At 38.9% G+C, this 72,089-nt stretch overlaps 1 protein-coding gene and 1 long non-coding RNA gene across 2 annotated transcripts; both read left to right on the forward strand.

Moving 5' to 3' along the window:
* The first annotated feature begins 14,490 nt into the window (after nucleotides 1-14,490).
* LOC145588691 (uncharacterized) lies at nucleotides 14,491-40,252 on the forward strand. Its single transcript, XM_081645305.1, has 8 exons — nucleotides 14,491-14,733; nucleotides 15,702-15,800; nucleotides 35,785-36,034; nucleotides 36,165-37,793; nucleotides 37,929-38,164; nucleotides 38,357-38,584; nucleotides 38,633-39,610; nucleotides 39,689-40,252. Exons 1-8 carry the CDS (start codon nucleotides 14,491-14,493, stop codon nucleotides 40,250-40,252), a joined length of 4,227 nt encoding a protein of 1,408 aa, XP_081501431.1.
* Nucleotides 40,253-62,472: 22,220 nt separating this feature from the next.
* On the forward strand, nucleotides 62,473-64,929 carry LOC145587629 (uncharacterized). The gene is made up of 3 exons (XR_014101332.1): nucleotides 62,473-62,800; nucleotides 64,384-64,517; nucleotides 64,714-64,929. It is a non-coding gene; the product is annotated as an uncharacterized LOC145587629 (long non-coding RNA).
* Nucleotides 64,930-72,089: the final 7,160 nt, after the last annotated feature.

Here is a 72,089-nt window from a genome sequence, read left to right on the forward strand (position 1 = left end):
TGAGCTTCCTTTTTGCCTACACATAAGGGAGCTCTTCCTTTGGGTACCCTTTTGTGTAGCTCACCGTTTATGAGCACAAATTGGGAAGCCAAAAGTCTTAGAGCACGTTTCCCTCTCTTGTCTGCATGAAGTGGATTCTCCTTTGGTGACATAGTTAAGGATGTTAGTGTACCAAGGTTTCTCTTCCTCTTCTTCTTCTAAACAGTTTCATCATCTTCTATGGCTTGAATATAAGCTGGCTTATGCCTTTTTTCTATTGTTAAAGGCATTTGCTCGATTTCCTTAGGAATTCTAACCATCGAGGCTAGTCTTTCCAAGGCATCAACAAACTGATTTTCTTCTCTTTATAGATATGTATATTCTACCTTCTTGAGTTGGGTCAGTAAGGGTTTCGAAGTATGTTTTGTAAGGGGCCAAACTTTCACTCCTTACTTTCTATCTTTTGGAGATCTGGTTGATGATGAGAGAAGAATCTCTAAATATGCGTAGCTTCTTTACTCCTGATGCCAAAGCAGTTTCGAGGCCTACCATGCATGCTTCGTATTCCGCAGCGTTGTTGGTAACGTCGAAATCTAACTTTATTGAGATTGGGACTTGTTCTTCTTTTGGTGATACTAATAGTACTCCTACACCACATCCTTTCTGATTTGAGGCTCCATCAAAATATAATGTCTAGGTATCATCTTCCGTGACCATTAAGTCTTCGTCCGGAAAGTCGTTTTCATGTATTGGTGTCGAATATTCAATTGAGAAATCTACTAAGAAGTCCAAAACCACTGATCCTTTGATAGCTTTTTGAGGCATGAATCTTACATCAAATTGGGCTAAGTTGACTATCCATCTAGATATTCGCCCATTGAGTGTAGAATTCTCAAAGTGGTACTTAAGAGGATCCATTCGAGATACTAAATATACTGTATGGACAAGCATGTAGTGTCTTAGCTTGGTTGTGGCCCACACTAATGCGAGGCAAAATTTTTCAAGTGGTGTGTAGCGAACTTCATACTCGAGCATCTTTTTGCTTAAAGATGACATTTTCTTTATTATCTACTTCTTGTGCTAGCATAGCTCCCATTGTTTCTTTGGTAACCGTTAAGTATAATCGAAGAGGGATTCCTGGAAGCGTAGGTGCTAATACAGGAGGATTAGAGAGATAGGCTTTGATCTTATCATAGGCTTTTTGACACTCGTCGTCCCATATTATTGGTACATTCTTTTTTAGCTTCTTGAATATTGGTTCACATATCGTAGTGAGTTTAGATATGAACCTACTTATGTATTGCAACCGGCCAATAAATCCTTGAATTTGTTTCTCGGATTTGGGCGGCGTCATTGACATGATTGCTTTGATCTTGGTTGGATCTATCTCTATTCCTCTAGAGCTAATGACATAGCCTAAGAGTTTCCCTGAGGTGACTCTAAATGCGCACTTGGCTGGGTTTAGCCTCATGTTATATTTTCTTAATCTCTCAAAGAATTTCCTTAGGACTATTTGGTGTCTTGGACGGTCCTTTGATTTTACAATCATATCGTCCACATATACTTCAACCTCTTTATGCATCATGTCATGGAGTAAAGCAGTCGCTGCTCTTTGGTAAGTGGCACCCTCGTTTTTCAACCCGAATGACATCACCGTGTAGCAGTAAGTGCTCTAAGGTGTTATGAAGGTAGTCTTTTCCATGTCTTCTTCAGCCATGAGAATTTGGTTATATCCTGCGTATCCATCCATAAACGAGAGAAGCACGTGATTTGCTGTATTATCTAATAGAGTGTCGATGTGTGGTAAAGGGTCTTGGGTTTAGATGAGTCCTACTCAACGCGGAACAAAACCCGACCCCAAGACTCGCTCACAATTAATATAACTAAAACAACATAAATAACAAGAAAGAGAGAAAAGACGATCATACCCTTACCGCGTGCATCGCTCTCACTCGGAGGTCTTACTTCAAAGCCAAGTCTTGCAAGGGCAGAGACCTCCTATGGTATCCACCCGCAACTCGACCCCGACCGGTCTCTTACTTGGAGTTTAGCCAAGTTGGACCAAAACACTACTCGAGTATTATATAAACTTAAAGGTTTTCTCTCAAGTGGAGATGCCTTATTGAGTTCCTACTCAATTGACTTTCTCCAAATCCCAAGGTGGGTATTTATAGAGAATGTCATGAGAGAATTCCACTCTCCCATCAATGTGGGAGAGTTGGTAAAATCAATTTTCCCTTTTTATTTTAAATTCAAAAATAAAAGAAAATAGCAAACAACTAATTAATCAACAAGTGGAAATTACACAAGGAGAGGTTAGGTGAGGACCACGAGGGGAGGGGGGGGGGGGAGGGGACCAAACCTTGTTCCCTAAGACTCCCAAAACCGCCCTCTCTTATTTCTCTCAGCTCCAATGTGTGGCTGCCACATGGGAGGCCATGCCTTGGGCGCCAAGCAGCCTTGCTGGCGCTAGGTGCAATTGGCTAGGCCTGCTGCTGGGCGCACGCATGTGCGGCAATGCTGCTGCCTCCGCCCAACACGCCTCGCATGCTTGCGGGCTACTGGCTGAGGACATTGCACGCCACACTGCTAGTAGTGCTAACACGCTAGCGCACCGCTAGCTACCTTGCACTGCTAGCTTGTTGTTGTTGCTGCTCGCGAATGCTAGCACGGCTTGCTATCCATGTGCTAGCAGCAATGCTGGAAGTGGTGCGCTAGCATGCCACAGCACCCACTAGCCAGCCAAGGCTCAGTGTAGTGCGCATGCTACCCACCATGCTATCCTAAGTGCCCCTAGCACTCGGTTTGCTCAGGGCATTCCGATGCTAGGGTTATTTTGTAAATTGTTGATTAATTATTGATTTTACCGTTTCGTCTTTCATTAATTCGACTCGACTTGTGACGCTCGATTTCGACGCTCCTAGCTTGATTTCCGACATCTAAATATCTAATACTCGAGCGACTCATTAATTTCTTCCGAATTAATTTGTCGTGTCGGATCGTTAGTTGTTTGGGTGTGACTCGAAGGGTTCAGACAAGATTAAGTTGTAATATTAATTATGGATTAATATTACTGATTGGATGCAGCCTCCAACTAGGCATTCCGATCACTTGACCTCACTGAATAATTAACTTTTTAATAATTCCGAACCCTCTATCGAAATAATACACTTATTCGAAGGACACCATTCCCATCAAAGGGAAGTCGTCCTTCCGGACAAGCGCGGTTTTTGTGTATAGCCTATTTCTTATGTCACTTAATGTCTCTTCATGAATTGTAAGGTAAGATTATTCGTCATCCTTATTACGTCTAGAAGTGTTTCTCGAAATTTGAGTTTGACTGTCAATAAACAGATGATTTCTAAAATCCATCTAAGCACGGCCATGCATTTTCACAGTCTCGCTCTTCGAGAGGCCTTGTAAACAATAAAGACATGTTCCCTATTAATGATAGGGGGACATTCCCAGTCTTGTACTGTTAGCTTCTCTTACTAAGAGGACCTAGCCGCCCGAGTGTTGCCGTTATAATCTCCATGTACGGCAGACGCTTGACTAACATCAAAACGGACTAGTACTCAAACAAGAGAACTCACAATACTCATGGTCGAGGAAAGAGGTTCCAATAGCCATAATGAGAAGTATACTTATGACGATTTTTAAATATGTTAAAGTATTCTCATAGGTCGATCCAGTATGGTTCTAAACCAATACCTGTGCAAATGATTTATGATAATCATGTCATTGTAGCAAAAGAAACGGTGCTATAAATCAAACTACACACTAATCTCAAGGGGTCATTAATCGTCCATCATTTAAATGACCTTGATTAGGGATAATTTTTTATTATAATATTCAATGTTCACTTAATAGGTGTTTCTTTATCCAAGACTAGTCTTGATATCCTATATTTGAATATTCTCATAATCGAATGGACTCAATATTTAATTCTAAACCACAATTAAATAGAAACGGAGTAATAAAATTGCATGAAATTAAATTAGTCCAAAACTTGAATGGTTCATCTTAGTGTCTTACATTAAAATGTTCAATATTAATTAAAACACTAAACAAGGAAATTAAAGCCAATCTCCAACGTGCCTGATTCCCATTGCCTCAACGTGCTAGTTGTGCTTCACTTGAGGCACATGTTTAGTAAGTGGATCGGCTACATTGTCATCCGTTCCAACTTTACAAATTCTGATTTCACCCTCTGATTTCCATTCCCTTATCATGTGAAATCGCCGCTTGACATGTTTTACCTTCTGATGTTCCCTTGGCTCTTTGGCCCGAGCAATAGCTCTATTGCTGTCACAATAGAGTGCTATTGGACCCTTGATTGAGGGTATAACATCAAGTTCACCAACAAACTTATGAATCCAAACTGCCTCATTAGCCGCTTCAGCATCTGCCAAGTATTCAGCTTCAGTTGTAGAATATGCAGTTGTGCTCTGCTTAGCACTCTTCCAACTAAACGCTCCTCCATTTAGATAGAACACATATCTAGACTATGATTTGAAATCGTCTCTGTCTATTGGAAGCTTGCGTCGGTATAACCTTCAATAACTAATTCTTTTGAGCAACCATATACCCGGAATTTATCCTTGTTCCTTTTAAGGTACTTTAGGATATTCTTAGCCGCAGTCCAATGCGCCTCTCCTGGGTCTGATTGGTATCGGCTCGTAGCACTCAAGGCATACGATACATCTAGCCTAGTACATATCGTGGCATACATGATCGATCCAATAAGCGAAGCATATGGAATCTGATTCATCCTTTCTCCCTCATCAGTTGTTTGTGGACACTTCTTCTTGCTTAGGGTTATGCCATGTGACATTAGTAGGTGACCTCTCTTGGCCTTCTGGATGTTGAATCCAGACATGAGTAGGTGACCTCTCTTGGCCTCCTGCATGTTGAATCGAGCTAGTAACTTATCAATTTAAATACTCGTGCTCAATCCAATCATCCTCTTAGATCTATCCCTGTAGATCTTGATGCCTAATATGTACTGGGCCTCTCCCAAGTCTTTCATTGAAAAACATTTTCTAATCCAGGCCTTTAAAGACTCTAGCATCAGAATATTGTTTCCAATGAGCAATATGTCAACGACATATAAGACTAGGAAGGCGATGTCACTCCCACTAACCTTTTTGTAAACACAAGATTCATCTGGATTCTTGATAAAACCAAACTTACTAATGGCTTCATCGAATCACAGATTCCAATTTTTGCTAGCTTGCTTTAGCCCATAAATGGGCTTTTTAAGCTTACACACTTTCCCAGCATTGTTTTGGTCGGTAAAACCTTCAGGCTGTGTCATGTACACAGTTTCTTCTAAAATTCCATTGAGGAAGGCAGTTTTGACGTCCATCTTCCATATTTCATAATTGTAATATGCAGCAATCGCTAGAATGATCCGAACGGATTTAAGCATTGCGACCAGAGAAAAGGTTTCATCATAATCAATACCATGAATTTACCTGTAACCTTTTGCTACCAGTTTAGCTTTGTAAATGAATACATTTCCATCTCTATCGGTTTTCAATTCGAAAATTCATTTACATCCGATAGGTGTGTAACCTTCGAGTAAGTCAACCAAGTCCCAAACTTGATTTTCAAACATGGAATCTATTTCAGATCTCATGGGTTCTTGCCATTTAGCAGAGTCGGTGCTCGCCATCGCTTGCTTGTATCCACTACCAGGATGTCTTGATTCTTGGTTAATATAACACCAAGATACCTATCAAGTTGAGACCTTTGCTTTTGTGACCTACGTAGGGTAACGGACTGAACATTTGCATTGTCGGTTTGACTTTGCACATTTTGACCAGCGTCAACAGATGTTGTTTAAGCACTTTACCTTTTAATTTGACTTTGTTGCTCGTCCTCTCGAACTTCATCGAGTTCGATTTTCCTCCCACTTGTCATTTTGGAAAGGTGTTCCTTCTCTAAAAAGACACCATTGCAAGCAACAAACACCTTGTTCTCAGATTTGTTGTAGAAGTAATACCCTTTGGTTTCTTTTGGTAGCCCACAAAGAAAACCTTGTCAGATTTGGGGTGAAGTTTGTCAGAAATTATTTTCTTGACATACGCTTCGCATCCCTATATCTTGAGAAAAGACAACCTTTGAGGTTTCTTCGCCCATAGTTCATATGGAGTCTTTTCTACAGCTTTTGATGGAGCACAGTTCAGTGTTAGTGCCGCGGTTAGAAGTGTGTGTCCCCAGAAAGAGACAAGAAGATCACTAAGACCCATTGTTAATCGTACCATGTCCAGCAAGGTTCAATTTCTCCTTTCAGATACTCCGTTCCATTGTGGAGATCCTGAAGGTGTCAATTCTAAAAGTATACCCTTTTCTTTCAAATGGTCATCGAATTCTTGTCTCAAGTATTCACCACCTCAATCCGATCAAAGGGCTATGATTTTCTTGCTAAGCTGATTTTCAACTTCACTCTGAAATTCTTTGAACTTTTCAAACGATTCAGATTTGTGCGACATAAGGTAGACATATTCATATCTACTATAGTCGTCTATGAAGGTGATAAAATACCGATGCCCGTTCCTTGTGGTTGTGCTCATTAGTCCACATACATCAGTGTATATTAAGCCCAACAAGTCACCTGCCCTTTCTCCCAACTTGGAGAACGGCTGTTTTATCATCTTTCCTAATAAACATCCTTCGCAATTCTCAAACAATTGCAAATTGAATGAGTCAAGAACACCTTCCTGTACAAGTTTCTTGATGCGTTTGATGTTAATGTGGCTAAGACAACAATGCCACAAGTATGTCTCATTTGACTCAATGGTGTTAGCTATCTTGGTGGTATTATTAACAATTTAAACTTATTTGTCTAACGATAGCACACATTTTAGATAAACGTGTCAAGCCATAAACATATAAGAAAGACTTTTGAAACAATAGTCTTGTGATCAAAATAAAATGACGTCCAACGTTGGAAGATCAATGTATGGTAGATAACAAAACTTAAACAAGTTCTATGTTAAGAAAAACTATGTGATTACAAGCCTTTCGGAAAGATTGTCTTCTTCTTCCGCTTGTATATCCACATCCACTTAGTAAGCCCTTCTCACTTGGTTCTTTAAATAGGAACATACAGTAAGTCATTAATGGTATCTAATACCTTATGAATTGCTTGTATTCAAGTGTAAGTTTATAAAGAAGATACCTGAGGTAGTGATTTCTCTTCCCTTTGCCTCATCTTCTAGGTACATGCTGCATTCTCTCTTGTAGTGGCCCTGCTGACTACAGTAGAAGCATCACATCTCTTGCCTTGTTCTTGAAATCCTTCTTCTTTTCCCTTAGAGCAAACTTGAACTTAGTACTACTGCAAAAATCGGCCCTTTGAAGCTCATGGACAACCTCCAGGTCCCTATTTTGATCGGCTTCGTTTCGCGCCTCCTATTTATACCTTGTAACCCGATTCTTGGGGGAGAAATGGGAAGAAATTAGAGAAAATCTTTGATCATAATTTTAGCTTAGTTGAGAGCTTCTCTCTCTAGTTTTAGGGTTAGTTTAAGAGTAGATTTAGAGAGAGAAAGTGAGCAATTTCAATGGTGATTGAGAGATTGAAGATTCAATGGTGACTATTGTGTTGAAAATCTTCTCTATTATCAATGAGCATTTCTAACTCTATCTCATTTTATTGCTTTGTTTAATATTCAAGTTTGTTTGGATTGATTTTGATGTTTGATGCTTGATTAGTGTAGTTGTTCTTCATATATTTTTGATTCTTGATTTCCTTAGCTGTTAATTGATTAGATGATGGTGTTAGATTAGTTGTTTGGCTAGGGATTGGGTGAAACTTGTATGATTGATTGATTGTGCTTAATTTGGGGATTGTGTTAATTAATTGTTGAGATTAAAGTGATTAATGGAAATTGTGCATGTGTGTAATTCGATTACGCCTTGAGAATTATGCTAGATTGCATTGTGAGTCTACATTGATACGGACCATTGATTTGTAGCTCATAATTGTCGATTGAGTTTGGTTAGTGACGTTTCTAGTTAGAGTCTTTCGTAGTTGGCGCTAGTTAGACCTCTAGGAGATAGCTTGTTGAGCTCTTTTGATTGCTCTTACTATTAGTCTTCGCAACCTTTGATTTGCATGTTGTTCCCGAGTTGCTACAATTTTCATGATTAATTGTTGATCCCCATTGTTTTGGGTGTTTTTAGTCCCTCGGGAGAGTTACAGCTCGAAGATTGGTCCGGTGCGGCCTGTACCTGCAAAACAACGGAAACTCCTGTTAGTTGGAGTTCCGCCTCCGACGGTCAAGTTAGAACGTGTAGGAGAGTAAAAGGTGCGGAAATAAAGGTGAGATCTTTACAGATCCCGAGATCAGGTGCTTTCTCTGATGATTGAGAAAATGCAGGTGATGTAATAAATGATTGAATCAACTAGTCCCCAAAATGGGGAATCTCTCCCTATTTATAGGGTCATGGGAAAATGTGCCCTTATTCTAGGTCATGTGACCTAGATTTGGTGGGCTATGAAAAGTCATGGGGAATTGGGCTTAAAAGCCGTCATTCCTTGGTGTGACAGTGGTGTCCACGTGTCACTTCTCTATTGGCCTTTGCATAGACCGATATGGCGAGGACAAGTGTCCTAATACTGGGCAGACACATGTCGTGCTCTCAGGCCGCCACATGGCAGGGTAATTTTACCCAAAACATTTGCCCGTGTCACAGAGGCGACGTGGCACGCCACGGGGCGCCTGTGACACATGTCAGCGTCTCGTTTGGCGAAGCGAAGTTACTGTTCACCCTCTGGGGCACCAACCGGCTCGTTCCAAGTCAACCGTACCTTTCTCAAGGTAACAGTCTGACTTTCTTTTGTTTGTTCTTTTAAAATTTTTCCGCCTGTGTTTGTCTTTTCTTTCATTAAAATGGTTTCTCAAACACATTCGGCACGGCCTAGAGTAGTTATCAGCCGGTCACCAGGGACGGCTGAATCTAGGACTAGGAGTGCCATTTGCCCCATCCTTCCTTCGTCCCCGAATCCGACCGACTTTGTGTCTGTGCAGGACACTATGGCCAGAACGAAAAGAACTACGAGGAGGGATGAGGGGGATGGCTCTATCAGGGTACCTCGAAACAAGGTTTATTATGACAGGCCTGGAACCCCGAGTACTCCGGATGATTCTATTTTGGACTTACCGCCTGGTCAGCATGAGGCTGAATCTGACCAGGACTCTTCCTAATCTTTCTCCCTCTCAACTTTAAATTCTTCCTCAGACGGCTCTGAATTTGAATAGGGGCCGTCTGAAAAACCTGACGAGGAGGCCGCTTCCCTTGAGAGGGGTCAAGGTGAGGCTTCCTCTTCTCTTCAAAATGAATACACCCCCTACTTCACACACATCTCCCTTTCCACCCAAAAGACCATGCTAAAGGGGTTGGATGAGTTTAGGGATACGTATGTAATGGGTGCCGGCTATGAAATCAAAGTGCCTGCCTTGACGGATGCTGTAGTCTGGCCCTTCAACCAGAGTTATCAGGACACTGCATTCGGCTGTTATGCCGTAGTGATCCAGGCGGGTCTTAGGTTTCCCCTAGATCTGGCCATTGAGGGTATCCTTGATGGATACCGTCTGGGGATATGGCAGCTCACCCCTAACTCATGGGTTAACATCCTGGGGTATGTGGCCGCCTGCAGGATGCAAAATGTTAAACCTGGCTTTGAGGCGTTTGCTTCCATGCATTATTTGAGCAAAGCCCCTCAGTCAGCCGGCCCCGGCTGGTACACCCTTACAAGTAATAAGGGGTACATGATGACGCTTGGGAAGGAATCCAAGTGGAAGGATTGGAGGAACAAATTCTACATCATTACCTCCCCTGATAATAGCCGGAATGCCAAGTTCAACTCTTGGAACCAGAACCCTTATCTCCTTGGCCAAAAGGACTTACTGCCGCCTGTCTCTAAAGAAGGATGGGATCAGATTCTTGATCCAGGTTTGTTTAAGGTGGAAGTACAGGCGGTAGAGGGGGGTTCTGAAAAGGAAATTAAATTCAGCAGCTACATCCCCCCAGTACGAATGGCTCAAGGACCCGACCTATTTGGCCGCCTGTGGCCTGAGCTTAGAGAAAGGAAGAGGTGGGTAGACGGATGGGGGTCATATCATGCATGCTTTATTTTTGCAAAAAAAATTTGATGTTGTTTTCTAACCACCCATTCGGCCTTTTGCAGAAGAAGCAATGTCTCAGCTCCCTCCCAGCAAGAAACCAAGCGGCTCCGCCTCCGCCTACCGCCAGATGGTGAACAAGAAAAACCAGATCTTCAAGCGGGAGCAGCTTGAACATGTAAGTCTTCCCTTCATCCAGCCTTTATTCATCCGGCCTCAATTATAACTTCACTTAGTATATTTTTCACTAACTTGTGAATTTCTCTTGTATAGGAGGGCTCAGTGAAGCCTCCTGTAGTCCCTGGGGTTAATCTCAAACCCCCCAAGCGGACGGCCGAGGAGGCGTCTCCGACGCCTGCAATACGTTCCCGGAAGACGGTAGCTTATAAACCCTCCGCCAGCAACTCCGGATCTCATCCCTCCACAGGCGGCAAATCTTCGGCTGCTCTCTCCGCTCTCAAGGATTCGCCGTCTGCTCGAGAAGGCACCCCTGGCAGGCGCCAAAGCAAGCAGGTCCAGGACCTGGTTGTCATTTCAGGTACTTGACTTCTCACTTTCTTTCTTTCCTTTTTTTTTGTCAAGTATAGCATGTCATGCGGCCTTTATCATGCGGCCTTATAACTTGCTGGATGTGTGTTAAGTAACACCCCAAATAATTCAAACTTTTAGCCGCATGTATGTTCAACAATGGCCAAAGTTATTTGGATCCTTGACCGGATGTATGTTTGATAACAACCAGTCGTGTTCATTTATTTTTATGCCGGATGTATGTTAAGTAACACCCAGACTTGTTCGAACTTTTAGGCGGATGTATGTTAAATAACACCCAACTTAATTCTTGATATACAGAAGCCCCCTCCCAAGCTCCAGACCTTAGAGAAATTGCTAAGGAAATGCTCCGAAAAGGAGTTACTGCTGAGCAACGTGACTCCACCCGGGGAGTTGGCAGCATGAACTTTGATGCCATCCTTGCTCTTCTCGCAGAGGTAAAGATTTTAAAACATTTCAACTTTAAATTCCATTCGGACCGTCTGTTTCGCTAACGGCCCTTTTCTTTTGTCCGGATGCAGGCTATGCTGCGAGTGAATGGCCTTAAAAAGCCATTCAACGAGAAGACCAAGGAGGTAAGAGCTGCCAACCTTCAGGCCGCCTCCAATCTTTACAGAGCGCAATTTGATGTTAACAAGAATGACTTGCTAACACGAGATATAATATATTCTTAGGCGGCTGCCAACTTGCAGGTTAAGAAGGATTTGGAGGCGGCTTAGCAGAGGGTTGTGGAGCTAAAGGGGGAGCTGAAGGCGACTAAGGTGGAGCTTGGCAAGTTACAAGACATCGACAGAGACACATCCAGTCTCCGTCGCCAGGTTGAGAACTTAAGGAAAAAACTTGCCAACCAGGAGGAGCAGCTCAGGTCCAAGTTTGAGGAGCGCGCTGAGGATGAAAAGCGCCGGCTCATTGAGGAGAATGAGGCCGACTGTGTCACTCGCATGAAGATGGCATGGAAGGCTCTTTTTCCTAAGGACGATTACTCCATTCGGGAGTATCGTTATGAGCAGGCGACCGACGCCTTGGACCAGGAGCATGCGGAGCCGGAGGAGCCCTTGGCGGGGGAGGAGCAGGCGGAGGAGGGAGCCACAGAGGGGGAGCACCAGGAGCTGGCTGAAGATCAAACGGTCAATCATCCCGCCAATGAGCAGGAAGGGGCGGATGATAATGCTGAGCAGTCGGTCCCTGCTGCTAATTGAGCTGTTCTTGGATTTTTTCTGCGGCCGTATGGCCATGTTAATGCATTTTCGGCCTGTGTGCCAAGTAACCTTGTCTCTTTACCGACCGTGGGGTCGGGTCACTTAACAAATTTTTTTTTTGTCTCACCGGCTGTTGAGCCGTTTTAACAATACTTTTGGCTGACCATGGGGTCAGTCTTTTTATTTTATGATGAATCATCCGGCTATTAGGTCGGATTTTGTTTATACTTTGCGCTTAAATGTTGCATTTTTGCATTTGAATTTGCATTTGAATTTGGGCTTGATAGGTATGGCATTCCGGATGTTTATGACGTACCGGATGCTTTGCCCCTGGATGGCTGTGTGCTTGGGTTTACAATTGGTTGATTGACTGGAAATTGGTGATACCACAAGGAGAGGTATGGTTAATTTCTAAGTCAATCAATCACTAAGGTGATTACCCCAAGCCAAGCACGCAGTCGGCCATACGATCAAACGGTGCTGAATGCAGGTTGTATTTCGACCTTGATGTCATTGTTGAATGACTAGTCATGCTATAGTTATTACAAGTGCATGAATTTGCGTATAAAATTTGATTGCTCCGTCTGATATTATTTTATTACGATAGCAGACGGCTTGTATTTTCCAGGCAGCCTCAGGTGCCTTCAACGGGTTTCAGTTATCCTACTAGGGCCATTTTTAGAATTGGTCCGTCTGTGTAGGTTGATAACCACATTATTTTTTCTAATTATACTTAGCCTGTTTGCCCCATTTTGGAGACTGTATAATTTCTAAGGGTAACCTGAGTTAAAACTTTAGTCAATTGCTGGGTGATACAATGATCATCCGGTTTCTTAAGACTGATTCGTTTTTCAAGTTACTATGGTCAGGCGGCTATGAGTTGATCAATCAAACCGTTCAATCTTTGCCGTCTGTATGCGATGGTAGAGTAAACAATAGAATGCTCTCTGCGACGATAACACCCGGAGGGGCGTCGCCGGACGTCATGTTTCACATTGGATCAGGCGAATTTATAAAATGTCCAACCATCCGGCTTAGAGCCTCATGCCCCATTTGGGGGCGGTTGTATAGCAACTAAGCCTTTTTGTGCTTAGTTTGATCTCTGGCCATTGGCCTCCTGCTCAGATCTATATCGATCAAACGGGTCTGTCTGTGTTTTAAGCAGATAGATTACATAAAAAGGGCGCATGTATGTTAAATAAACAACATGATAAAACAAAAGCATAATTTGAAAACAGAAAGCTACTTTTTCATTCATAGGCTTACTATTTACAAAAATTTACAACTTAGAAGTAGTGTTTTTTGAGATTGTCTACATTCCAAGTTCTGGGCAGCCGCCTACCGTCTGGAGTTTCCAGGCGGTAGGTGTCGTCTCTTACTTCCTCATAGATTCGGTAGGGTCCTTCCCAATTGGGAGTTAACTTTCCAAGTTCATTCTGGTACATTCTTTTTGAGCTTCTTGAATATTGGTTCGCATATCATGGTTAGCTTGGATATGAACCTACTTATATATTGCAATCGGCTAATGAATCCTCGAATTTGCTTCTCGGTCTTGGGCGGTGGCATTGACATGATTGCCTTAATCTTAGTTGGGTATATTTCTATTCCTCTGGAGCTATTGACATAGCCCAAGAGTTTTCCTGAGGTGACTCCAAAAGCGCACATAGATTGGTTTAGCCTCATATTATATTTTCTTAACCTTTCGAATAATTTCCTTTAGTCTACTAGATGTCCTGGACGATCTTTTGATTTTACAATTATATCATCCACATAGATTTCTACCTCTTTGTGCATCATGTCATGGAGTAAGGCAGTCGCTGCTCTTTGGTAAGTGGCAGCCGCGTTTTTCAACCCGAATGGCATTACCGTGTAACAGTAAGTGCCCAATGGTGTTATGAATGTCTTCTTCTTCCATGAGAATTTGGGTGTATCTTTTGTATCCATCCATAAATGAGATAAGTGCGTGATTCGTTGCATTATCTACCAAAATATCGATGTGTGGTAAAGGGAAGTCGTCCTTTGGACTTGCCTTATTTAGATCTCTGTAGTCGACACACATTCTTACCCTTCCATCTTTCTTGGGAACTAGTACCACATTTGTGACCCATTCGGGGTATTTGAATACCCTTATAAAACCTGCTGTTATTTGTTTTTGAACTTCTTCTTTTATTTTTAGAGGTACGTCGGGTTTCATTTGACGTAACTTTTGTTTTACAGGTTTCATTCCTGGGATTAGCGGTATTGTGTGTTGAGCTATTTCTCTATTTATTCCTGACATATCTTCATATTACCAAGCGAACACATCTATAAATTCTTTTAATAGATTTATTAAATCTGTTCTTTCTTCTTTATTAAGCATTAAACCAATTTTAACTTCTCTTTTAATGGTTGGATCTATTGAGATGTCGATCGTTTCATTCTCTTCAATTACCGGTGTTATATTCTCAAGTGTTTCCATTGCTTTAATTATTTCTTTGTCATTTTCATTGTTAGCTAAGCAATGCTCATCATCTTGATTAAGGGAATGACACGAGGAGTAAGCGGAAGAAGACATATTATTAAATTCGGAAATCATTACATCAAATAAAGATATTTCCGTTGGGACTTGACTACTAACTATCTTAGGGATGGATTTTGAAGTAGAAGGGACAGAAGGAGATAATACAACAGAAGGTGTAGAGGACTCGATTAAGGAAGACTTGAATTTAGACTCTGACTCAGACTCGTCGAACATTGGTCCTTGTCTTGTCGTTATGGAGATCCTTCTTCCACTTGGCGTAGTCACCTTTATGGCCTTTCTCCATCCTTGGACTAATCCCTCTGCCGGAGTAATGAATTTTGTGGGATCAAAGTCTTCGCTTTGCAAGACTGTTTGAATAAGCGCTGAATTGTCATCAATGCGCTTAGGCTTGTTTTTTTCGTAGCCAAAGAGTAATCCCATGACATTAAAGTCAAATCATTGAGATGCTTTCTCCTTATGGGTAGGAGTTGGGATATCATCCAAGAAATTGCAATCTAAGAAGATTTCGAACCCAGGTTATCTTATCCCATCTTTGACAAAGGATTCAGTAAATTCGTAACAAGGTTAGTCCTCACCCTCTCTTATGAATTGACCATTTAGAGTGAGAGGATATTTGTCCATTGGGATTGCTTTCTTTTGGGTACGAGCATTCCTCCGTGCATTAATCTTTTCCCGGGCTTACTTATAGTCTTTTTTATTTGGTTCAAAACCAAGTCTAAAAGTATCTAATTTAGGAAGGCCAGGCGATCCCATTTGTGTTGCTACTCTTTTCTTCTTTCCTAGAATCATTCAAGAAAAGTGTCCTTAATTTCGGAGTATGCCATTAACTATCATGTTTGAATTGAGGTCATAGTGAAGAGGGGTCATTTCATCTTCGTCAATAAAAGAGACCTCTTCTGCATTAAAGCCCCATAGGTCTTCATCATTTTCATCGTGCTCCACATTTATAATTGGCTTATCAATTGCCTTAATTCTTATTGTAAAAGCATCGATAATGACAGGAATTCCTCCAACTATGGCCTTCACTTGTTGATAAAGGGATGAAGGGACGGCTAAGGGCGTCCTAACAACAAGTTTAAAGAAGCTTTGATATCTACCACTTGGAAAGTAGTAGCATGTTCAATGACACCTTCCGTGACATTCATAGTGATAGTCTCAAGAGCTTGGCGACGAGTGTTGTCATAAGCCCTTATTCCTTGTGTAGATGGAGACAAATCTTCATCTTTTATCCCTAGCATCCTCGAAGTACGAAGTGGGCAAACATTGATTGTTGACCCATTGTCTATAAGAGTCATTGGGACATTCATTCTCTTACAGATCACTTTGAGGTTTAAGGCCTTATTATGTTTATCACCTTCTGGAGGTAGATCCTTGTCGGAGAAGTTGATTAGATTCATAGGACTTGGAAGATCACTCGTGAGAAAATTAGCTAACCCCTTAGGAGTGGTTTCAGAATCTATCCCTACTTTAGCCAAAGCATCCATTACTGCCACTTATGCTCATGAGATGTGGCTAGCAATTTCTATACATTTATCTCGACCTTAGTCTTCTTGAGTTGTTTCACAATATCATTGTCTTCAATAATAGGTATGGGAATTTGTTGAGTAGTAGGAATGGGTTGTGTTGTAGTGGGAGGTTGTATTCTCCCTAATCTCGTGAGGACATCTATGGGCGAGCCTTCTTCATCCCAAATATCGTCTAATGGATAGATTGTGGAGAATGGAGTTTCTTCCAAATCTTTGTGGTAAACATCCTCATCATCGCTTTCCCAAATTCCATTGATGTTAGATCTTTCTCTGGAGTTATTTGGACTAACTTCTTGCTATCAATTAGTCCTTGGACTAGATCCTTGAACTTGAAGCAATGTTCAATGGTGTGTCCTCCAAATTGATGGTATGGACAATAGAATATGTCCGTCCTTTTTCAGCGATCCAAAAGGTCTTGGCTCGAGAGGTTTAATCTTCCCAATCTCGAAAAGCTTTTGAAACATGTTTGCATAATAGGTCCCAATTGGAGTGTAAGACTTGTTGCTCCTTTTGGGTTTTTCGACCACTTGAAGAGGAAATGATTTTCTCTCGCTAATCTTAGCAATCGTTGCCTTTTCCACATCACTCTCACTTTGAACCCTTTTTAGACGGTCCAAGAGTTCACGACAGGTATCACTTGCTTCTTTTATTGTGTTTATGAGGTGACATATCTCCTCTTTACTGGCCGGCGATTCGCCTATAGTGTGTTTCTTGACATCAAAAAAGATTTCCTCCTCTTTTTCGATGGCAAGAGTCCCTTCAATTGGTTTAATGAGGGTTGTTGGATCGACATGATCTTCTTCATTAGAAATAGCCAAGGAGTCCGAAAGTGGAGCATTATTGATACTTGGCTTCATGCTTGCAGGAGGTAATGGAAGCTTGTTATTATCAATGAGGTCTTGAATATCTTCCTTTAATTTCCAACAATTCTCAATAGGATGGCCCCTACCTTGATGGTTTTGCAGTGTGCATTGGGTTCCAACAAGCTGTCCTCCTTTCGACTGGTGGATCCCCAAACGGTCCAATAAGAGTTATGAGACCTTTTGCATGTAGGCGATCAAATGCGATGTCATAACTCATGCCAATAGGTGTGAAATTTCTCCTAAATGGCTTCTTTTGTCCTTGGTTGTTCATAGCAAGGACCTCATTCAGATTAAAGGTGCTAACATTATTCGAGTGAGTGGTTTTGAAAGAAGAAAGATTGTCGCTCTTCTTTCCTTTCCAGCCACTATTGGAGTTGTTAGCAGCTTTTTTCTTTGCAAGGTCGTCTTCAATGTTGATCCCTACATCATAGACAGCCTTAAAAGTATTCAAGTTGCTTTGGTATTTGAGATGCTTAGAGTACTTTTCCTGAAAATTCTTAATGAACATCCTTACAGATTCTTTCATAGTAGGAACCTCAACCATTTTAGCGGAAGTTTCCTTCCACTTATTAAAGAAAGAAGTAAAGCCTTCATTCTCTTTTTGTTTCAACATCTCAAGCTCTCTATGGTCAGTTTTGACTTGGACATTACACTTGTACCTATCTTTGAAAGCGTTTACTATGCCATCCCAAGAAGAGGTTTTCTCCTTGAACCATTCTTGGCAAACGGTCTCTAAAGATAGTGAGAATGGAGTGTGGAAAACTTTTCTGTCAATCCCCTTGATGTTCATTATGGTTTCAAAGGCCCTTAGGTGAAAGTAGGGGTTGTCAGTTGGTTTAAAGTTAGGGATGTCATTGGCATTGAACTTTTGCGGAAGAAGTTCCTTGTCCACTAAGACCCCTTGTGAGCTAGTCCCTTGAAACTTATAGTCATTGGAAAGCTTGCTCAAGCTTTCCTCCATTCGCTCCATTTGTTGTTGTTTTGCAGGGTCATTGACTTGAAGAACAAAGGTCTTCATCATCTCGGTCAAATTGATGAGGTTTTTCCTAAACTCATCAACTTCTTGTTGGGTTGCCATTAGTATGATCCTTTTCTGTGTCTGATGGGCTTATCGAAAAGTAAAACTTGAACGAATGTGTTGTTTTTGATTAATCGTCCCTCTCTTCTTGACCAAGTACTGTAAATTTAACCATATTTGTTTTAATGACTTGACTCAAATTGACTTTGACTTTATTGGTTTTAAAGGAAAAAGTGCAAAAATAGGGTGCATATTTTTGGGAATCAAGTATAGGGTTCAAACAAGGGTTCAAACAACATGGTTATGTTTGGAGGATTAATATTCGACTTACCCCTCTAAAAAAAATGACGGATTACACGCACAAACAAGACTCCCTAGACATGGTTAAGGTGTAACATACATATAAAGTGTGTGCTTTACAAGTGAGTGAAAGTAACATGATTCGACTCTTGTGTTAGACCATGGGACTATGTGCTTAGACTCAATTAAGAACTCAATACGGTTTATAACATTAATAAATTGATTAAACAGACTCGGCGTGAGTATTCAAGCAGAAAACTGGACCATCGCTCAAACGACGGAACTGTAGCGATACGCCAGCTCTGTCGCGGCGCGCCTGACACTAACATGTCGCGCCACAGACCAAACTTCAGCGTCATAATTGAAATATCATTCTGGGTCTGTTTTCGGTATTCTAGCTTAGAGGGAAACTCCTATAGACGTATTAAGTCAGGTTCGATCAATTTATTTAGACTTTAAAAACTCATATTAATTGGTTAATTAATTAAGAAAAGTCCTTTAATCATTAATTAATTTATTTAAACTCAAACACAAGCCAAATAAACGGTTAGAGTAAATATACACAAACAAGAGATGCACAAGTAGTCAAGTAAGCACAATATGATGCAATGAGTTTGCAACGTAACCATGGCTCTAGTTCTCTAAAGTTCAAAGCTAAGGGTTAGTCAAAGAGGGTCCGTGGTTATAAGTCCAGATGCATCGCGCAGAAGCCTTACCTTTGGAAGGGTTGGGGCGTGTGGATGGGACCCTGCAAGTTAAACTTGCTTCCACGGTTTGGTGAATTCACAAACTCGGATGTACCCTTCGTTGCCATTAGCGTTCGATTGGGTAGATGGAGTGTGAATTCCCAGAGGGTTATGGCCATATGTAGAACAAATATGGGTTCAGAAAAGTGAGAAAAACTCAATCAGGAAGTAGAATTCAGCAAACAGTAATAGAACTGGTCGAAACAAGAAGGCAGATTTCTGGCTCAGTATTGGAAGAACATAGCGCGAGACAATAGAGTCTGTCGCTAGAAGATGACTCTGTCGCCACGCGACATTACTGTCGCCCTGCGACAGGCTCTGTTTTCTCAGCGTCGGTTCCTACGTGCCTCAGCAGCTTTCTATTCTTCGAATTTTCCTGTTTTTCACAGCGTTATTTTGATCCTAGTTGTGAAAGATATTTCTCAAATTTCCTACGTGTAAAAATCCTATGTTTTTGACGCATTAAGGATGGTCTTTCCAAATGCGGACCTTTTTTATGCATATGCCAATAATGTCAATCAAAATTACGCACATGAATACTTAGAACTTTTCGAGTCTCATCCACTCATTCTAAATTATTGCCAAAATAAATTTTAGGAATTAAAATAGAAATCCTCCCCAGTGGAGTCGCCAAAAAATGTAGGGAATAACTCAAGCATCCCACACTTGAGCCCCACTGTAATCATACACTTAAGTATGGTGGCGTCCAAAGGGAAGGAGGCTAGAGCAAAAGGGTCGCCAACAAGTTTTATGAACTTGTAAACCGTTCACAGGGTGAAGGTTACACCCCTTCATGATCCATGAGATTTCTAACTCCATAGTCTGGAACCATGACTGGATATTCGGGGATGAAGGTACAAATCCAACCTAAAAGAGATTGAACCTGCTCAAAAAATAGGCCTCTACTTTATTCTTCTCATATTCATGTGTGCTTGCTGACTAACATACAATCAATATATTAATCCTAACCTGTTTATCTATGTTGGTTGAATATTAATGCACAAACAAAACTATTATTGGCAATCACTTGAATTATAATCATATTAGTCTAAACAAGATTATTAATTATCTTATTAAACGTGATTACAAGTACAAATTCCCTTTAAACCTGCAAGAGAGGGCGTGATCAAGCAATACCAATAATAATATATCAAGCAACATAATAACAACAAATCATCATCATCATAATCTCATGAAAGCATAATAATATTAGCAAGACCCTAGGCATGATAGTAACATGATTAATAACAAATCATAACATGTCACTAAACAATAAAAATCAAATCTTTATCCCTAACATGATACTAACATGATAGAAGAAATAGGAAGCAACCTAAGCATGATACTAGAAATATACATGATATTAAAAATATTAGTTAATACCCTAAACATGATACTAGGAATCAGAAACACATCCTAACATGATACTAGGAATTAAAATAATCTAAGGATGATTCCTATATCAAAAGAATAATTAAGCAATTACTTACTTCGATGCCTCGTATCTCTTTCTATCAAAACGATACACAAGTTAGTAACTTCAAGGAAAATATTAAATCAAACAATTAATTTAAATAATTGAAATAGGAATTTGGGACCAAACCCTCAGAAATTATCAACCTTTCACGTCAGGGCGAAGGCAACTTCGAGCTTGGCTAGGTGTGTCTAGAACTCGTGAATGCGATATTTTGTTGGAAAAAGGTTAGGCTTAGAAAGAGAGAGAAAGAATAAGCTATTGCTTGAGAGAGAGAAAGATGATTGAATGATTGTTGATGATTGATGAATCAATAAAAATGGGGAAATACGACCCTATTTATAGAGAAAATAGCCTGGAAACGTTCAGAAAAAGACTTAATCCTATTAGAAGTAAAACTGCATCGGTCGCAGAACGACAGAGTCCAGCGCGATGCAACAGACCTGTAGCTGTGCGATAGCCTTGTCGTTCAGCGCCAGCCTTGTCGTTTCGCACTGATTCACGCGTTTTCTAAAAACTTGTATGGAATCCTTAATCTAATTAAACTCGATTATCAACATCCATACTTATCTTTGAAAATCAGATTTAGTCTCTTTAAAAACACTTGTTTTAATCCAAACAGAATTCTTTATTTTCATAAAAGATATAATTATCATTCCTAATCCCATTAGAACTCAAAACAACCTTTTAAATAATTCTAGAAGATTAAAATCAATCCTAATAATTTTAGGAATATTAATGGGCCCTCCACTAGATCATTAGGCCATAAAACCATTTCAGGCCCAATTTAGTATTTTGGCCAACTTCCTCATTATTCATCGGAATTGGGCTTATAATATATCGTTGGAAAGCTCTTTTCGAGCCCAATCCAACTACACCATTATTGGACCCTTATCATGAACCAAACTAAATTGAACTGGATATTTTTATAAATAGAGTTCATTTTCGAAAATAGAAAGAAGAGTTATTTTATTAAAAACAACCGCATCACAAGACTTTTCATACCTTCACCTCGTTCGATAATCAAGTGACGTGAAAGGTACTCATCACTAGGTTTGGTTTTTTGGGGAGACACAATTAGGTGTCTACAGTTATGCTCAAGCATTTCCAATTAATGCCTAAGCTAGGTCGAAGTCAAGGGTAAAATAGGTAACACTATTCAACTACCAAACCAAACGAGCAAACAAATAAAACACTAGGGAATGGGGGTCAACAAGTAATCATGACAATTGCAACAATTAGAGAAGAATATGCCAATTAATGGTTGTGAAAACTAATGATAAGAGCTATCAATTGAAATCAAAGAGGTATCTCCTAATACTTAAGCTAGGGTTCACTATGAATAACAAATTAGGAGAATTACAATCCAAACCAATCGATAATTTCTATTCCTAAATCAATGGGTCGTATCAATAGAAATCGCAATGCAATCTAGCATAATTCTCAAGGCCTAATCAAATTACACACATGCAAACTTAAATTAATCACTTTAATCTTAACAATCAATCAACATAATTCCCAAATTAATCACAATCAATCAATCATACAAGTTTCACCCAATTCCTAGCCAAACGACTACTCAAGAATCATCATCTAATCAACAAGCAACTAAAGAAATCAAGAATCAACAAAATATGGAGAACAATTACACTAATCAAGAATCAAACATCAAAATCAAATCAAACAAACTTAAAATTAAACAAAGAAATAAAATGAGATAGAGTTAGAAATCCTCATTGATTGGTTATGGAGATATTCAATACAATTGTCACCTTGAATCTTCAATCTCTCAAATCCCCAATGAAATTCCTCACTTTCTCTCTTTAAATCAACTCCTAAAACTAACCCTAGATCTAGAGAGAGAAGCTCTCAACCTAAGCTAGTCTCAAGTTTTTTTTTCAAAAATAGAAAGGTCTCAAGTATATATAGCAAAGGATAGATAAGGGTATGGGGAGCCATGGTGCGTGCGCACAGGGGGGTTTGTGCTTGCGCACCCCTACTGCACGCTCGGCGCGCGGCTCCCCTTGTTGCTAGCTCGTGGCCCGTTTGCGTGAAGCTTCGATCATAGCGCTCTCATGCATCCCTATTGTCGACGCTCTTATGTGATGCCCGCGAGGAGGGCAGCCTTGAAAACTTCATTTTTGCGCGTTCATGACCAAGACATGCGATGATGGTGATGCACGAGAGCGTCAAAGCCAAAAGTGGAAGCTTGCCTCTTAACTTGCACATGTGTCAATGGAAAGATGCGAAAGCTTGTCCCTAGCATCCAAAAGACTTGGAAAGCCTTCCAAAATGAATCTCGAGGCCTAGAAAGTCCTGAAAAGAAAGAAAATATAGCAAGTAAAAAAGAAAAGACGAAAATAGCATTAAAATGCAAGAAATTGCAAAGTAAAGGGAATGAAGGAACTAAATCATAAAAGATCAAAACTAAAGCATTATTTGAAGATAAAAGCTTTTAAATATAAAAAAAAAAATGTCCTAAAATGCTACCATATGAGTGCCATAAATGACACTCATCACAAGGCTTCATTAGATTAGATTACATTCTGCCAGAGAGAGGTCATCACCTGTTTTAGACTTCTCCAGCTCTTTATCTTTTCTAGAATAAAAACGGTTCTCATACAAAGCCTGCATGAATTCCTTCCAGGGACGCTTTTTCATTTCTAGAGGTGCTCCAACAAAGCTTATTGGCAGCATCTGAACACACAATCATAAACATTACTAGTGAAAAAATTGTAAATTGACAGTCAGAAGAGTGTACTGATGTTCTAGCTTTCCAGAAGAAAATTTACTTCATGATACATTATCTCAATTCCTTATTGTCATAGACAGTCATGACTAGCAAAGAAAATCTCCCAAATTCTGATAATTTTATCGTTCGAAACCAGCAAGAATATCTTTTAATTGCACAAAATAGTTAAAGCCTAATTAACAGGTACTATAAAAAAATAAAAAAAAAATAAAAAAATAAAAAAACACACCAGAAATATAGACTCAGTTTATACATTTCAATTCATACTTCCCCTAATTCAAAGTCGTCTTTATCATACTAAATTTTGAAATGCACTACGTTCTAGCAAAGCCCATACACTTATAGCAAGAGTTGGGAAAAAAATAATGAAGTAGCAGAACAGTAGCAGAACAGCAGCACAAAAGCAGAACAGCAGCATAGAAGTAGCAGCAAAGAAGAGAAATTCCTGTTCAGTTAGTTCAATTATTAAACAAGTGGACATACATGAATTTTCTTTCCTTGTTTAAACAGATAATATACAAATTAAAGATCCTATATAAGTTTATCTATATCCATATATCATTATATTACGAAACCAATTGTCTTACTTCAATCCCTATAGCCATTAATAACCCTTTTTCATTTTATATATACTGTAGGGGATGGGATTCTAAGCAATAACCAACTAAAAACACCACTTCCAATCAACAAAAACTAATATCACAACAAATCAAAATGCCATAAAAATCAAACCTCGTCAATCAACAATTACCACTAGCTGAACCAATTTTAGAAAAATCAAACCAATTTCATCCCTAGAAGATGAACCACTAACATATCTGAACAACAAAGCAATAACCACTACCTCAAAAATTAAAGCTAGAAATATCAAAGGAACTCAAATTTCGGTCACAAACTAATACAATCATTTAATAACACATCACTGATTCAGTTACAATACAACAACCAATTTCATCCCAAGAAGGAAATATTTAAAAATATGCTATTAAAGCCAACACTACCAAAATTAATTGAAATTGAACTATTAAAAGCAAAAAATCAGCAAAATAAATATTGGGGAGCTAATTCATTCATCCAATAATTTTTATACACAAACATATTCCAAGGCTACTTTGCAATTTTTTTGCCCTTAATTTAGTAGGATAAGATTTTTTTTTTTTTTTCAGAAAATCCCTAGAAGAGAAGCAGATGGCCCCCTAACTAGTTCAATATAGTTCCTTTAGAAGCTAGTTACAAGGCAACAATATAATCTCCATACCTGGTAGATATAGCTTTCAACAAAAGAAAGCACAGGTAAATATTTGAATATGGATTCCGGCTTGTTCACATCCATCCCATGGAACATAAAGTAAGATCTACACTGCCAAAAAAAAAAAAAAAAAAAAAAAAAAAAAAAAAAAGAATGTTACCATAATGAGAGTTTGACACACTCATAGGGTCTTCTTTTACTAGATAAGATAAATAACAAGAACATCCACCAGAATATAAATACACAAGCTTCACTCTAAGTAAAAACATAATTAACCAGGCTAGAAACATTTTGTAACACCCCATATTGTTGAAACGTATTTTCTAATTAATTAATTAATTAGTATTCTCTTAAAAGGGTATTTTAGTAATTTATTTTACTATTTGAATTTTGGAGCCAAAATGATATTTAAATTTTGGCGCCAAAAGTATTTTAAAACTCAATTATTATTTTTGGATTTTGGATAAAATTTATTATCCATTTATTTTATTTTAAAACCCGGATTATTTATATATATTTCGGATATTTTAACGAAGCGAAAATTACATTTTAATTATTTAATTAGGAGGTCCGAATTTCCTAAATAATAAGCTATGATTTTCGGATTTTTTAAGTGTAGAAAATCTGATTTTCTTAGTGAATTTATTTAGTGAATAATTGATATTTTCTTAATTAATTATTTTATACAATATATATTATTTACACAATTATTTCCTTAAAACTAGTAAATTAATTCCCTAAATATCTAAAGAGATGTCCGGAAAGCTCAAATTTTCGGCCACCGTGATGGATTTTTGGGTGATTTATTTTGGTAAATTGTATATTTTAATTATCTCCTTAAAATCTCTTATTTTCCTTAATTTTATTTTCCATCTCACAAAGATTTGATTATCTTATTTCCCTACCTTATTTCATCCTTGATTATTCCCCAAGTAATCTCTTTTGCCATATTATTTTTCATGACAACACATTTTCCTTAATTCTATTATTCTTAATCACCTTAATATTTAACTTTCAATAATTCTTTAACTCTCTTCTCCAAGTAATTTCCTTAATACTTTTTACTATAATTCTTCCTACATTCTCATACCATAATTCTTTCATTCTTAAGCCTATAAATACCCCCTCATACCTCTCATATTTTTCACACCAAAACTCAATTCTCTTCTTCTCTCTTATTCTTCTTCTTTTCCCTAAACCTTTTCATACTTTCTTCTCCTCTTTTTACACAAATCAGCCCGTATACCTTTGAAACCAGTTTTCAGGAACTTTTGATCAGTTTTTAGGCTATTAATGTTTACAAAAGATTGTTCCTCTCAAAAAATCCTTAAGGTTAGGCTCAAGAATCACCCAATTCGGAGTTATATTGAAGGATTTATGGCCTCTGCAAGTTCTGCCTAGTCTTTCCAACGAAATTCAATTCTCTTTAATTCTATTCCTTTATCTTCTTCATGGTTAATTTTCTAAAATACAAATACCTGTTTCAAAGTTATAATTTTATATTAAAGTATTATTTTAAAAGAGTTTTATAGTCCATGCACATTAGATTTGAGTTTATATTGTGATAACCTTATGGTTATGTTATTTGCAAGGTGTATTCGTGATTGAATTTTGAAAGTGCGAAATATTGATTGATATTCGAAATCAAGGTACATTTAGGTGGCTAGATACTTTTGAAAGTGATTGGTTTGAATAGCATGTTTTATATGATTTTATTAGTGATTGAATTGAATTGATTTTAGTTATGATTTATGAAATAAAGTATGGTTGGAGGAATTGATTTTAATATTTATTTTTAATAAAAGGATTTATTTTAAATATCATGTTTTGAATGGTTTGAAATTATTTATTATGTTCAAAGGAATTTGGATTTTCAAGAGTATGTTGGATTAATTTAAAGAGTTTTTAAAAGGGTTTTTGAAAGCTTGATTGAATTAAATACAAAAGGAGTTTTGATTTAAACTATAATAAAGGTTGATTTTATTCAAAGAGAAATTTCATGAGAATTATTGAATTATTATTATAAAAGCTTTACAAGCATGATTATTATATTAATCCCACTATGCGGATTCATTGAACACTATAGACTTTGTATGACCTAGACTTTCTCCAAGAATAGCCTTGAAATAGTAGGAGACTAGCTTGGGGGGTGTGCACACTTAAAGAGGAAATTGGGTTTTTTAAATAAATTGATTTTAATAATCACTATTATTGAATTATTAAGTTATTGGTATTATTTTTGAGTATCTTGAGATCATTGGTTTTTAAAAAGAGAAATTGGTTTTATAAATCAATTCTATTTACTTATTGAGTTATTGGAATTGTTTTGAAATTATTAAGAATTGCTTTTGAATCATGAGTTTTGGAATTATTGGATTAATCATTGGAATTGGTTTTAAAAGTATGTTTGCAAATGAATTGAGTTTACATTATCTTGCAATTATCGTACTTAGCATATTTTGTTAATCCGTATTTCTTATTTGTTTTGATTCGCCCTATTTACCGTAATGATAAGCAGTGTTAACTATTCAGGTGGAGTCATGAATGAACATATGAGAGTACTGGGATTTGCTTCACCTAGTTTAGGAATGTTGGTCTCATCTTTATTTTAAGTACTTATAACAATGTTACTATTTTTATAAGTATTAATAAAAGAAAGAGTACTGATGTTTCCGCTACAAAGTATTGGTTTTTACTTAGTAAGCTTTGAGTAGCCTTGCGTAATCACGCGGCGGTAATACGCCTAAATCTATCTCTACGGTATAATTAAACGTATTATACTAGTATTTCCGTAGAGGAAGATTTGGGGGTGTTACACATTTAACTAGAATATGGATCTAAGTATAGGAATAAGAAGCTTTTCTGAAAATTTGCATGTTTCTCATATAAATTGGAATATACTAGTGTCCATTGCTATGAAATGAAAATCCGTGTCAAATAGCATGCAGAGCGGCATAATAAATTTTAGTAACCTCCTACGCTTTATATCAAATTCCAATCAAACATCCAACTATACTAAATAAGCAATTTTCTCCTAATTAATCAAATTTAACAAAAACCCATCAAAAATCAAGAATACATATTAAAACCCATAAACAAAAATTGCTAAAAATAGCTATTAGTTAATACCAAAAATTGCCGAGTAGTAGGCCAAGCAGACCTATGAAGCCGTTTGATGGTGATCCAACGTCCATCATTGAGCTTCCCATGATACACAATATTAGGAGCTTTCTCACCATGTTCAGAAACAATGTTCTCTGAAGAAAACCCAGAAGCAGCAGCTCTTAACTCATCCAATCTCCATTAGCGACATCGCCGTTCAAAATACCAGTCACCGCCGTCGAAGTGTCGGTTTTCAAGGTGGGAAGCTAGCTTGGAGAGATGATCTGTAATAGAGGGGTTGCGCGAGGGTTGCGGTGGTGGTGGCTACGGTGGGAAGGAAGGAAGCTGGCGTGGAGAGAAAATATGTACTAGGGAGAAGATCGAAATAATTAAAGAGTGTGAGAGAGGAAAGAGGAGTGGCTGCGTTGTTTTTTTTTTTAAATTCCCACCGGTTTTAACCGGTGGCAATTTACAAATTTGGCCCCGGTGGTTTGAACCAGTGCCATTTTAATTATACTAAAATTCGCCTAATTTTTTTCCAATGATTTTTAAGAACCGGTGTCAATAATTCGGTGCCAAAATGTATTTTTCTACTAGTGATTAATTCCTTTCGGATTAATTCGTCGTCACGGATCGGTTACTTGATTGGGTGTGACCTGTAGGATTCAGTAAAGATTAAGTTGTAATATTAATTAAACATTAATATTACTGATCGGAAGCGGCCTCCAGCTAGGCATTTCAAACACTTGACCTCACTGAATAATTATCTTTCTAATAATTCCGAACCCTCTATCGGAATAATACACTTGTTCGAAGGACACCATTCCTATCAATCTCCAACTTGTCCTTCCAGACAAGTGCGACTTTAGTGTATAGCCTATTTCCTATAATGTCTCTTCATGAACTATAAGGCAAGATTATTCGTCATCATTATTACGTCCAGAAGTGTTTCTTGATATCTGAGTTTGACTGTCAATAAACAGATGATTTCTAAAATTCATCTAAGCACAGCCATGCATTTTCACAGTCTCGCTCATCGAGAGGCCTTGTATCCAACAAAGACATGTTCCATATTTATTCAATTGGGGGACATTCCCAGTCTTGTAATATAAGCTTCTCTTACTAAGAGGACCTAGTCGCCCGAGTGTTTCCGTTATAATGCCCATGTACGGCAGACGTTTGACAGACATCAAAACGGAGTAGTACTCGAACAAGAGAACTTACAATACTCATGGTCGAGGATAAAGGTTCCGATAGTCATAATGAGAAATATACTTATGACGATTTCTAATCTCTTGAAGTATTCTCATATATCTATCCAGTATGGTTCTAAACCAATACCTGTGCAAATAATTTATGACAATCATGTTCTTGTAGCACAAGAAACGGTGCTATAAATCATACTACACACTAATCTCAAGTGGTCATTAATCGTCCAACATTTAAATGACCTGGATTAGGGATAATTTTCGATTATAATATTCAACGTTCACTTAATAGGTGTTTCTTTATCCAAGACATTGTCTTAATACCCTATTTTGAATATTCTTAAAATCGAATGGACTCATTATTTAATTCTAAACCACAATTAAATAGAAATGAAGTGATAAAAATTGCATAAAATTACCCAAGAAATTGAATGGTTCAACATAGTGTTTTACATTAAAATATCTTAAATTAATTAAAACACAAAACTAGGGATATCAAAGCCAATCTCCAACTTGCCTGATTCCCATTGCCTCAACGTGCTTGTTGTGTTTCACTTGAGGCAAAGGTTTAATGAGAGGATCGGCTATATTGCCGTTCGTTCCAATCTTACAAATTCTAATTTCACCTTCGGATTTCCATTCCCTTGTCATGCGAAATCGCCTCTTGACATGTTTGACCTTTTGATGTTTCCTTGGCTCTCTAGCCTGAGCAATAGCTCCATTTAGACATAATATGTATCCTTACTGCGACTTGAAGTCGTCTCTATCTGTCTGGACGATTGCGTCGGTGTAACCTTCAACAACCAAATCATTACTCCCACCATAGACCAGGAATTTATCCTTGTACCTTTTCAGGAACTTTAGAATATTCTTGGCCGCAGTCCAATGCGCCTCTCCTTGGTCTGCTTGGTATCGGCTCGTAGCACTTAAAGCATACGATACATCCGGCCAAGTACATATCATGACATATATGATCGGTCCAATAAGCGAAGCATATGGAACCTGATTCATCCTTTCTCGCTCATCAGGTGTCTTTGGACACTACTTCTTGCTTAGGGTTATGCCATGTGACATGGTTAAGTGACCTCTCTTGGCCTCCTGCATATTAAATCATGCCAATACCTTATCGATGTAAGTACTTTTGCTCAATCCAATCAATCTCTTCGATCTATCCCTATAGATCTTGATGCCCAATATGTATTGAGCGTCTCCCAAGTCTTTCATTGAAAAACATTTTCCAAGCCAAGCCTTTACAGACTCTAACATTAGAATGATGTTTCCAATGAGCAATATGTCATCGACATATAAGACGAGGAAGGCGATGTCACTCCCACTAACCTTCTAGTAAACACAAGACTCATCTGGATTCTTGATAAAACCAAAGTTGCTTATGGCTTCATCGAATCATAGATTCCAACTTTTGCTTGCTTGCTTCAACCCATAAATGGATTTCTTAAGCTTGCATACCTTCCTAGCATTGCTTAGATCAACAAAACCTTCAGGTTGTGTCATGTAAACAGTTTCTTCCAAAATATCATTTAGGAAGGCGGTTTTGACGTCCATCTGCCATATTTCGTAATCGTAATAGGCAGCAATTGCTATAATAATCCGAACGGACTTAAGCGTTGCAACTGGAGAAAAGGTTTCATCATAATCAACGCCATGAATTTGCCTGTAACCTTTTCCTACCAGTCTAGCTTTGTATATAAATACATTTCCATCTTTGTCGGTTTTTATCTTGAAAATCCATTTGCAACCGATAGGTATATAATCTTTGGGCAAATCAACCAAGTCCCATACTTGATTTTCAAACATAGAGTCCATCTCAGATTTCATGGCTTCTTGCCATTTAGCAGAGTCAGGACTCGTCATAACTTGCTTGTAGGTTACCGGGTCATCTCCATCCATGACTAGGATGTCTTGATTCTCGGCTAATACAACACCAAGATATCTATCAAGTTGAGACCTTGGCCTTTGTGACCTACGTAGGGTAATGGATTGAGCATTTGCATTGTCAGTTTAACTTTGAATAGTTTGACCAATGTCAACAGATGCAGTTCGAGCACTTTGACTGCCAATTTAACTTGGTTGCTCGTCCTCTCGAACTTCATCGAGTTCGATTTTCCTTCCACTTGTCATTTTGGAAAGATGTTCTTTCTCCAAAAAGACATCATCGCGAGCAACAAACACTTTGTTCTCGAATTTGTTGTAGAAGTAATACCCCTTGGATTCTTTTGGATATCCCACAAAGAAACACTTGTCAAATTAAGGGTGAAGTTTGTCAGAAATTAGTCTTTTGACATATGCTTCGCATCCCCAAATCTTGAGAAAAGACAACCGTGGACGTTTCTTCATCCATAATTCATATGGAGTCTTTTTGACAGCTTTTGACGGAGCATGGTTCAGTGTTAGTGCTGCAGTTAGAAGTGCGTGTCCCTAGAAAGAGATAGGAAGATCACTAAGACCCATTGTTGATCATACTATGTCTAGCAAGGTTCGATTTCTCCTTTCGGATACTCCGTTCCATTGTGGAGTTCCTGGAGGTGTCAATTCTGAAAGAATACCATGTTCTTTCAAGTGGTCATCAAATTTCTCAAATGATTCAGATTTGTTCGACATAAGGTAGACATATCTATATCTACTATAGTCTAGACCTGACAATCCTGACCCGACCCGTAACCCGGAAGTTGACCCGAAACCATTGACCCGAAAATGACCCGAACCCGAACTAACCCAACCCGACCCGAACCCGACCCGAAATGGAGTTGACCCGAACATGACCCGATGACCCGAATTGACCCGACCCGAATGACCTGACCCGAAACCCGAACTTGACCCGACCCAAAATGACCCGAAATCCGAAGTGACCCGACCCGATTTTAACCCGAATTAATTGACCCGAATCCTAAAGTGAATAGGGTGAAATGGTGAATTACTTAGTTTAGGGCTTCTTTCTTTCCTAAGTAATAGGTACTCACGATTTTTTTTACTACCTCCGTTTCACATTTTTTGCAACTTTTGCCAAAAATGTCTGCTACACATTTTTTGCAACATTCCAAAATTTTCCATTTTTATAAAGTTTTTAAAATAAATTTACTAAAATACACTTACTAAAATTTTCAGAAACTCAATTAGTTACTTAAAACAAAACTTAATCAAAATAATAATCCAACTTAATCAATCTAAATATTTCCACCAAATCTAATTAATTCCCCTAACCAAATTAATCTAAATATTTCAGTTCTTTGAATAATATTCATTATTCATCTATCATCGAATCTTTCTAGAAAAATCAAACCCAATTCTTGAACAACTTCTTCTTCAATTACCCATTTTCTTTCTCTACCCTTCAATCTAACCCCCTTCTCTCTCTCCCACGAAGTCAAACCATTGGGGTGGTGAAGATCTACCCATAGACAATGATAGTTCGCGGTTATGGTGGTGGTTGAACCACCAATTTCAAACGGATTTAAGGCGATGTGGGTCGGTGGGTATTTCGATGAGGGTTGGTGTCGGTGGTGGGTGATTTTAAAGGATGTGGGATGATTTTTGGGTTGGCTAAAGGTAAGTGGTTTGAGTTAGTGTGGGAGCGTTACAGGGTGGTTGTGTTGTGGTTCTGGGTTTGGTTTTAGGTTTTGGGTTGTATGGTTGCAGCAGGGTTGGTTTCGGGTTTGTGTGGGGGTATGTGTGGTGGCTACGGGATGAGTTTTAGGTTTTGGGTGTGGTGGCTAGTGGATGTGTGGTGGTTGGGCGGTGTCCGTGAGGCTAGTGTTGGTGGCTGATACTAGGTGGTGCATCAAGGTGGTGGTGCGTCAAGGTGGTGATGCGTGTGGCTGGTGTTATTGAAGGTGGTAAATTAATTATTAATTTATCCCAAATTTCTCTCTCTTTTCTTAATCACATGTCCCTCTCTTTTCTTAATCTCCATTTCTCATTTTTTGCCTAGGAGTCCGTGTCGACTCCAAAGTTAATAAAAAATTTGAAACGAAGGTAGTTTTTTTTTTTTAACTTTACTTTATTTTCCCAACTATTTTTTTTAAGTGAATTTATTTTGGTGACCCGACACAAACTTGACCCGAATAGACCCGATCCGAATTGACTCGACCCAAAATTGACCCGAAAATTAATCCTAAAAATTGACCCGACTCGAATTGACCCAACCCGAACAGACAAGACCCGAACTTGACCCGAAGTGCTGACTCGAATTTAACCCAAAACCCAAATCGACCCGACCCGAACATTTGCTGACCCGACTTGAATTGACCCGACCCGAATGACCCGTTTGCCATGTCTACTATAGTCGTCCGTGAAGGTAATAAAAATATTGATAACCATTCCTTGTAGATGTGCTTATTGGTCCGCATACATTGGTGTGTATTAGGCCCAATGAGTCACCTGCTCTTTTTCCCAACTTGGAGAATGGCTGCTTGATGAATCATATTTATATAGAGTTCTTAGGCACGTTTATGTTAGTTTTTACACCTTTTTCTTAGTCTTTTTGGTCGATTTAGGGTCATATGTGCATAAGTCATCATATATCGCTCTATTACGCTTCGTTTGTGTATTTCTTAATGTTTCAGGCGATTTCGTAGTCATTTGGACGCTTTCGAAGTGTTTGGAGATGATTCGAATGATTTTTGAATGGAAATAGATGGATCGAGTTCATTAACCGAGGGATTTATGCTCGTGGATTTTGTCTCTAGGATTATATGCATGGGAATTGAAAATAGCATCCACTAGGATCGATATGCACTTTTCGGAATTGAATTTGAGTTAGAAACAAAGGAAAACGAAGGCTTGCAAAGTATCAAAAAGGACCCTTTTGCATTGATTCAGCCATATCTCGCGTTTTAAAGATCGGATTGAGGTGATTCAAGTTGGGTTGGAAACTAGACTTGAAGAGCTTTCCAATGATAGGTCGCACGCCTTCATACAATTCCTAGATTGTGAGTTACAGCCTTCCAAACTTGGTCCTGCAAATCTGCCAGCAAGCGCCCAGCCATCGGGCGATGGTTTAGCTGCGCACACGACCCCTCGAATCTGCCTAGGCCGCTGGAAAACCATCGGGCGATGGTCGAGCATCAATTTCGTCGCAGCCCACAGCCACTCGACCATCGGTCATCCATCGGGCGATGGGTCTGGCGTGTAGGAATTTTGCTTTCCGTCGATTGTAATTCTCGCGACCAATTAAAAGACGACCTTTGTTATTTTTGTTTCCTTATTTTATTTTATCTATTTTATTTTACTTAGGATTAGGCTTTAATGTAAATACTTGAGAGGATTTTATTTTCCTTTTTTGGAGGCTTTATTTTCTAGATTAAACGCTTCTTAGTTTTTTTTCTCTCCATTGTTGAACCCTAGCTTTTCATTCTCCATTAATTCAATCATTGAGGTATTTTCATTCAATCTTTCGTTCTTTATTTATTTTATTAATTATGAATTCAAGTTTATTTATCTCTTTTGTTTTGTTTATTTCAATTATGAGTGAGTAGTCGTTTTCTAGGGTTAAGTGAGGGAAGCCATGTTTATACCATGATTATTTGTGCTTAATTATTTATAAATTTATGAATTAGGGTTTGAATAATTCCAATTGATTTGTGCTTTATTGTTGGATTCATGTAATTGGCCAATATCATGAGTTAATTATTTAGCTAATAAAAATTAGAATTGAAAGATCATGTTTTTAGAGGCTTAATTACAATTGGCGAATTTGATTATGTTAGCGACCGAACTACATATGTTAATTCGTAAGTGTTAATTACCGACCGTAGGATTAGCAAGTGCTTTAATTATTCGACCTAGTTTGTTTATTAATGGATTGTTTGCATTTCTTGGTTTGGTATAAGCATGGTGGACAACCTTATTTATCTGTGAACAACCTTATTTTCATTATTGTCACTCTTTAGTTAATTAATCATCAAATCACTCTCCGTTTGTTGAAATAGTTTATAATAATTGGGAAAAAACTAATAGAACCTGTCCCTGTGGGATTCGACCCGTATTTGCTAAGTCTCTGCTAATAACAGACACTATGCACTTGCGGTATAACTTTTTATTCATCAATTTTTTGGCGCCGTTGCCGGGGAGACGGCTAGATTCTATTAGTTTTAGTTTGATTGTTTGAACTGTTTCCATTGTCCCATTGGAACTTTTAGTTTCAATTGGGACATTCTCATTGCTTTCTTTTCTTTTTTTTTATGCTCAGGTCAAAACGAACAGGTGATTTGATCCCTACGGATTCGGACTTGGACAAGACCCTTAGGCAACTCAAAAAACAAGGGAAAGGGAAGCAGAAAAATACCCACTCACAGAAGAGCTCTACAACACAGTCTGACATACGCAAAGAGATGACTAATAATAGGTCTCTTAATTCTTACGGGGTACCATCCCAAGATGGCATTCCAACGGGTCTTAAAATGCCAGCAATCACTTCAAAGAACTTTGAAATTAAACCCGCATTGCTTAGTATGGTCCAACAAAATTAGTTTAGCGGCCGTCCTACTGACGAACCAATTAATCACTTGCAGCAATTTTAACAATTGTGCTCCACTGTTCATCATAAAGGAGTCACTCAAGATCAATTGAGAGTGATGTTGTTCGGATTTTCCCTTCGCGATAAAGCTCAAAAATGGTTGAATACCGTTAAGGAGATGGAGTGGAGCAAAATTTCTCAAGCATTCCTCAAAGAGTATTTCCCTCCTGAAAAAACTGAAAAGATTTGACATCAAATATCAACATTTTCTCAAGAGTCGGGGGAATCTCTTAGGGAAGCATGGGATAGATTCTTAGATCTTCAACGATCATGCCGCATCATAATTTTGAGAAGTGGAATCTTGTTCGTATTTTCTATAACGGACTAGAACCCGAGACTAAATGTATTGTTGACTCTGCCGCAGGTGGTGTGTTCCTTGACAAGACGATCGAGGAAGGGTATGATTTTCTTGCAAATCTTGCAGCCAATCATTTCTCTTCTCCAAGAACGTGAGCAAAGAAAGGGAGGATGGAAGTTGAAGCATATTCAATCTTGACCTCTCATATGGCTCAATTAACTGCAAAGATTGATGCATTACAGGCTACTTAGGACTCCTCTCTTGTATCTGTTAATGCTATGTCTTCTCAACCTCTGCAAACTAACTTTTTTTGTGAATTGTGTGGTATATAGGGTCACTTTGGATATCAATGTGCTCAGAATTCTCAAGATACCAATCAGATGGAGCAAGTGAATGCCTTTCAACAAAGGCAACCAAATGACCCATATTCTAACACATTCAATCCAGGTTGGAGGAATCATCCCTATTTCTCATATAAAAGCAACAATGTTCAAAATCCTCAACCTCAACAACAGTGGTCACAGCCTCAGAACCCTCAGCCTCAACAATATGTTTCAAGTGCCTCCACTCAATCAACAAGGGGTCTCTCATCATGCTCCTCCGGGTTTCAATAGACCACCTCAACAACCTACTCATGGAAATGCTAGCACTCAAGAGCCGACTATGTCTGACCTTATGAAAATGATGACATCTATGAAGTAAAACACTGAAGATAGCATCAAGGAGTTGAAAAATACAACAAAGCATTTGGAGAACCAAATCGCACAAGTCGCAGGTACCAATATCCGAAGGCAACCTAGCCACTTACCAGGACAGCCTGTCCCTAAGGAGACCGCCAATGCTATCGCTACTCGTAGTGGTGTTAGCTATGAAGGGCCCCAAATGCCTATTGATGATGCAAATCTTGAGAAGGAGAGGAGTGAGGTTGTAGAGAAGGCCTTGGATGATGTTCACACCTCGAAGGATGGGAAGGCTAAAACAAGTGAGGTTGAGAAAGAGGAAAAGAAAGGTTCTGAGCCTCCATCCGTCGAGCCAAAGCTACCATTCCCACATCGGATGCAAAAGAACAAGGTAGATCAACAATTTGGTAAGTTCTTGACTATGGTCAAGAACCTTGAGGTAACTGTTCCTTTTACTGATTTGGTCTCTCAAGTTCCAATGTATGCCAAGTTTTTAAAGGAAATGATTACTAAGAAGAAAGACTTTGGTGGTGTAGAAACAGTTGCTCTAACTGCAGAGTGTAGTGCTATATTGCAAAATAAATCCCCACCTAAGCTTAAGGACCCTGGTAGTTTTTCCATCCCATGTCATGTAGGTGCATTTTTCATTGATAAAGCCTTATGTGACTTAGGTGCTAATGTGTCTGTTATGCCTCTTTCTGTTTGTAATAGATTGAATATGGGAGCTTTAAAATGCACACAGATCACTTTGCAAATGGCGGATTGTTCTATAAAATACCCTTTAGGTGTTTTGGAGGATGTACTCATTCGGGTTGGGAAATTTTTTATTCCTGTTGACTTTGTAGTTTTGGATATGGAGGAGGATAGTAATATCCCGATCATTTTAGGTAGACCTATCTTGTGTACTGCAGGTGCTGTTATTGATGTCAAGTCTGGGTCCCTTACTTTGTCTGTTGGTGATGATACAGTGACATTTAATCTAACCAATGCGATGAAGTCGCCTATGCTTGAGAATACTTGTTGCAGGATTGATGTGCTTGATGAGATTATGAGAGATGATACGCCTCGTGAGTTAGCTAATGATCCATTAGAAGCTGTTCTCACCCTAGAGGTCTCTGAGGGAGAAGGAGATGCAGAGATTGACTCCTTGATTCGTGACTTGGATGCCCCTAACACTGAGGGGTTTGAGGTAATGGAAACTATTTGTTCTACTTCTGAGTCACAAAAAAAAAATGTAGAGTTAAAACCTTTGCCTTCTCATCTTATATATGCATTTCTTGATGATAATGAGGAATGCCCTATAATTATTAGTGCTAAACTCGATGATAGCCAAGTTTCTAAGCTTTTGACTGTGCTTCGCATGCATAAAAAGGCAATCGAGTATAGCATTGATGATCTTACAGGGATAAGTCCTAATTTTTGTATGCATAGAATCAATTTGGAAGAGAATCATCGCCCTTGCATCCAACCACAACGTCGATTGAATCCTAATATGCAAGAGGTGGTGAGGAAAGAGGTAATGAAACTTCTTGACGCGGGCATCATCTGCCCCATCTCAGATTCTAAGTGGGTGAGCCCGGTACAAGTCGTTCCTAAGAAAGGGGGGACACCTGTTGTTAAAAATGATAAGAATGAACTAATTCCTACTCGTTTTGTCACAGGTTGGCGTATGTGTATCGATTATCGCAGGTTGAATACGACCACCTTGAAAGATCACTTCCCCTTACCTTTTATAGATCAAATGCTTGAAAGATTAGCAAAACATAGTTTTTTCTGTTATTTGGATGGATATTCAGGTTTCTTTCAGATTCCCATTCATCCGGAAGATCAAGAGAAGACAACGTTCACATGCCCCTATGGTACATTTTCTTATCGCATAATGCCATTTGGGTTGTGTAACGCCCCTGCGACGTTTCAAAGGTGTATGATGGCCATTTTCTCTGATTTCATTGAGAACATCATGGAGGTATTTATGGATGATTTCAGTGTTTATGGCTCTGACTTTGATATATGCTTGCATAATCTTTCTAAGGTAAACGTTGTACTGACGTCAATTTGGTCTTGAATTGGGAAAAGTGCCACTTCATGCTCAACGAAGGAGTGGTACTTGGTCATCTTATTTTCGATCGTGGCATCCAAGTTGACAAAGCAAAAATTGAGGTGATTGAGAAACTTCCCCCTCCCGTGAATGTCAAGGGAGTGAGAAGTTTTCTTGGTCATGCAGGGTTTTATAAAAGATTTTTCGAAAATAGCAAAACCCCTCACTCAATTATTGCTTAAGGATGCCACATTTGAGTTTACTGATGCTTGTATGGAGTCTTTTAACAGGATTAAGGAGGCATTGATAACTGCTCCAATCATACAACCTCCGGATTGGGATTTGCCGTTCGAGATCATGTGTGATGCGAGTGACTATGCTGTGGGAGCTGTGCTTGGACAACGAAAGAACAAGGTTTTGCATGCCATTTACTATGCTAGCAAAACCTTGGATGAGGCTCAGATGAATTATGCCACCACTGAGAAAGAGCTCCTAGCTATTGTGTATGCTCTTGACAAGTTTCGAACTTACCTCATTGGTTCGAAAGTAATTGTCTGCACTGACCATGTCGCTCTGAAGTATCTCCTAGCAAAGAAAGAGGCTAAACCGAGGCTCATTCGATGGATTTTGCTCCTTCAAGAGTTCGATTTAGAGATTCGAGATAAAAAGGGTGTCGAGAACGTTGTTGCGGATCACCTCTCTCGATTGAGATTTCAGTCTACTTCAAATAGCCCTATAAATGACTCTTTCCCCGATGATAATTTATTCTCTGTTTCTTCTGTATCTCCATGGTATGCTCACTATGCTAAATTTTGTGTAGGTGGTTCACATCCTCCGGATTTGACTTACCAACAACGCAAGAAGTTCTACCATGATGCCGAGCGGTACTTTTGGGATGACCCTCACTTGTATCGTAAGTGTTCTGATGGGATGTTTCGAAGATGTGTAGCAAATTGGGATACTCATGGTGTCCTTCATCATTGCCATAATCTACCTTTTAGTGGACATCTTGGTTCTACTGCAACTGCCTACCGAGTGCTTCAATGTGGTTTCTCTTGGCCCTCATTATTCAAGGATGCTCGTGCCTTTTGCAATGCATGCGATGAGTGTCAAAGAACAGGAAATATATCAAAGAGGCAAGATATGCCACAAAATGGGATTCTTGAGGTCGAGCCTTTTGATGTCTGGAGCATTGATTTTATGGGACCATTTCCCTCTTCTTGTGGGAATCGGTACATTTTGGTTGCCGTCGACTATGTCACCAAGTGGGTCGAAGCTATTGCGTCGCCTACTAATGATTCGAAGGTCGTTATGAAGCTATTCAAAAAGATCATCTTTCCACGCTTCGGAGTCCCAAGAGTTGTTATTAGTGACGGTGGTTCTCATTTCCATCAACGAACTTTCAAGTCTCTTCTTAAGAAACTTGGATTTACTCACAAGGTTGGTTTGGCCTATCATCCTCAAACGAGCGGCCAAGTTGAGGTATCTAATCGATAAATTAAGAGAATCCTTGAAAAGGTAGTCAACAAATCCCGCAAAGATTGGTCATTGAAGTTGAATGATACATTGTGGGCATTGCGAACGGCTTACAAGACTCCGTTAGGGACAACTCCGTATCGGTTGGTGTATGGCAAAGCTTGTCATTTACCGGTCGAAATGGAATACCTTTCACAATCGGCCGTCAAGGAGATTAATTTAGATCTAGAGAAGGCCGGTGAAGCGAGACTACTTCAATTGAACGAGCTAGATGAGATTCGGCTCGATTCTTACAAGAATCATAGGCTCTACAAGGAGCAAACGAAGAAGTTTCACGATAAGATGATCCAAAAACGAGAGTTCAATAATGGTGACAAGGTGTTGCTTTATAACTCAAGACTTCGACTCTTTCCTAGAAAGCTTAAGTCTAGATGGTCCGGGCCTTTCATAGTCACCGATGTCAAAGCATATGGAGCCATGGAGGTTGCTAGCGAAAACGGCACGAAATTCAAGGTAAATGGACAACGTTTAAAGCTATATACCGAGGGTGCTTTCATCGGCAAATTGGAGACGATTTATCTCTCCGATACACCAATTGATGCTTGATACTAAGGTAAGAAGTCGAGCTCATGACTCTAAATGAGCGCTTATTGGGAGGCAACCCGATTTCCTAATTCTTTTTTTTTTTTTTTTGATTTTTTTTAAGTTTTGTTTTTCCTTTTCTTTTTAGTTTCTCTTCCTTTTTGTTTTTAATTTTTCTTTCTTTCCTTCTTCTTTTCTTTTTTTTTTTTTAAATTTTAATTTTTCTATTCATTTATTTATTTATGTATGCTATTCCTCTAGTTTTAATTTCTTTCTTTTTTTTTAGTGTTAGTTTCGTTTCTTTTTTTGTTTTTGTTTTACTTCACTAACTCTTTTAACGTTGTTTGTTTTTGTTTTTTTAATTTTAGTGAAGATATAAATTTTATTTTATTTTCAATCTAAAAAAAAAAGTAGGAAGCAGAAGCAGCCAACAGCAGGCACCAGCCCCCACAGCCAATGGGAGGCCAGCGCCCGCTAGGCCGAGCCCCCACTAGCAGCCCAACGTTCTGCCTGGGCCGCTGGAATTCCAGCGCTCGCTGGTTCTAGCGCCCAGGCAACCTACGCGCATCCCAAAAAAATGAAAAAGCAAAATAGAAACAAAAGAACAAGCTGCTCCTGCTCCTGTTTTACACGGATCCCAAGGCAGCCCCTCCTCTCTCTCCGTCACTCCAACCGCCTCGCACCACCGCTGCTCCACCGGCGCCTCACTGGCGCACTTTCGGCACCCTGTACAACCACCCTCCACGAAAAAAAACAAAAAAGGAGAAAAGAAGAAGAACCCTAATCCTTTCAAGGTTAGGGCTTTTTGATTTTCTTTGGCAATTAGGTGAATTGGTTGGAATTGCAATTCAATTGGTATTTGATTTGAGGTAACCAACAACAATATTGTCTTAATTGCAAAAGCATAGGTATTATTTTCAATTTTTCATCCAACTTCTCTTCTTGAATTGTTTACATTGATATAAAAATTGAAAATTTTGCCTCTTGTATATTAATATTGGCTTGTTTTGAGTTTGTGGTGATTAATTTTGATTGAACATTGATATTTGGTTGGTGGTTGATTGGAATTGATTCTAATTTGGATTTTGGACTTGTGATTAATAGTGTTGGTTGGAGTATTTTGTGCTTATTGCTATTTGATTGTGACATTGCATCATGAGAACCACAAAAACCACTAGTTCTCACCTAAGGTCCACTCCTTCTCCACTTGCACCACTAAAATCCACTCCTACAAAGAGAAACCCACCTCGAAAAGCAAGAGCCTCACCTTCAACGAAGCATCCCAAACTGTTTCGGGGTTTTTTGAGTCCCTTGGGAGAGTTACAACACTAAGACTGGATGCTCGCTTGGATGCCTGTACCTGCAAAACAACGGAGCACCGAGTGGTCGGTGGTCCGCCTCCGAAGCTTAAGTTAGTCTAAGTTCGAAGAATAAGGTGCGGAATGAAAAGGTTATCTGCTCGGATTCCGAGCTCGGGTGTATTGTTCTCTTGAGAGTGACAGTTCTGAGAATGATTGGTAATCACTGAATATTCCTCGTAAGGAGTGTAGAAGGTTTTGTTGTACGTAAAGACGTATTGAATCCCCTCATAAATGAGGAGGTCATCTCCTATTTATAGGCTTCTCGAAAAACGTGCACTTCCTAGGGTTTCGTGCCCTAGGGAATATTCACGCAGCTTTTGCAGACCTCGGGATTTGGGCCTGAAAGCCGCCAATCCCAGGTCCTTTTATCCATCTGCCATGTGTTGTTCCCTGGGAGGTCCAAGGTGGCGCCCCTTCCAGTGACACGTGGCGGATTCTAATTGGGCCAACTGGCCTAGGGTATTTTTACCCAAAACATTTGCCCCTCATAGGTGACACGCGCTTGCCACGTGTAGCCTGTGACAGGTGTAAACGTCCGATTGGTCGGATTTCAAAAAATTACTGTGGAGGGAAAGTTTAGGGTTTTTAACCCTTTTATAAATAGAAGGTTTTCACCCCCTGAATTTTTACACCTTTGCGAATCTTTGGAGAATCTTGGACTTTTTGACCTTAAGAATCTCAAAATTCCCTATGTGTTTCTCTTCTTTCAAGCATCCGACACTCGGCCCGCTGTCCGACCGTTCTTCAGCCAACCAAGCGTCTCTCACCCTTCTTCTAAAGGTAACGCCTGTTTCTTCTTTTACTTTTCATTTTTTCTTCGTTTTCGAAAAAATGGTATCCCAATCGCATGCAGCACAGCATAGGATAGTGATCAGCTGGTCACCTGGGACGGCTGAATCTAGAACTTGCAGTGCCGACTGCTTGGCCAGCGACTGTGCTTTGCGAACTTCTCCGAATCCGACTGGTTTCATCTCTGTGCAGGACACTATGGCCAGAACCAAAAGAACAGCAAGAAAACCTAACTCCGATGGATCTTTCTTCCCGTCGGATGGTTCAACTCTTTATTCAGACGGCTCAATGAGGGTGCCTCGAAGTGAGGTGTCGGAACACCCTGATAGCCCTTCTTATCTTCCTCCTACCCCCACCTACTACCATTCGTCCACTTCAAGTGGTACTCCTAGTGATAGGATACTGGAGGAGGCAGATGAAACCTATGCACCCGGGCCTTCTGGACAGGCGCCGGAAGAGAGTCTAGGGGAGGACCCTGCTGGCACCAGTCGGCAGTCCCCTAGCTCTGATGAGAGCTCTGATGACGAGTTGGCCTCGTCATCTTCTTCAGATAATGCCTCCGTTTCTTCTGGGGAGGCAAGGGCCAGAATAGATACTGCCAGGGAGTCCTTGGCAGTTGAGAGGGGGGAATCTTGGGCCGAGCCGAGTGCTTCCAGGCGCTTGGAGAAAGCCCCCTACCATCATCATGTTCCGCAAAGCAAGCGAAACACCATGGCAACCGGCCTTGCAAGTTTTAGGCGCAAGGTTGTTTTGGGCCATGGCTTTACTCTGTGCGTCCCCAATAAGGACGACACCATTACTTGGCCGAGTATGGCCAGCTACGAAGACCGAGCATTCGGTTGCTATGAGGCGGCCTTCCAGGCTGGCTTGCGCTTCCCTCTCCATCCGGCCGTGGAGAGGATTTTGGATGGATACCAACTTGGTATCTGGCAACTTGTACCCAACTCCTGGATCAACATTCTGGGGTACGTTTCCGCCTGTGAGATGCTACAGGTGGAGGCGAGTTTTGAAGCATTCGCCCACATGCATTTTCTTAGTAGGGCGCCTGCTAGGGGTGGCGAGGGCTGGTACACCTTGACTACTTGCAAGGGGTACATGATGGCTGTTGGCAAAGAGAACAAGTGGAAAGACTGGAGAACTAAGTTCTACATAGTCAAAACCGCCGACAGCCGCCGGAACCAAAAGTATAACAAGTGGAACAAGGATCCACCTCTCCTAGCAGGCAGGAGTGCGTTGCCAGCTCTTCCTAGACGAGCAAAGGAGGAGATCATGGACGCGGGTTTGTTCACCGTGTCCGTGAGGACAAATTATGAGGGGGACAAGGAAGTCACCCCTCAATGTTATCTCCCTTTGTACAAATGGTTTGAGGAAGGGACGTTCTTGGCCGCTTGTGGGCTAAGTACTGAGATGCCGAGAGGTAGTCGGCCGTCTGTTTTATATGCACTCTTATTTTGCTTGTCTTCACTTGTTAAATGATTCTAACACTTGTTCGTTTTTGCAGACAAAGCAATGGAGAAGCTCTCGGCCTCCAGGAAGCCGGCCACCACTACAAGGGTGGAAGAGCAGCGACCAGTCGGTACCCCAAGGGTGAGGCTTTTGTGCTTAGCATTTTTCTGATTAATGCTGAGTTTTTCCGAATGTTTTCTAACTTTGTGTTTTGTCTTTATTGATGCAGGGTACCTCCTCCAAGTCCCCATTAAAACCATCCGACCCTAAGCTCCAAAAAACTAGGGCGGGTGATGTGAGCGCATCCGGCAAGGGCGGCCGGAAGCACATTGCTCACAAGCCCAAGAGAGCCCCAGACGCCTCTACCGGTGAGAAGAGGTTTCTGGGGAAAAGGCCCGCCCCTTCTGCCGGTGAGAAGAGGGTTCTGGGGGAAGAGGAGGAAGAAGAGGACGACGGTAAAGACCATTCGTCCCCCCTTTCTTTTTCTCCAAGTTATCCATACTTGAACGTTTTTCTAACTCTTTTTTTTTCACAGTTCCTGTACAGAGGCCGACTGTAGTTCAAATGGCCAAGTCTGTGCTGAGGGCGATTGATCCAGATGATAAAGCATCCGTCAAAGGAGTCGACACCCTAGACTTAGATGGCATTCTAGGGAACCTTTGTGAGGTAGACTTAACCTTGAACAACTTTACATTCGTCTCTTTTTGTTCAAGTCTTTATCCACCTGGTTTTTTACCATCCGGCTTCTTTTTGCAGGCCATGCTACGCGTCCAAGGGCTCGGGAAACCCCTCAAGGACAAGTCCAAAGAGGTAAAGGCGCTAAGGCTCAGGCCGAGTCCGCCTTGGATAGGGCTCAATTTGATATTGCTCAGAATGAATTTATGACGCTTGATATGATGTATTCACAGTCGGAGGCCAATCTGCGGGTGAAGAAGGACCTGGACTCGGCCCGCCTACAGGTCTCCAACCTTAAGAAGGAGATCAAATCTCTCAAGGCGGAGCTCGAGCCCCTTCAGGATGCCAAGGATGAGGCCGAGAGAGCCAAGCAGAGGGTGAGCCGTCTGGAGCAGCGCCTCACAAATCAGGAGCACCAGCTGAAGGCCAAGTTTGAGTCCCGTGCTGAGCAGGATAAAGCTGATCTGGTCAAACAAATGATCAGTGACAATGAAGCCATCATGCGGGACACTTGGGCGGCTGTGCAGCCAGGCTCGGACTATCAAATTTGGAAATCCAAGTTTGATGAGCTCAGCAAAGCTCTCGACGATCGCCTCTTTGAGGAGATGGAAGAAGCTACCAAGGCTGATGCCGAGGCCGAGGCTGACGAAGGCTCTGGGTCCAACTCTTCTGGGGAGTCGTCCTCTGGGGAGGAAGAGGATCAGGAGGAGGAGCGAGAGAAAAAAGATGAAGAGCAGCCGAAGGACAACAGGCCGGCTGCCAATGAAGATGCTCTCCCCTGATAACTTAAGCTTTTTATTTTTCTGTTTCTACGGTCGAATTGCCAAGTACGTGCTTTTCCGGCCTGTGTGCCGAGTATTTCTGTATTTTTACCGACCGAGGGGCGATTGGTCTTTTTAATTTGAATCCTTTAGCCATTTGGCTGAAGTTATGCATATTATTGTCCTTTGAATTTTTTAAATTTTTGCATGTTTTTTGGCCAAGTATTATCACCTGTATACCATGCGAATGTTCTTGCCCCTGGACGGATGTCGAGTGGTTTTGGTTTTGGGATTGATTGACTTAGAAATTATTGGTACTTAGAAGAGTATTCATGGTTTCTGAGTCAATCAATCACTATGGTGATTGCCCCAAACCACTCGGCAGACGTCCATCCAGAATTGGCAAATATAAGTGTTCATTCGGCCATTGGCTCGAACTAAACTCAAATTTCCAACTTAGCTGAAATGCTAAGGAAAAATCCCCGCCTGTTCTGACTCATAGGCAAAAACAGGCGCATCAGGCCATTGGCCTCCTTGAGGTAAAAATGCTAAGTTTGTAACTTAGCCAATTTTCTTTAAATTAATTGTCCGCCTGTCTTGCCTCATAGGTAAGGATCAGGCGTCATCCAGCTGATAACCTCAAATAAGTGCTAAGTAGTTAACTTAACTCGTGTATGTAAAAATATTCCGCCTGTTTTTCCCCTGAGCTAAAACAGGCGCATCCGGCTTTATGCCTCGGTTAGCCTCTACTTATGAAACAGTGACCATTTCTGAACTGTGCTAGAACAGATAGAAAATTTTGGCCTTTTAGATTTCACTTTCGATTAGAACAAACGACTGCGAATGCTGCCTTAGCATTCGGTAGGGCCGCTTGTGATATTCGTAGAGCAATGTGCCACCCAAATGGGAGATGCTTCTCCTCGACGAATTCGCCCGAATGGACGTCGCCGGTTATCTGACTCATGTTGGAGCAGACGGTCATACTCATGTTGGAGCAGACTGTGACCATTCGGTCTCTTTTTGTTTTTATCTAGCCTTTGGCCTCTTAATTGATTAAGTAAATGTTGGTATAAACTTAATGAAATTTCGTAGGAACAACTGTTTTAGAACAATCGGCTCCTTCACAGGGTTTTGGGCGTCTACTGTTGGGATAGACGCTTTCCAAGTATATTGGCCGTCTGTATCTGGTACAGGCGGTGCTAAAAAACTTTAAAAAAGACAAGTTGGAAAACGGAGGCATATTCTCATTAACAAAACTTGAGATAACAAAATTTGAAGTATTTTCATTCGTACTTAGAAGTAGTACTTTTTCAAGTTGTCTACATTCCAAGTTCTGGGCAGCTGCCTGCCGTCTGGTTCTTCCAGGTGGTAGGTGCCGTCTCTTACTTCCTCATAGATTTGGTAGGGGCCTTCCCAATTTGGGGTTAGCTTTCCCTGCTCATTCGCCCTGCCGACTGCTTCCATTTTCCGTAGCACAAAGTCCCCTACTTTGAGAGGACGCTTATGTACTCTTTTGTTGTAAGCCCGAGTTATTCTCAGACGGTATATCTCATGGCGCAAGGCAGCATTGCCCCTGCGCTCTGGTAGTGAGTCCAATGCTAGGCGCATGGCCTCCTAGTTCGCCTCTTCATCATACAACATGATTCGAAGAGTCGGCTCATAGTGTTCAATGGGCAGGACAACTTCTGCACCATACACCATAAGGAATGGGGTTTCTCCAGTTGCCCCTTTAGCAGTCGTTCTGATGGACTAGAGGACGTGTGGTAATTCATCCGCCCAAAGGCCACCAGCCCGTTCAATTTTCTTTTTAATCCCGTCTGAGATTAACTTGTTGAAGGCCTCGACCTGGCCGTTTGCTTGAGGCCGGGCGACTGATGCAAAGAAGCTAGACACCCCCTGGTCTCCCAGCCAAGTCTTGAGTTGAGGTGTTTCAAATTGAGGACCATTGTCAAAAACCATAGACATGGGCACCCCGAAACGAGTGATTATGTTCCTCCAGATGAAGGAAATGACATCTTTTGTATATACAAAAAGCGTAAACGCTTCTCCCCTAAGCTAAAAGGAAGCATTGTCCTCAATGCGAGAAAAGGGAAAAGAATCACATCAAACTATTTTTTGAATTTTTCATTTTCCCTTTTTTTGTATGTAATTTTCATTATATCAAAGCAATTGTCCTCGCCTCTTTTAATTTTGGACAGCTTTTTCGATATTGCATTTATTATGTCCTTGCCTTTTTTAACTTTGGACGGCTTTTCCGATTATATTCATTTGCCATTATTCACAATATATACAAAAGACGAGTTCACTTACAAATAAAACCAATTTCCAACTTTTTAGATCACAAACTCCAAAAGCATGACCATTTACTTCACAAAAACCAATAATGGAACGAAAAGAAACAAAAGGTTCAAAGTTCTAAAGATGTGGCTTGAAAAGAAGGGGAATGGCTCAAATGGTTAGCAAGATGGAAAAAGTAAACCCAATAAACTAAAAAGAAAGAAGAAAACCCTAGAAATGAAAAATTGCCACCCTAAAAAATGGCCTTTGTCCTTCCTAGTTGGTTCGATCTCGTGTTTGAGAATTATGAGTCAAGATTCAAGATTAGGGATGCAAAGGTGGAGGATCCACGCCGCACAATCAAGAGTGATGAAAGCTCGAAAAAGAGAAACCTCACACAGTTGTAGCAAAAACTTACTAAAGGTGTCAAATCCACCAAAGGAAGCAACTCCGTCTTACCACAAACCAAAAGAATCCGGCTTCAAGGCCCCAAAAGGTCTAAACCGCTACCTTAGCATACCCTATCCTAGAATCAACTAAAGATACTCTCAAACCGTGCAAACTATTGTATTTAGGAAGAAAAATAGCCAATGTGAAAGTTCAAGTGGTATTAAATCCAAAGTAAAAGCAAAAACATTTTATTCATATTCACAAAAAAAAGTTTTTTTTTTATTTTTAAGTGTTTATTTTTTTTTTGTTTTTTTTATTATTATTTTTTTAATTTTATTATTATTATTTTTTTTTTGGAAAGATATAAAAAGAAAAGAAAAGAATAAGAAAAAGAGAAAAGGAAAACATGAAGGAAGATGAAAACAAAAGAAAAAGAAAAAGAAAAAGAAAAATGAATAGAAAAATAGAAAAGTATAGGAGAAGTAGAAAGCAAAAAGGAAGTAATGCTAACACACATAAATCCCAATCAACAAACAAGTGAACATTCGGCCACAACGCGAATGTTCCCAAACACACTAGGGTGTTAAAAAGCAAACAACCTCGAACCATTCAACTTCTCCTAGAACTAATCCTAGACTAAGCAACCAAGAAAAGAAAAAGAAAAGAAGTAGAAAGATCTCACCGGGCGCCAAAGCTATTGCACATTAAACAAGGCGAAAGGGCACCTTAATGAATCGTCAAAATCCAAAGCATAAGCAATAGAGCAAGGTGAGAAATAACAAAAAACTATATACAAAGAAAATTGTTAGTAACTTCAATACAAAAGAAAAGAAGAAAATAGAAAACTAAATGTAGGAAAATAAAGAAAAAGTAAGTAATAGTAGCAGCAAGGGTCAGAATCATCAGACTAAAATAGTAACAGGAGAGAAGAAATTGGACAATCATCATCAGGATCATCATAATAAAGACACAGAGAAACTCAGCGGACAGCGATCAGCGAAACAAACAAAACCAATAACCGGGCAGAGAAATCAGCAGAAATACAGCAGCAGCATCATAAAACCGAACAACACAGAGATCAATATCAAAAGCATAGGAGACCAGGAACGAACAACAAAAGCAGGGGGGATATGGTGAAGCACAGAAATAAATGCAGAAAGCACCCCCAAGCTTAGACTGGACTACCCCCCTAACTTTAAACCTAAAGACATATAGGCAATCGAGAAACATCATATAAAGCACGTAAGAAAGGGGGTAGCCATGGTAGTATCACTACGCACTATGGTAAGGGGTAGAATGAGAACTCCCCTCGCCGGTCTCCATCACATGACTAGAGCTAGCCATCTCGCTCACGTCCATAGGAGCCTTACCTCTTAACCTACCATCCCTCCTAGCACTATCATCCTCAAAATAAGGAGACCAATCATCTAAGACCGGCTCACCCGACCTACCCCACCGCCCAAAGTCTCAGGGTCCGGAAAGGGCGAAGGATTAGCCGGATCATATGCATAATCACAACCACCGGGTCGCCGATAGTCGTAAGTGGCCGGGGTGGTGCCTATGATAGAACTAGGGTGAACATGAGGGCCCTCCCAATAAGGGTAGCAAGGCCGAGGACCAATGGTAGGATCAAAAGGTTCCCACTGAGGAATAGGTCCTTGTTGGACCGGGAGATACGGGTAATTCACATAGGGTTCGATTTCCCCCCTCCGAACATGCAAATCGTACAATTGATTTGTATGATAGTCATAACCAAGATTAGAGGGTTGCATAGAAGGCATAGAATATAACACATTAGCAATAGAATCAAGCCCAGCATGAACGGTTGACAAATCAAAAGTAGAAGGAGTAGAAGAGGGGGAAAGAATAGGTGTACCTTCAGGTTCAACTGTGGAAATAGTTTGAACATTCGATGAGAGAGCATTGGTCGAGCAGCCTCTTGTATGATTCGTCCTACGTCGAATAGAAGGGTCAATATCTCGCATCTGAGGCCTCCAAGATAAGGAGTCTTTCTCTCTTGGTCTGGTGGTTGCCTCTTTGCATAGGATTAAGAACCATTCTTTAACCCAAGAAACTTTCCAAATGAAGACATCATCCTTCTTCGTACGATCGAGGAACTTTTGTTTTACAAGGGCGGAGATGTTGAGGAAATGAGAAGAAGATTTTTCTCGAGGATCAATAATTGGGGGAAGCTCATTTAAGAAATTCTTATAGTCGTCATTGATGCAAATAGCTAGGATAGTGTAGGGAATATTTCAAGCATTATGATCCCAAACTTGAACCCCACTGTGATCATACACTAAAGTACGGTGGCGTTCCAAAGGGAAAGAAAAAGAGCAAAAAGAGTCGCCAACAAGTTTTAGGAACTTGTAAACCCAAAAGACAATCCAAAAGGACCATCAACTACTCCATCAGGTCTTGAACCAAACAGGGTTCGGGGATGAGGGTACGAATCCAATCTACAAAAGAAAGGACCCGCCCTATAAAATAGGCCTCTACTTTGTTCTGCTCGTATTCATGTGCGCTTTTCGAATAACATACAAACATTACATTGAACCTAACCTGTTTATCTATGTTGGTTGAATATTAATGCACAAATAATACTATTATTGGCAATCACTTGAGTTAAAATCACATTAGCCTAAACCAAATTAATAATTATCTCATTAAGCGTGATTTCAAGTACAAATTCCCTTTAACGTGCATAAAAGGTGTGATCAAGCAATTAAAATATATCAAGCAACATAATAATAAATCAATAACAATGATAATAACATGATAAGGCATAATAAAGCTTAAATATAATAGCAAGATCCTAGGCATGATACTAACACGATTAATAACAAATCCTAGCATGTCACTAAGCAATAAAGATCAAAGCTTTAAACCTAACATGGTACTAACATGATATTAGAAAAGAGTAAAGGAATCCTAAACATGATACTAGAAAGCATAAAAACATCCTAACATGATACTAGGAATTAAACAATAATAAACATGCAATCTACATTGTTAATAAAATAGGGAGTAAGCTAATCTACTTACTTTGAACCTCGTACCTCTTTCTAATAACAAAATACACAAGTTAGTAAATTTCAATGAAAATAATAAAGAACAATAATTAAATAATTAAATTAAAATCAAATTAAATAAAGTTTTGACTAGTTTTGGACCAAACCCTCAGAAAATATCAACCTTGCACGTCTAGGGCGAAGGCAACTTCGAACTTGGCTAAGAGACTCTAAGTCTTGTGAATGCGGAATTGTGTTTGTAAAAAGGTAGTTTAGAAATAGAGAGAAAAATAAGAATTAAGTAATTCTTGATGAGAGAATAGAGAGAATTGATTGGGAGAATAGATGAGAGTTGATGAGAATTGATGATGAGAGTTGATGAGAGATGATCAAAATAGGAATTCGGCCCCTATTATAATGAAAATAGTCCGGAAAAACATAGAATTTGAAACTACACGCTGTTGCCAGGAATCGACTCTGTCGCGAGGCGACAGGGTCTGTCGCGAGGCGACAGGGTCTGCCGCGCGGCGACAGACTTGTCGTTTGGCGACAACCTGTATTAGCGCGTTTTCTTCACGCGGAATCCGATCTTTAATCAACTTGATCTACGGAAACCGTACAGAAGATAAAATACGTATTTTTAAGATAACAAAATAATATTTTACTCCAAATAAAAGTCTATTTTAAAATAATTAATTATTAAATCTAATAATATTAGAATTAAAAAGAATCCTCTAGAAACTTCCAGAAAATTATAATTAATCCTAATAATTTTAGGAATAATAATTAACATCAGGCCCTCCTCTAGATCATTGGGCCGTATTTAAACAATTAACCGGGCCCAGTTTAGTATATTGGCCATAACTTCCTCATTATTCATCGGAATTGGGCTTATAATATATCGTTGGAAAGGTCTTTTAAAGCCCCATCCAACTACACCATTATTGGACCTTAATCATGGACCAAACTGAACTGGTTTGGCTATTTTCAAACAAATAGAGTTATTTTCAAAAAAACAGAGAGAAGAGAATTTTAATAAAACTAAACCGCAACACTTGACTTTCAACCACTTTCACCTAATCCGATTATGGTTCGACGTGAAAGGCATTCATCACTGGGTTTGGTTTTGGGGAGACACAAATGGGTGTCTACAGAAACCCCACTTTGACTGAGTTTGAAGAAACTTATGTTTCGAAAAACGAGAGTCAAAGTAGCGATAGAGACGGAGAACAATTTAGAACGTTCTGCGATTCCAAATCATTCTTATAACGCCGATACCTGTAAAACAATCATTAGTTAAATAGATAAAAGAGTTAAGAAACGCGTATCTTGCACCGTCGAGCACACGTCTCTGAACGTAACCATTTACAGTTGCTTTATTTGTTGTTTGTGACAACCTCCACAGTATCTCGTGAACGCTATCATTGAAGGTAACCGTACGTCGTCATCTTCAATATTCTTGGTGACAATCCTCCACAGTATTTCGGGAACATCGTCGAAAATAACTGTATGTCGTCATCTTCAGGGTTGTGGCCGTACGTCGCCACGGCAGTGCATCGCCGCTATAGACAATCTCTTCTTTACTTTGAGGGACCGTCGAAGGTGACCATATCTTGTCATCTTCAGAATTTGTGACAACTCTCCACATCCTAGGGAATGTTGTCTATCATTGCTGCTACATCTCGAGCTTTTCCTTGAATCATGGTGACAACTTCCACAATCATAGCGAATGTCGTCGAAGACCGCCTCATCACGAACCGCTCTTCTCAAATATAGGTGACAACTTCCACAATCTTAGCGGGCATTGTCGAAGATCGCCCATCTCGTGCTATCTTCTCAAATCTTGATGACAACTTCCACAATCTTAGCGAATGTTGTCGAAGATCGCTCATCTTGTGCCATCTTCTCAAATCAAGTGATAACTTCCTCAATCATAGCAAAAGCCATCAAAGACCGCTTCATCTTGAACCGTTCTTGTCAAATAATAACCTCCCCAATCATAGTGAAAGCTATTGAAGGTCGCTTCATCTCAAACCGCCCTTCTCAAATCCAAGCAATAGACTCTTTTTAATCTTAAATCCCCCTATTGAAGGCTTCGTCATCTCGAATCTTCAAATCTTCTTCCATCCTAGGAAATCGTTGTGAACCGTTATTTTGGTGCTTGCGATGAGCCAATACTTAGGCGCTTTAAGCTAAGTGAGACGATCTTTTATAAGGTCGATCACTTATTGTTGTTGTAATCGAGCCGACTACTTAATCCAGTCAAATTGCTTATAGGGGCTAATTGGCGTACCAAGGAACCCAAAATTGCTGCACTAGGTCCATATGATCACATCATGAAGCCACGTGACCTGTCGCCGCACCAGCGCAAGCCAAAACCTTCTGTCGCCGCGATATCATTCTGTTGTCAGGCGACAAACCATGTCGTTTGGCGACAGATTTCTTTTTCATTTCTACCGCTGCTGCTGCTGTTCATTGCTCGGTTTCGCTCCGAACTTTCAATTTGGTCATTTCCTTACGACCAAATCTGCTCAAATCTTTTGCAAATTAAGGCTCTTCATAATTTTGCTCAAACTTCTCTCATCTTGGAAAAGTTTCATATATCTAGCTATATTCGCGTTTTTTCGAAAAAATCCGGAAATATTCTTGCTCACTGGAATGTACCTGCATTTATATTTCAGACTATAGGACTTTGCTAATCTTTTATTATCTTTCAGTTATCTTAGGGTTGACCTAAGGCTTAGTGTTGCTTGACTCATTGATTTGACATGACTCGACTCAAAGCGTGTGACACATGTGTTAGACTCCACTCGATGTGATATGACACGACATGACTCAATGTACATGACTCGTGTGTGAACTTGACTCGATGTGTACATGACCCAAAAACAAAAAATTTCCGTCATTTTTGTGGAGGGTACCGACTTTCTCCCGAAAAAAGAAAGACGTGAAAAAGAATCGAAGTGTTTGATGGTGCATGTTGAATGAGCTTAATCAAGTATATGCATTTGATACTATCCCTCAAGGTATAAGGATTAATTCCTCCTAAACTATCTTAGTTGACTCAATTATGAAAGTATTTAGGTAACTTAGGCGCGGAGGCTAAGTACTTCATACTTTGATACAATGATGATTATAAGTGATAAGTGATGTGTGATTTTGATAAGGTATGCTTCAACGTTATGTTAAGAATTCATGACAAAGGGTTCCTAATTGGAAGTCTATTTGGTCATGTATCTGTGATGTGTGTGAAAGTGACACTAAGGTTAGGCTGCAAAGGCTAACGGTGTGGAAAAGTATTATTTGATAAGAGTCAAATAATGATGACTCTTAGGCTATGTAGGCTAATGATGTAAGGATCAAGCCCCCAAGTCTAGATCTAAATGAATAGGGATGAGCATTGGAAATCCCTTGATATGATCATGGTGTAAGTGTGTGAATGTGAAAATGAATGCATTTTTATTATGGCCGCACCTCAATATGAGGTTGCCTACGTATCTGTTAGGAATCAGGCCAAACGTAGCTCTAGCCGGACCTCGCACAAGTGTGTGTATACCTCAAAAAGGTCTTTTTTAAGGGTTGTAACGTGGTTAGGCTAAAGGTTAGAGAAGAAGGGGATAAAGGCTCAAGACCCTAGATAAGCCCCCAAGGTGTGCAACCTCGCTTTTGAATCTTTGTATTTTTATGCTTGAGGTTTCTCATTTTTGAGCTCTTTTCTTTTTTTATTTTTGCTCTCTATTTATTTTGCTTTTGCATTTTTTATATTCGCATTTTTTTTAAGTGTGGGCAATCTCGATCATGCGGTCTATCACTCACTTGGCATTCATGTTTCTCAGGCACGGTACCGAGCACTCGATAAGAGACGTAATCTGAGACGTGTTCTTATCGAAGATATTTTTATATCAAAGACATTGGAACACTTGCCCTTTTGTACACTTTTATTATATTTTTTTATTTTTATCACTCAAGCTTTTGTAGATTGGAACTTGCATAAGTTACACACCATCCCATCCCAAGGTTAGTAGATGTGGGTTGAAAAATGAAAGGTCTATCGTTAGACGAGGCTCAAGTGGTTTATCAAAAAAAAAAAAAAGGATTATATATTTGAAGGGTAAGAGATATGATATGGCTACAAGGGGTGCCTCAAATCATTGGTATACCTTGTGCTTAGTTCGACCTTGATTTTTTTTTTTTTTTTTTTTTTTGCTATGCAATGCATTGATCATATGTGAGGGAAGAAATGCTCATTTTATTAAAGGGGGACAAAATAAAAAACCTATGTAATAAATCTAAGGTAGACAAAGGGTGTCTATGCTAGACTTATTGGGGAAAGGTTTGAAAAAAGAAGAAGAAGAAGAAATCATGAAATCTTGGTGAGAAGCGTGCCTTGTATTTTGTCTCATCATTACTCTCTCTCTTTTTTTTTCAATCATATGACTCAAACTCAATTCAACATGCATAGATGGGAAGAGATCATGGAAGAATTAAGGGAATGATATGTGTGGAGAAAGTATGTGGAGAGTGGGAAGAAGATGTAGATGAAGAAATATGGAAGAATTAGGAAAAGAATGGACCCCCAACTCAAATGACGGAAGAACGACTCATGCATGAACCTATGACATGGTGTGACAAACATGTTATGTGTGTGCTAAGACTAATGAGTGTAGGTGACATGTTAAGACTTGTGTCATGACCATGTGGCTAGACTATGTGACTAGACTCAAGCAAGGACTAAATTAAGACTTCACGTATATGCATTAAACTGGACAGGCTGTGGTATTTTAGTCATATATTTTAATCTGTGACTCTGATTGGGACGAAACCAACGCCAAATAAAAGATAAAACCCAGGGCTACAGATCTATAGGTTATACGACTAGTGGTTCTTCCTAGAACTTTGGCTATGACCAAAACAAGTTGACGCATGTGCAGTATACGGGAATAAAAATCCGGGTTGACGCAAAGGAACTATGACTCGACTTTAGGCTTGTTTATTAGTTCAAATTAATTAATTAATTAATTAAACAAATTCTTTTAGTCATTGGTTAGTTTATTTAGATTTAACAACAAGTCAAACAAACGGTTAACACATATATAATATATACAAGCAAGGGTGCACAAGTAGTTCACATAGTCACAATATGATGCAATGAGTTTGCAACCTAACCATGGCTCTAGTTCTCTAAAGTTCAAGGATATGGGTTAAGTCAAAAAGGTCCATGGTTATGAATCCATATGCATTGCACATAAGCCTACCGTGAGGGTTGGAGCGAATGGATAGGATTCCGCGAGTTCGTGATGAAATCGAACTCGACTCCATGGTTTGGTGGATTCACAAACTTTGCACGGACCCAAATCTGAACTTTGCACATGATAGTGGGATATTCCATTGGGCAGGTGAAGCAGGAACCCCCAGAGGGTTATTTCCATATGTAGAACACATATGGGTTCAGAAAAGTGAGAAAAGGACTCAATCAATAAGCAAAATCAAGCCAACAATGCTAGAAATGGTCAAAGCAAGAAAGCAGACCCCTGGCTCGGTATTGGAAGAACTTGGCGCCAGACTACAGGGACTGTCGCGCGCAAAAAAGCTCCTGTCGCCAGGCGACAGAAACTTTTTACGGGAGACAAGCCCTGTTTTCTAGACGCTAGTTCCTACATGCCTTGGCAAGTTTCTGTGTTCTTCGAATTTTCCAGATTTCGCATCATCTTTTCGATTCTAGTCATGAAAGATATTTCTCAAATTTCCTACGTGTAAAATTCCTATGGATTGACTCATGGGGTGCTCCCATGAGGACCTTTTAATGCATATGACAATAATGTTAATCAAATCACGCACATGAAATACTTAGAATTTTTCGAGCCTCATCCGCTCATTCTAAATAATTGCCAAAATTAAATAAATTTCAGGAATATAAATAGAAATCCTCCCCAATGGAGTCGCCAAAAACTGTAGCGAATATTTCAAGCATTATGATCCCAAACTTGAACCCCACTGTGATCATACACTAAAGTACGGTGGCGTTCCAAAGGGAAAGAAAAAGAGCAAAAAGAGTCGCCAACAAGTTTTAGGAACTTGTAAACCCAAAAGACAATCCAAAAGGAACATCAACTACTCCATAAGGTCTTGAACCAAACAGGGTTCGAGGATGAGGGTACGAATCCAATCTACAAAAGAAAGGACCCGCCCTATAAAATAGGCCTCTACTTTGTTCTGCTCGTATTCATGTGCGCTTTTCGAATAACATACAAACATTACATTGAACCTAACCTGTTTATCTATGTTGGTTGAATATTAATGCACAAATAATACTATTATTGGCGATCACTTGAGTTAAAATCACATTAGCCTAAACCAAATTAATAATTATCTCATTAAGCGTGATTTCAAGTACAAATTCCCTTTAACATGCATAAAAGGTGTGATCAAGCAATTAAAATATATCAAGCAACATAATAATAAATCAATAACAATGATAATAACATGATAAGACATAATAAAGCTTAAATATAATAGCAAGATCCAAGGCATGATACTAACAAGATTAATAACAAATCCTAGCATGTCACTAAGCAATAAAGATCAAAGCTTTAAACCTAACATGGTACTAACATGATATTAGAAAAGAGTAAAGGCATCCTAAACATGATACTAGAAAGCATAAAAACATCCTAACATGATACTAGGAATTAAACAATAATAAACATGCAATCTACATTGTTAATAAAATAGGGAGTAAGCTAATCTACTTACTTTGAAGCCTCGTACCTCTTTCTAATAACAAAATACACAAGTTAGTAAACTTCAATGAAAATAATAAAGAACAATAATTAAATAATTAAATTAAAATCAAATTAAATAAAGTTTTGACTAGTTTTGGACCAAACCCTCAGAAAATATCAACCTTGCACGTCTAGGGCGAAGGCAACTTCGAACTTGGCTAAGAGACTCTAAGTCTTGTGAATGCGGAATTGTGTTTGTAAAAAGGTAGTTTAGAAATAGAGAGAAAAATAAGAATTAAGTAATTCTTGATGAGAGAATTGATTGGGAGAATAGATGAGAGTTGATGAGAATTGATGATGAGAGTTGATGAGAGATGATCAAAACAGGAATTCGGCCCCTATTATAATGAAAATAGTCCGGAAAAACATAGAATTTGATAAGGAATAAAACTACACGCTGTCGCCAGGAATCGACTCTGTCGCGACGCGACAGGGTCTGTCGCGAGGCGACAGGGTCTGTCGCGTGGCGACAGACTTGTCGTTTGGCGACAACCTGTATTAGCGTGTTTTCTTCACGCGGAATCTGATCTTTAATCAACTTGATCTACGGAATCCGTACAGAAGATAAAATACGTATTTTTAAGATAACAAAATAATATTTTACTCCAAATAAAAGTCTATTTTAAAATAATTAATTATTAAATTTAATAATATTAGAATTGAAAAGAATCCTCTAGAAACTTCCAGAAAATTATAATTAATCCTAATAATTTTAGGAATAATAATTAACATCAGGCCCTCCTCTAGATCATTGGGCCGTATTTAAACAATTAACCGGGCCCAGTTTAGTATATTGGCCATAACTTCCTCATTATTCATCGGAATTGGGCTTATAATATATCGTTGGAAAGGTCTTTTAAATCCCCATCCAACTACACCATTATTGGACCTTAATCATGGACCAAACTGAACTAGTTTGGCTATTTTCAAACAAATAGAGTTATTTTCAAAAAAACAGAGAGAAGAGAATTTTAATAAAACTAAACCGCAACACTTGACTTTCAACCACTTTCACCTAATCCGATTATGGTTCGACGTGAAAGGCATTCATCACTGGGTTTGGTTTTGGGGAGACACAAATGGGTGTCTACAGATAGAATCATCCCTCCCAATTGGATGCTCCCCGATAGGCTAACTCCATCACGAATATCCAAGAGTCAATTGATGAAGTGCTCTGTGAAATCCACCAACTCAATCTCAAAGTCATTTTGGTCGGCTATCCATAACTAACAAAGCTCCTCTCGAGAAATAGCTCCCAAAGAGTCTTTGGAGCAAAGAGCGTAAGTGAGGAGACGGTTGAAATACCGCATAGCCGGATGAATCATGAAAGCGGTCTTGGAATTTTGAGGCTCATACTTCCCTTCCTCCGAGATACTTCTCCACCAACGTTGCTCATTATATCCATGATCCTCTGCCATTCTACCATGTGCCGGATAGATACATTGTTCCGCGTCTGCGACCCAAGGAAACTTGAAGTAAGAACATAGTTGAGAATCCGTCAATGAGTGATCATGATTGAAAAGTTGGAAAGTCAAAATCCTTGAGGAACCGTCACTCGATTCTCGGACTACTTCAAGGGAAGAAAGAAATTCATAGGTCACCCTAGCATAAGTAGGGGCGCTCAAATCCAAGAATTCTAAAAGATCAAGGCCCTTTGCAAGAAGCCAAACGTCCTCATCTATGCCGAGAAACTTGGTTGTTGCTTGATCGTAAAATCTTGTTGGTCTAAGCTTTCTCTTGGATAGACTCTTGAAATGATCCCAATGTGATTCTTTAGAAAACTCAATGTCGTATGTCTCTTCTACCTCGGGTGGAGGTGGAACAACATGCCTTGGTTTGCTAGAACTCGATCTTGCCCGCTTTTTGTGACAGATAAGAGCCATCTACAAGAAGAAAAACAACTTATGAGCAAATCTTACATTTGTCATATTTCAATAATAAGCATAAGAAATTGCTCAAGAATCAAGCACAAAAGCAATTATCTCAAAATAGAAACAAGTAAGAGACCAAATAATGAGATGGCAACATATGAACAAAATGCCATTAATATAGAATCATAAATTTGAAACAAGTAAGCATGGATTAAATGCAAAAATGAACATAAGAGACCAAATCATGAGTCAAATTGAGCAAAATAACCTCAAACATTGAATTATCAAAGCAATAAAACCATTATAAAGGATACCCATGAGAGAGAAAAGGACCAACAATGGTGAATCAAGGATTCAAGCAAATTATACAAATTCATCATGAAAAGGCTTCAATTTAACACTCAATGATATCATTCAACACAAATTACAAGTTAAAGGAACCAACAATGGAGTTCTACCATGAAAGCAAAAACAAGGTTTCAAGCTTGAACAATGAGGAAGAAGATGACTAGAAAATAAGAAATTATACCTCAATGTGGCCTTGAATTACTTGCAAATTGCCCAAAATGAAGATTTAAGAACAAATAGAACACCCAAAGATAAGTTCCAAACCTCAACACAAATCCTCAAAATTTCGAAAAAAACCCCAAAGTTTTCGAAATTTTGGTTCAAAAATCTGGAATTTTTCTTGTAAAATTCGAAAATGAGATGAGTTAAATGTGATTTGATGTTAGAATGAGAATAAAAGAGGTGAAATTGATATGCTTTTGCAAGAAAAATAATAGGGTTTGATGAGAGAATAGAGTTGGGAAAGTTGGGCAAAAATCGGGGAGAGAGAAAGGGGAAAAAAGGTGATGCGCTTGGGGTTATAAGGGGGTTGGTGTGCGCCTGGCTGCTGCGGCTGGTGCGTGTGCGCAGGAGTTTGGTGCGTGCGCACCAGCGACAGGGGTTGGGGGGGGTTATTCTTGCATTAGCTGGCGACAATGGGTAAAAATCCCTGCCTACCTGGTGCGTGCGCGCAAGGATTGGGTGCGTGCGCACCAGGTAGGGCTGGTTGTGTTCAAAAATTCAGGCCAAACTCTAACCCCTGTGGTGCGCGCGCGCAGGGATGGGGTGCATGCGCACCAAGGGGGTACGGGGATGGTTCAAAAGCTGTCAATTTTTGCCAAAGTGAGTGAAAAATTTCTGACCCCTTTGGTGCAAGCGCGCAGCCTTTGGTGCGTGTGCACCAAGCAAGAATATTTCAGCCATAAATATACTCTCGTGTTTGCATAAGGAGATATTTGAAAGCGCATTCGAAAAAGAGAAGAATGACAATAAAAATGCAAACATGAGAGCATAAAACCCCAACAATTTTCCACCTAAACTTAACCAAACCTCGGGAAAGCTTGAAATAACACCAAAATTGTTGGAAATTTTCTTCGAACCAATCTCATGGTACCTAAAATCAAGAAAACAAATAAAAAGAAAGAGAAATAAGAAAAATCTCAAGGATAAAAGAAATATAGAAAAATGTAAAATCAAAAGAAAAAGGTTAAAAAACCAGGTTGCCTCACGGGTAGCGCTTGTTTAACGTCATAGCTCGACGTCCTCCACCAATTAAGGTGGTTGTCGGAAAAGCAATGAGTGAACAAGGCCAACAAAAGCACCGTCGAAATACTTCTTAAGACGATGGCCATTGACCTTAAATGGAGAAGAAGAATCCATCATTGAGACCTCTACAACACCAATTGGAAAAACATTCTTGACCAAATAGGGACCGCTCCATCTTGACATGAGCTTTCTGGGAAACAACTTCAGTTTTGAATTGTAGAGAAGAACCTTATCACCAACACAAAAATCTTTCTTCTCAATAAGCTTGTCATGTGTTTCCTTGGAATGAGCTTTATACACACTAGCACAATCATAAGCATCAAACCGAAGCTCCTTTAACTCATGAAGATCTAACCACCTTTTCTCCCCCGCACTTGCCAAGCCAAAGTTTATCTTCTTGATTGCCCACAAAGAACGGTGTTCAATTTCAACCGGGAGATGGCATGACTTGCCGTAGACTAGGCGGTATGGAGTGGTACCTATGGGGGTCTTAAAAGTCGTTCGATAGGCCCAAAGAGCATCATCCAACTTATCCGACCAATCCTTCCAATTTCTCGCAACCATCTTTTCAAGAATAAGTTTGATTTGACGATTATAGACTTCCACTTGACTGCTCGATTGAGGATGATATGGGAGGCCGAATCTTTGATGGGCTGTAACACCCTAGAAATTCCTTTCTTTTAAAATACATGTTTAAAACTTTAATTAGGAATATCTAAGATATTACCGCCACCGTGATAACGGCTAAGGCAACTATCAAAGACACACAGCGGAAGACTAATTTCAAACCCTTTCAAAACAAGTCAACTTAAAAAGTAAATCAACGAAAGTAAAGTCAAACCAAAGTCAAACAAAGTAAAATAAAATCAACCTACAACTTGGAACCATTATAGGCCCTTATTAAAACCAAACCAAATTCAAACCTTTTCGTTAGTCACGCATAATAATATTATCATAATTAATTAAAGCGATAAACATATCATAAACTTATGGAAACTAGCATGATACGCTCTTCACTCATGCCCATTCATGAATATGCTTCAACACCCACTAGTGGAAAAAATCTCATTCGTAACAGGCTATTCGTAACTGGCAAAGCTTTGCCCGTTACAATTAAGATATTCGTAACGGGCAAACTAGTGTCCGTTACGAATACTTATTTATTCGTAACGGGCAAAATAGTGTCCGTTACGAATACGTATGTATTCGTAACGGACACTGTTTTGCCCGTTACGAATACTATATTACACGTAGATGACCAAACATGGCCCAAATAATGAGAGGAGAGCCCAATACTCGGCTTTTTAGGTTTTCACTTAACAGCCGTCACACCTCTTTCTCTCTCATCAGTCCCTCACTCCCTCTCTCTCTCCTCTCCTCTCCTCCCCTCTCCGTCATTCACCTCTTCTCTTTCTTTTCAAACTCAGGCCCTCTCATTTCGAGGAGCAATGAGAAGACCTTGAGCAGCGATTGCGTTCATCTTGAGACCGACGGCTTCATACATTAACTCCCAAGCGGCGTCGGTTTTGGGCGGAGGTGTAACCGGCAATGACGAACAACCAAGCCCGTAGGATTCTTCCTCTTTAGATCTAAGTCGTTGAACGAACCGATGCTAGGTAAGATTATTCTCTTTGTAATCATCGAATATTAAGTTAGTTGATTCAACTTTATTTTTTTAAATTTATGTTGTTTTTAATTGATTTTAGTTTCTGGGTACTGTATTTTTAGTGATTTGGGATGAAATTCAATCAGATCTAATGGAGGAAAATAGATTTGATTAGAAAAATATAATAATTTGTAATATTTTTTAATAAAAATTGTTAACTAGGTTTTGTAGGTTTACCCTCTGTTTGCATCGGTTGGTGTAGCCGTTGGAATTTGAGGGTTTCAGCTCATCCGGAATATTTGCGGCAACTTAGAAGTGAGGTATATCTTTCTCTCTAATTCAATTTCTTGATTTTCCTTTTAAATTCTAAATAGAATTATTAATATAAAGCGAGATTCATAATATTATTATTAGGTTTAATTTATCTAAATTGATTTCATTAGGTTGTTTTGATGTGTAATTAAAATCTTTGTATTATTGTGGTAGTTTTGAATTAGGTTTTAAATTCGAGTGAATAAGCAATTTGAGTTGTGTATTGTTGTAAGGTAAAATATGGTGGTTTATCTCGTACTTGTCGATCAATTGTGTGAAAATTAAGGGATTATACAGAAGCTCGGCCAAATTGTGTGAAATTGGATTTGTTTCAGGCATGTGTGAAAGTTTTGACATGGAAATTTTCAGTTGATTAGGTTGCCCTGCTCTTGAACAGAGCAATGTTAATTTTCTGGTTGAATTTTTCATTCTGTAAGTGATTGTTTGTGTGAATTTTTCATTAGATCTGATTGAATTTCATCCCAAAGTTAGAAGGGGCATGAGCTTCAAATTGTTGCCACAAACCTTAATCAGTATATCAAGATCTTCATCAGGTGGTGTAATGGTGCTTGTATTATTATTTTAATCTTCATTTTTATTTAGTTGGCTGCTGCAACTAAATTTGAATACACAAGCACTAAATTGTGCCCTTGATCAGTCCAGTACAATGTGTATTAATACCTTATGCTTGTATTTCATTTGAGTGAAAGTTATTGCTTTTATTGATATTGATATCAGTCTGTAGAGTTTTGTAGATTTACCCTCCTTTGTCTATTTTTCTGTGATCGAGAAGTGGTATTACTTCTGCTGCTAGAATATGTGCTCTTGTCGTCCAAATTTGAATGTTATTGTCCAATATGTCCTGTCTTTTTCTTTGCAATTTGGTTTTCTCTGAGATTGATGCATCCTGTGCAGCAATGTGTTTACTGATTAATAAACATTGCCTTGGCAGAACGGAAAAGGCAGAAAACTAGTAACTCAATTAACCGAAGTAATAAATTGAGGGATTTATACCATCAAGTTACAATTTGCTCCATAGATCTTTTACCAATTCAGAAGTGAATTTTTTGAGGCACATTCAGAATTGAATTTTCCCATCCCTAAGTAATGATAATCGAAGTATGAAAACAGATTAACAGATGTTGAGCGATGATTCAGATGTATAAGTTTGCTGGAAGCCTCGTAGCAAAAGTATATGTGTCTTGTTTTGCTGTCTTTGTGAATTTAGTGATTTGTTTTCTTTTGTTGGAGTATAATCTGTTATGTTTGTATGGGCAACAGGTAGCAATCCTATTGATGTTACGGATTCATGTTGGGAGATGTATGTCATTGTTCATAAGATAGCTGACCCAGAGGGAGACCAGAGTAGATTGCTATAAACAGCTCTAGATATGAGCAAGATACAGTTTAACAAGGTACTTCGTCAATGCCCCATAATTTGCTGCATCATTGCTAATTACCCCAGATGTAATATCGTATTGTTGTTCCCACTTGAATTTAAAATTCATAGTTAAAAAAAGTGATGAAAGTTTTTGCCATGTGATTGCTGGAAGGCATGCATTTCTTATACTGAAAAAGTACTCAAAATTTTGCATTTATCTTGTTGTGCAGGATGTTGGGAAAGCAATGCGGCAAAGCTACTCAAGAGTTTTGGAGAGCTTAGCATTTACATTATGGCTAGACTAGACGATTTATTATTTTAGGTAGTCTTATGTAAACTTGTTTAATTATTATTACAATGATTTGTTTTTTCTTTGTTTTAGTTTTAGTTATTAGGAAATAATTAAAGCAGCTTTTCTTGATTGTATATTATTCGGTAATTATTAAGTGTATACTGTACTTGTATTTATATATATATATATATATATGATTTGATAAAATAATTTTTCAAGCTAGCTGTCCAGCCATGTGCTGGATTTTTTTTTTAATTGGATCTCATAGTATTCGTAACGGGCAGAACCTGTCCGTTACGAATAACGGGGTTATTCGTAACGGGCTTTTCAGGTGCCCGTTACGAATAACCCCGTTATTCGTAACGGGCACCTGAAAAGCCCGTTACGAATAATGAGTTATTCGTAACGGGCACCTGAAAGCCCGTTACGAATAATAGGTTATTCGTAACGGGCAACATAAATGTCCGTTACGAATAATGGGTTATTCGTAACGGGCTTTTTCCCGTTACGAATAACTCATTATTCGTAACGGACAGTGCCCGTTACGAATAACAATGTCCATCCGTAACGGCCGCATACGTAACGGACGCTGCCCGTTACGGATGGCCCCTTTTTGCCCGTTACGGATGAGGATTTTTCCACTAGTGACCTGAAAAGCTTATCTCTCCCTATTTCCACTACTCTCCATTATAAATGGGTCATCATAGGGCCAAGATAAAGACAAGGCCAACAAACACATAAAACACACAATCAGCAAAGCTGAGTACATAAGCGTAATTAACACACTAACATACAATTTCCTTCTAACACACAACTTACCTTGTTGTATCTGTTTTTCAAGCATACAACACTCAATACAATTCTTACTAGACACTAAATAATTTATTTAGCATTGATTACGCATCGAACGGGTTTCCCCCTATCCTCCCCCAATAAATTGAGGTTACTGATACGGGAGCTAACCGTGCCAGCATCAAAAACCACACGTAAGTGGCGGAATTCCTGCGCATAATAATAATAAAAAGGAATATACAGCATCTTGTACTCCATTAGAAGTTATGGTTAAATATAAAACCCCATAACTCCCCCCATATTTTCATACTCAAGGTATATACGTTCCAAGAGTTTTGGTGTGTAATCTCTTTCACTTTACGTTATTTACCGATTATTAAACTTGGTGATGACTCTCAAACCATAATCATTCAATCAACAATAATTATTCAAACAATCAAATATATCAATTTAATTCTTGAATAATTAGTGACCACATAATATTAATGTTGAACCCTTTTTAATTCTACCTCGGTGCCAATGACACCTTAAATGTATAAAGCGCCACAAATCCTATCCCTCGGTGTTAAAAACACCTTAAGTCCACTAAGGCACCAATATACAATTTATTCCTCGTGTACATAGACACTTATATAGCTCCTTTCCTCATGCTTATAGCATCAATAAAAATTATATGAACCATAAAGAAATTCTTTTTCAATATTCCAAACCAAATTAAACATTTAGTTTAATTAAACATGCTCTCTATCATGCCATAAATAAATATGTGGTTCATAAATAATATTTCAAACTATTATTTTCCATCCAATATTCCATCACAAATAAATCATGCTTCATAATCCAATCACCAATGACATCTAAATCATAATTTCCAAACCAAACCTAGCATGATACTACTTGAAATCAATTAAACACCTTTAGCACGCTACTACATCAATGTAATTATGCTAAGTATGCGAACGTACCTCAAATAAGCCCTTAAAATAGCCGATTACACAACAACAATTCCCGAATCAAGTCTCCTACATAAAGGGACAATAATACTATATTAATTCTCCTTATATACACAATTTCCAGCAACTTAAATTTACTTTAGACTACTTAAAAAAAATCTAAAAATTATTTAAAAACCCCTAATTAAACTCCTTTTTAATGGGTAATCACACCCTTTCATTAAAATCACAATTATACTACTTTAAATAAAATTCCAGCATTTTAAACTAATCAAGAACCCTTTTAAAACTCAAGGATAAAATTTAAAGCATAAAAAAAACTTTGTTAAAAATCAAAAACTGCCCGAAAATCATATTTAGAGGCTAAATTTGGCCACGAGAGGGTGGTGAGTCTTTCTTAAAACATTGTTTCCACATGGAAAACACTACTTTTTTATCAAAATCGAATGAGTTCAGAACCTAATCGGGATTAATATTAACGAATGGAAATCTAAGAATTAAAACACGGATTTACGTGTTTAAAATATTCTGGAATTAAGTTAAACTAATCAGTAGTTATAATCACCAAAATTTCAAACATCATTACTATAAAAGCCCTAAATCAATTGTTCGCAAAAACCCTAAAATCATGATTTTCAAAAATTAAAAACCCTAGGTTATAAAATTTACAAAATCTGAAAATTATGATAGTTATAAAATCTGAAATTATAAAGTTTAATCATCAAAATACAATTTGATACTAATTAAATTAATTTCAAACAATAAAATCAAAACCCATAAATCAATAATCATAATTACACAAATTAATAAAACAAAGGAGAAAATAAGACTAACCTTTTTGTGTGGGAAATTTTTGGGGATTCATGGTGTATTTATAGAGTAGAGAGTGTAGGGTTAAATTTGGGCTTATAAAGATGTGGGCTTAAGTTATGGGTTTTGGGATGGGTTATTCCAATAAGAGTATGTAGGAATAATTTACATTTACCAATAATTAATAAACGTTTGGCCCAAAATATATTTTACTTTTATAAAACCTTATATTTAAAATACTTTAACCCTTTAAAATATTTAATTAAAATACTTGAGCCCTTAACAATACATTTTATTAATACTTAAATATTTTATAAAAATACATAAAAATACGGGGTATTACATGGACCCCATGCTTTCTCAACATCTTTTGAAAGGCATGGTGAATAAAATGAGAACCGTTGTCGCTTATCACCGCCTTGGGAACCCCAAATCTTGGAAAGATTATCTTCTTAAACAACTTCATAACCACCTTGTGGTCATTAGTTGGGGAGGCAATGGCCTCAACCCACTTAGACACGTAATCGACCGCCACAAGAATATATTGATTTCCGAAAGATGAGGGGAATGGTCCCATAAAATCAATACCCCACACATCAAACACTTCCAACTCAAGTATGGGTTGTTGAGGCATTTCATTTCTCTTAGAGATGTTCCCAACTCTTTGACATCGGTCACATGTCTTGACAAAGCTCCATGAATCCTTAAAGAGATGTGGCCACCATAATCCGCATTGAAGGACCTTAGTGATGGTCTTAGAGACACCCATATGGCCCCCGCTTGGATCCGAATGGCACATTTTCAAGACACTAGGCACTTCTTCGTTTGGCACACAACATCTAAGTAAACCATCGACCCCACGCTTGTATAAGATGGGATCATCCCACACATAAAGCCTTGCCTCTCTCTTGAGCTTCTTTCTTTGATTCTTAGAAAAAGAAGGAGGAAACTCCCCACATGCAAGAAAGTTCACTAAATCGGCAAACCATGGGAGTTCCTTTGCTTCAATAGCATACAAGAAATCATCAAGCATTGTATCCTCAATTGGAGAACCATCATCTTGAGTTTGAGAATATTCCAAACGAGAAAGATGATCCGCCACAACATTTTCCGCTCCTCTTTTATCCCTAATCTCAATGTCAAAGGTTTGAAGCTCAAGAACCCACCGAATCAACCTTGGCTTGGACTCTTTCTTGGCAACAGAGCCATTTTTGACACGAGGAAAATGTAGGTCGTTCTCTACCCTTTCCTAGAGCCAAAGAAAATTTATAAACACTCGACCAACCTAATACGAGTATATGGTAAGTCAAGGGTCGATCCTAAGGGAATGAATAGGTGTAAGCTATAGCCTAGGTCAAGCTACTTCGAAGTTTGTGGGAAGATGCGGTTGGTAACTAAGGTATCAAGAAATCTAGATAAATCGAGAAATTCAATATACTAAACACTAGGGATATAGGTTCCACATGCAAGCTCAATGATTATGCTAATTGAAGGATCACTCAATTAATTCAAACATTGCAAAGGACAAACAATAGTTGCAATCAAAGGAATTCAAGGGCTATCTCCTATAAGCCAAGCTAGGGTTCACTATGAATGGCTAGCTAGGAGAATCACAATCAAATTCAATCAATTAAAGCAATTCTCAAATCAAGGGTTCATGTCATTGAAATTTGCAATGCAATCTAGATTAATCTTATAGGTTGATCACTCCTAGTCTAATTAATCACATGCACAACTATGTCAACCAATTTAATTGCACCATTCAAATCAATTTAGCATCATCAACTAGAAAAAATCATCAATCAAGCATGCTTCCCCTTCTCCCTAGCAACTAATCTACTCACTAAACATGGTGAAATTAAGAAACAAAACAAATTCACATTCATTTAAAGCTAAATCAAAAGAAAATCAATCAATCAACAATTTCTAAAACAAGGAATGTAATCTCAATCAAAATCCAAGAAACTAGAAGGAATTGCATTAAAAGTAAATCAAGGGAAAGAAATCTTACAAACATTCATTGAATTGAAGAAGGAATTTCAAGATCAAATTGAATCTAAGATCAAATTCAAGTACAAACAAGTAAATCTTAAGCTTCTCTCTCTACTATTTCTGGAAAAATTCTCTCTCTAGTACAAAGTTAAGTCGTCCTCTAAAAAGAAAGTCAAAAGCTATAAATAAGAAAAATTGAGCGAAGAGGGCCGCACAGGTCGTGCGCACGCACAGCCAGCCACGCGCGCGCACAGCTGGGTCTGCGCGCACACACCCCTGTGTCGCGCGCGCGCACCCCTGTGAGATGCATAGGCTTTGGCTCCTTCGCTTGCTTGATCAAACTCCGCGCTCCCGAGCATCCCCATCATCAGTGCACTCGAGATGATGCCCGCGAACATGGCAGTCCCAAAATGAGCAAATTGACTTGATTATTCACCTACAAAACCAAATAAAACAAAGAGAGGAAGCGTAGCAAGATAAAACTAAAACTAAAATTATGAATTATCAACTAAAAATTTAAAAACTCGTAAAAACCAATCGAGAACTAAAGTGAATTATAAAAATGGAAAATCAAATAAAACTAAAAGAATTATATGAAAATGATGAAAGAAAATAAAGAAAATGAATCTAAATCTTATTCTTTTGAGCGCCATAAACAACGCTCATCAACCCTTCATTGAATTAGCCATATTACAAGCCTTCGGCCTCAATTGGTTACTATTCCCAAGCCTAGCTTGGGGGAGTGGTCTATCTTGTGATTTGTGATTTTTATTTGGCTAAATATTTTCTTCGTGGTGCAATAAAGGAGATTTTGAATGGAAGCTCAAGGTTTTTTTTTAAAAAATGAAAAAAAAATGAAAAAAAGAGAGAAATGAAGGGATGAAAAAAAAGAAAAAAAATGCTTAGAAAAAAAAAATTAAATAAATAAATAAGGGTTGAAGAAGGAAGGGAAGAAGAGAAAATCAAATTACTTTGGTGTATAGTGATTTTTGTCTTGGTTTTTATGATGTATGGAGAGGCTAGATGCTAAACGAGGTTATCTTCAACATGCATTTGGTTGTGTTGTTATTGTAAACTATTATTACCACTCTCCCAGCTAGTTGAACTCTCACATTTCCCAAAAATGTTTATCCTACCTCTCACCCTAGCCCCACTACAACCCTCATAAAGACCTTTTGATCTTCATGCATAAATTATGATTGAGTGAACTGAGTTTTGAGTCAAAGTTAAAGAGCATTTGTTGCATTTCGAGTCGACATGGTATAGGTTGAGTGTCTGTTATAACCCTAAGCTGGTAGGGCACCTCTCGTGCTCAACTTCAGCATATCTATAGGAAATTGGCGGAGACTAGCTTGGAAAGAGATTGTTTGTGGCCTCTAGATTGGTGAGTTAATTGCAGGACTATGAGTGCTACGTGGTTCCATATGAATCCGAGCCAGATTTCAGTTTCGCTAACTTTGGTTTGATAGTTTGCTCGAGAGTCAAGTCAGTCTTATTCTGGTTCCCTGGAAGTCTTATTTGTCTTGTTTCTCTGTCTTGAGTCAAGTTTTTCTTAGGGAAAAGCAACGGTTTAGCTTGGGGGAATTTGATGAATCATATTTATATAGGGTTCTTAGGCACGTTTATGTTAGTTTTTACACCTTTTTCTTAGTCTTTTAGGTCGATTTTAGGGTCATATTTGCACAAGTCATCATATATCGCTCTACTACGCTTTGTTTGTGTATTTATTAATGTTTCAGGCGATTTCGTAGTCATTTGGACGCTTTCGAAGTGTTTGGAGATGATTCGAATGATTTTTGAATGGAAATAGATGGATCGAGTTCATTAACCGAGGGATTTATGCTCATGGATGTTGTCTCTAGGATTATATGCATGGGAATTGAAAATAGCATCCACTAGGATCGATATGCACTTTTCGGAATTGAATTTGAGTTAGAAACAAAGGAAAACGAAGGCTTGCAAAGTATCAAAAAGGACCCTTTTGCATTGATTCAGCCATATCTCGAGTTTTACAGATCGGATTGAGGTGATTCAAGTTGGGTTGGAAACTAGACTTGAAGAGCTTTCCAATGATAGGTCGCACGCCTTCATACCATTCCTAGATTGTGAGTTACAGCCTTCCAAACTTGGTCCTGCAAATCTGCCAGCAAGCGCCCAGCCATCGGGCGATGGTTTAGCTGCGCACACGACCCCTCGAATCTGCCTAGGCCGCTGGAAAACCATCGGGCGATGGTCGAGCATCAATTTCGTCGCAGCCCACAGCCACTCGACCATCGGTCATCCATCGGGCGATGGGTCTGGCGTGTAGGAATTTTGCTTTCCGTCGATTGTAATTCTCGCGACCAATTAAAAGACGACCTTTGTTATTTTTGTTTCCTTATTTTATTTTATCTATTTTATTTTACTTAGGATTAGGCTTTAATGTAAATACTTGAGAGGATTTTATTTTCCTTTTTTGGAGGCTTTATTTTCTAGATTAAACGCTTCTTAGTTTTTTTTCTCTCCATTGTTGAACCCTAGCTTTTCATTCTCCATTAATTCAATCATTGAGGTATTTTCATTCAATCTTTCGTTCTTTATTTATTTTATTAATTATGAATTCAAGTTTATTTATCTCTTTTGTTTTGTTTATTTCAATTATGAGTGAGTAGTCGTTTTCTAGGGTTAAGTAAGGGAAGCCATGTTTATACCATGATTATTTGTGCTTAATTATTTATAAATTTATGAATTAGGGTTTGAATAATTCCAATTAATTTGTGCTTTATTG

This window comes from Chenopodium album, chromosome 17, assembly GCF_948465745.1.
Source record: "Chenopodium album chromosome 17, dcCheAlbu1.1, whole genome shotgun sequence".
NCBI lineage: Eukaryota > Viridiplantae > Streptophyta > Magnoliopsida > Caryophyllales > Amaranthaceae > Chenopodium > Chenopodium album.

What these genes read in the sequence shown, in the direction of transcription:
- LOC145588691 (XM_081645305.1), top strand. Translation starts at nt 14,491, where the DNA reads ATGGATTTTGAAGTAGAAGGGACAGAAGGAGATAATACAACAGAAGGT. An exon ending in AGTCTTCGCTTTGCAAGACT is followed by an intron (nt 14,734 to 15,701) that starts GTTTGAATAAGC and finishes ATTCTCTTACAG; the next exon opens with ATCACTTTGAGGTTTAAGGC. An exon ending in TTGGACAACGAAAGAACAAG is followed by an intron (nt 38,585 to 38,632) that starts GTTTTGCATGCC and finishes GATGAGGCTCAG; the next exon opens with ATGAATTATGCCACCACTGA.